General features: G+C 36.3%; 4 protein-coding genes and 1 long non-coding RNA gene across 13 annotated transcripts; 2 read left to right on the forward strand and 3 right to left on the reverse strand.

Annotated features, from left to right (window-relative positions):
* The first annotated feature begins 1187 nt into the window (after window positions 1-1187).
* LOC130726371 (transcription initiation factor TFIID subunit 5) lies at window positions 1188-10172 on the forward strand. Its single transcript, XM_057577632.1, has 19 exons — window positions 1188-1609; window positions 1696-1777; window positions 1876-1954; window positions 2046-2143; window positions 2244-2300; window positions 3840-3927; window positions 4022-4131; window positions 4333-4440; window positions 4605-4756; window positions 5856-5966; window positions 6057-6126; window positions 6242-6281; window positions 7080-7241; window positions 7368-7444; window positions 7733-7849; window positions 9159-9424; window positions 9529-9624; window positions 9706-9778; window positions 9881-10172. Exons 1-19 carry the CDS (start codon window positions 1452-1454, stop codon window positions 9932-9934), a joined length of 1998 nt encoding a protein of 665 aa, XP_057433615.1. The 5' UTR covers window positions 1188-1451; the 3' UTR covers window positions 9935-10172.
* Window positions 10173-11099: 927 nt separating this feature from the next.
* LOC130726380 (uncharacterized) lies at window positions 11100-16680 on the reverse strand. 6 transcript variants are annotated; one of them, XR_009014814.1, is made up of 4 exons: window positions 15257-16680; window positions 14902-15015; window positions 11726-13947; window positions 11100-11556 (listed from the first exon to the last, which is right to left on the reverse strand). It is a non-coding gene; the product is annotated as an uncharacterized LOC130726380 (long non-coding RNA). The 6 variants fall into 6 exon arrangements; XR_009014808.1 differs by having other exon boundaries at window positions 15148-16680; XR_009014806.1 differs by having other exon boundaries at window positions 11726-11850; window positions 11956-13947; window positions 14902-16680.
* An 11075-nt stretch (window positions 16681-27755) lies between these two features.
* LOC130726400 (sister chromatid cohesion protein PDS5 homolog C-like) lies at window positions 27756-37029 on the reverse strand. 2 transcript variants are annotated; one of them, XR_009014824.1, is made up of 16 exons: window positions 36697-37029; window positions 35351-35554; window positions 35065-35246; window positions 34706-34832; window positions 34383-34577; window positions 34236-34283; window positions 32746-34137; window positions 32506-32616; window positions 32260-32333; window positions 31668-31719; window positions 31123-31212; window positions 31006-31049; window positions 29301-29369; window positions 28527-29228; window positions 28395-28450; window positions 27756-28255 (listed from the first exon to the last, which is right to left on the reverse strand). XR_009014824.1 is itself a non-coding variant. In XM_057577660.1 (15 exons), the coding sequence occupies exons 1-14, from the start codon at window positions 36823-36825 to the stop codon at window positions 28529-28531; spliced, it is 3417 nt and encodes a 1138-aa protein (XP_057433643.1). In that variant the 5' UTR covers window positions 36826-37029; the 3' UTR covers window positions 27756-28450; window positions 28527-28528. The 2 variants fall into 2 exon arrangements, 1 of the variants encoding a protein (XP_057433643.1); XM_057577660.1 differs by having other exon boundaries at window positions 27756-28450.
* Window positions 37030-39016: 1987 nt separating this feature from the next.
* On the forward strand, window positions 39017-43374 carry LOC130726421 (stromal cell-derived factor 2-like protein). Its single transcript, XM_057577677.1, has 6 exons — window positions 39017-39466; window positions 39568-39714; window positions 39874-40014; window positions 42464-42513; window positions 42605-42734; window positions 43020-43374. Exons 1-6 carry the CDS (start codon window positions 39338-39340, stop codon window positions 43101-43103), a joined length of 681 nt encoding a protein of 226 aa, XP_057433660.1. The 5' UTR covers window positions 39017-39337; the 3' UTR covers window positions 43104-43374.
* A 7789-nt stretch (window positions 43375-51163) lies between these two features.
* On the reverse strand, window positions 51164-53840 carry LOC130726446 (U-box domain-containing protein 45-like). Of its 3 annotated transcripts, XR_009014870.1 has the most exons (4): window positions 53203-53840; window positions 52152-53095; window positions 51699-51755; window positions 51164-51437 (listed from the first exon to the last, which is right to left on the reverse strand). XR_009014870.1 is itself a non-coding variant. In XM_057577714.1 (3 exons), the coding sequence occupies exons 1-2, from the start codon at window positions 53730-53732 to the stop codon at window positions 52171-52173; spliced, it is 1455 nt and encodes a 484-aa protein (XP_057433697.1). In that variant the 5' UTR covers window positions 53733-53840; the 3' UTR covers window positions 51164-51437; window positions 52152-52170. The 3 variants fall into 3 exon arrangements, 2 of the variants coding, with proteins under 2 accessions (XP_057433697.1, XP_057433691.1); XM_057577714.1 differs by lacking the exon at window positions 51699-51755; XM_057577708.1 differs by lacking the exons at window positions 51164-51437; window positions 51699-51755 and having other exon boundaries at window positions 51941-53095.
* Window positions 53841-62144: the final 8304 nt, after the last annotated feature.

A 62144-nucleotide genomic window follows, 5' to 3' on the forward strand; every position in this document is an offset into this window, starting at 1 on the left:
TAAACCTGAGGTGAAGTACTTAAGAAAATTTGGTGGGAGCTTTCAAAAGTGGGTCTCAACTCTGAAAGACTAGAAATTTGGCGGCGTTTTTCTTGTATTGGGAAAGGACAAAATTGGAGGGTGGTATATTAGCTTTGTGTCTGGGTCGATTGGTTAGAAAGGTTTAATTAGCTTTTGGGTTTGTGGACTTTGGTATTTTTGTTTGATGTAAGCTTGTTTTGGCTTTTGGCTTGGAAATTTGGTTGATTAATATATGAATACTCTTTTTCCTTCATTAGGTTTTTTCCTATTGAGTTTTTCCTAGTAAGGTTTTAATGAGGCTCACATTTGATTAACTATCCAAGGGGGTTTTGTTTAGTTGTGGTCTTTGTGTCTTGTTTTACCTTTCCTCATGAGAGGTTTCCTCTCATGGGTTTCTCTTTTATTCAATAAATTGCTTTTGCTTAAAAAAATTTGTTGCTAAATTAGATAAATTTATTTTTATTACAATTTAATTGTTTTGAATTCTACAAACAAGTTTGTTTCTGATTTTATATGTTGTAATCTTCTTTCATTATTTCATACTTATGCCTATTACTTTTGCAAGTAATAATTGTTTTGCTCAAATCGTGCTATTCGCTTTCTGAATTAGTTAAATGAGTCATGTTTTCACATAAGAAAATTTAAAATAACATAAGTGAGTGACCGTATTAGAAAATCAGGACATCATACGTATAGAGATGTAAATTTTACAACACCGTGAAACCTTTGTATCATGTTCGACAAAGTATTTGGACAAAAATGATAACGAATTAAAAGGAGTAGGTTTTACGGAGAGCTGGATTTGACACCCCAACCCTTAGATTTCACACCCCCAATTTTCTAATTTTCGGGTTCCGAATTATTTCGGAATCTTATATTCCGAAATTAATTCATGATTTATAGTGCAAAATACATGTAACACCCCACTTTTGAGTGAAAAAATACTTCGAAAACCTTATTTCCGAAATATTTCGGAAACTAAGTTTCCGAAAGTGAAGTGACATTTCTAATGAGTGGGGTGCCAAATCTAACTCTCGGTTTTATGGAGAAGAAACAATTCCGAGAGAATTAAAAATATATTCAATCACGATTGACGAGGTGAAGATTGTGATGATCGGTTCACGACAATCGCGGCCATGAACTTGTTAATCCTCTCCGGCTGAGGTTCTCTACAGCACACTATCCAGCAAGCTTTTCCACCGTTGGATATATCTAAAGGGCCAAATTATAAAGCTACAAAACGTCGTCGTTTACCCTCTCATATCATATCACAGCTTCTACCCTTCCATCTTCTCTGACCTCTCTGCGACGCGATCTCACTCTCGCTGCCTCGCTCCGCCGCACTTGGGTTCCTGCCACCGTGCAACGCCGCCGTAATAAGGTGCCACTCCTGCCTCAACTCCTCCCTTCCAGCCACGTTCCGAAGAAGAATGGATGAAGATGAAATCGTCGGATACGTGACTGCGTACTTGAAGAAGAAAGGGTTTACGCAGACTGAGAAGGTTTTCCAGGAAGAGTTTCAGCACAACAAGAACACCACCACCACCGTCGAACCTGACATTGCCAACCACCTTCAAGCTCTTTCTCAGTATGCTATTTTCTTCACTCAATTCCACTTCTCTTCTCTTTCGCTAACCGCTATTTCACACTTCATGCGTTGATTGCTTGTTGCAGATTGGAGACTGGTCCTGCTAGGTTTCACGATGGATATAGCGGGCTTAGAACATGGACTTACTCTTCACTGGATTTGTACAAGGTAGGTAACACTATCAATAACAATACCATGGTGTTTATTGAATAATGATTCAAGTTTTTCATGGGTGCTTATTACGTTGTTCGCCATTTTTATTGCAGCATGAGTTGCTTCGTGTGCTTTATCCAGTGTTTATACATTGCTTTATGGATCTTGTTGCAAAAGGGCATATTCAGGAAGGTATGTGTGACTATGAGAGTATGTATGTATGGATGAATGTATCAGCATTGTTTTTTTCTTCTTTTTATGTTGTTGTGTTTGGTATTCGCAGCTCGGAATTTTTTCAATGCCTTCCGTGAAGACCATGAAATGATGCACTTGCGTGACCTTCAGAAGTTGGAAGGGGTTCTTACTCCTACTCACCTGGAGGTTTGTTGCTCTCTTAAATCTTATGTCGAACTTAAGTTTCTTCTCGGTGTTGGGTTGATTGTTAGCTTTAAATAACCCACTGTACAATTCTTCTTATCAGGAAATGGAATTTGCGCATTCACTTAGGCAGAGCAAATTCAACATCAAGATATGTGAGGTAATATCTTGATTCGTGGAATAAATTATTTTACTTAACTAGTTTCAGAAACATCCAGAACTTTGTTTCCCCTTCTGTGCTTTATGCCTTTATAATCTATGTAGCAATGATCAAAGTGTGTATTTATTTCTGAGTCTCACCAATATTTAGCTATCGGGATTTGTGTCGTCACTTGGTTTACAAACCGAGAATAGGTAGAACAAAAAAGACAATTAATGTGACTCTGCTTACAATGCATTTAGGCCTATATAATTAGAGTATGCTCATTATGATGAATGAAGACTACAAGGGTTTGCAGTTTGCCACCCAACCCCACTCCCCACACCCAAATTACTTGTGTTGCACCTTGGGCATTCTGGGTTGTTATACTTATACATGTTGGCCTGTACCCATAATTCAATTCAAACCACTTTATATCAATTTGATTTGTAATTAGCTGTAAGTTTTTGTGAGATCTACAGTCTACCTTATTGTTGCTTTGAATCCGACTATATGTGCTGGATTATGCCTGCAGATGATAGTACACTTCACTGTACTAATATTATGCATTGAACAAAACATTTGACATGCTTGCAGTGTTGAAACGAAATTTCCATAGATTTTATAGATGTGCGGTATCACTTTGACAATTCACTGCTTCCCACTCAAATTACATATGATTCTGTATGACTAATGATTGTGGTACATTCACATACTGGAATAACTGGATCACTAAGAGAAGAGAATCTAAAAGAGCAGAGAAGAGGATATGTAGGCTTACCTGGATGACTCTATCAAGTTCGTACTTGCTGCAGACATGAATGCCATGGAGGATGATATATCATTGTGTCCTAAACTCCAAGTCTAGATTTGTGAAAAACTAAGATACTATGAAATGCTCAACGCTGCCATAATTTCCTCTCATTTAGAAAGAATTATATTATTTTTCTTGTACATAATAAGGATATAATCATAGTGAGGCGAGACTGTGCTATACCAAATAGCACACCACCTAAGCCTAACTTGCATATTATAATTATACTCAATGTCATGCTATGGACCGGTGTACTGCATAGCCAGCGAATTGTGAGGTCAACAATTCATTGGGTATTATTGATGCTACACTGCATTGGTGACAAGTCTACATCTTAGTATAGTTTAATAACATGGTTAGGTTGGAACTTTAGCATTAGACCTAGCTTATTGATTGGGAGTTGAAATTTGGGATGTACATAATTTCCACCCTATATCTGTGACTCTGTTATGGCATGCCATTGCTGTTGTTTACCCTATTATCACAGTGGATTTAGCTCATGAGAGGGCTTAGTCGAAGTATTCTGCTGGTTTCGACTTCGGAGATTAGATTATACTATTTATCTTATCGATATATGTAATTCCTCGACATCATGACTCAACTCCTTTGTTTCCTTTTTCTTTTTACCATCTTTGCTTTTTTATGTTGGTTCTTGTTTCTGAATTTTAATCACTGTAGTGTTACATGTTTCATTAAAAAATAGTTAAGTATGTTTGGAAACCTGATAACAGTTAATGTTTTCCTAGTATTCCTATGAGCTTCTGTTGCAACATCTACATAGGACACAATCCACCACTATACTTGGTATAATCAATGAGCATATCAACTTCCAAGGTACTCTTTTTCACATTAAGTTGCATTGTATCTGCTCATTTGAACTTGCTGTTTTGATGTTTGTCGTTTTTTTTAATCCTTTTCCAAAATATAGTTAGCCCTGGACAACCGAGCTTAATCTCTGATGATCCTGAGGCTGTTACCCTTAGTGGAAGCAGCCAGGACGCAGCAAACCGGATAAATCAGAAAGAAATACATTGGGGGGTGAGTCTATTACTATATCTAAAAAACTGACAAAATTAGAAATTATCTTGCTGAAGTTGTTTCTGCTCAAATGGCCCCTTTTTATTTACTTTTTCCCTGGGCAGTGGTTCAAAAGAGTTTATGCTTCTGTATTTTAATGAATGGCTTTTCTAATTTAATTTATTAATGTCTGGTTTCAATCTCAATATGCTTCTCCAATAGCTGCTTGAAGACTCTATAGAAGAGCGGCTGGAGAAAGCTGGAGCCTTGCTTTCAGACTCTGAAAAGGGTGATGGAGAAGCAAAAGAAGGGGAGAATGATGAGAGTAAGGTATGTCTCTTCCAAAGTGCACCTCTGATTTATATCGGGTAACCCAGTATCATATGTTTCTTGAATCTGGGCATTTCCATCTAAAGACTTTTGCATCACTTCAGTTCTTTTAGTCTTTTAATTGAGTGTTTTTTCACTCTTGTTTTTCCATGTTTCTCTTTTAGAAAAGATCAATTGAAGTCGGAAAGCAAGGTTCTTCTGTCAAAAAGGTAAAAAAGGACAAGGGTGGAAGTGCAACAGGAAAAAATGCAAAACCTGAAGTTAACACTGTACCAGCAGCTCCTCGAGTTAAGCCAGAACTTTCCTTGCCCATAATGTATTCTCTCAAGCCTAAATCTTCATTTAATTTACTGTATTAGGTATTGAACCTTACAGGAAGACAGTTTTACCTGTAAAGAATGATGAGGAGAACTTAGTCCTTCAAGCCAGGCTGGTTTGTAGTTTATTTTTTGGAGGGATAAATAAAGAAAAAATCTATAGAGTGAGACTGGGGTTAAAGTTCAACTGGGAGGAGGATAAGGAATCCTCTAAAGCAAGAAATTCTTTATACAGATAATCAAGTAAAACTGTTAGTATGGCAAAGTTTCCCGATCTCTGCATTTTGAAGCTGTGAGTACCCTGATGTAACCATGAGCACAACACCAAAGGGAAGCAAAATGTACCTATATCCCAAATTAACTTTGGGGCAAAGAATTTAACTCTTAACACCTGCCAATATGCAACTCACACTCTTGTGTCAAAACTTTTAAGAATGTACAGTTATCTAGTGTATGGTTATGAGTGTATTGTATAAATATAGTAAGTACATTGTGTTTAGTTGTAGTTTCTTATTGGTTACTGCTGTTGAATTTGTTATGAGTTGGTTAGAGAGCTCCTCGATGGAGCTCCCTCCTCTATACAAGTGAGAACTTTGTCAACTGTTATTCAGATTCAGAAACTACTTTTCAGAATCAATCTCTCTCTCTCTCTCTAAACGCTAAAATTCTAAAGAACCAAACTTTGGTTGGTATTATTTTGAAAAAAAAGCGAGCGTTTGGAAAGGTTGGTAATGTTAGGTCTTGGTATTGATGGACAATAACTTTTAGGATCTCTAGTGCATGTTTTTATTTCTGTATTAAAAGGGTGTGATGGGCAATAACTTTTAGGATCTCTAAATTTAGATTCAGCATTCATCAAAATGAATGGAAAAAAATCCTTTCATTTATGTCATATCAAGCAATAATGTTAATGCTTGAATCCATTTAGATATTTAAATATTTGAAATTGAATCTCAAAAGTCAAATGAATTTTCAAGTACTTCCACCACTGTATTTTTGTTATCATATGATGTCAGCTAGTAAAGTAAGGTTTTAATATTTGAGGTCAGATTCTCATCACAAACTAGTAAGGCATTAATAATATTTGCATTATTGCAGTTCAACTGAGGTAGAACACTCCATCCTTGATGATCTAAGGAACCGTGTACAACTTAGTAGTGTTGCACTTCCATCGGTTAGCTTTTACACATTTATCAATACTCACAACAGGTAATGTCTAATGCATATTTTGTCTATGTTATTCATCACTTTCCGGTTTCTGTTGCTTAATGCTTTTAATATTTTGCCCAACTATCTCAGTTTAAGCTGTTCGTCGATATCCCATGATGGATCATTAGTTGCTGGGGGATTTTCTGACTCATCGCTGAAGGTTTATTTTTTTATTTTTCCTTTAGCCCCCTTCCATGAACCCTTCTGAAAGCAAACCCTCTTCCAATGGAGCTTTTATCTTACCTCATGGTTGAATTTCTGAATTGTATCTGCAGGTTTGGGATATGGCAAAGCTTGGACAACAGCCCACCAGTTGTGAGTTTTTATTTGTAAACTTCTTCTGTTTAGATCAAGCAATGACTCTTGCATTCTTTGCTTGACAAATGTGTCCGTAGAAACAAGTATAATGTTTAAGACTTGTGAGAATATACTTATAAAAGGTAATATGCTGCAGTGATCTGATACAGTTTAAAGAATGCACTAGGTAAATCAAGTTATATACAGGATATTTGGTGTTATTGCTTTTACATATGAAAGTCATTTGTAAAGAAAGGTTCTGGGCTATATCTCCCTGTTTAGTGATAATTATTAGGTTTAGACTTTGTGGAGATAACCTAACCTCTTTATGGTGCATTATCTTTTAGATTATTAACTTTGAAAAGACCGGCAAAAATGAAAAAAAGGTTTTGCAGTTTAAGAATGTGACACAGGCCAATGTAGATATTGTATTTCAAAATAGCCGGGAGTAGAATATTTTTGGGTTTCATCTTTGTTATCAATGGATGTTAATTGTTAAGTAACCATCAGAGAAAAATGTGATGCTATGTGATCTATATGCAAATAATGCAATGAGTGATTCAATGGTGCTTAAAGACAGGGATGAAATTCATCAGTCACCCTGCTTATATGCATACCAACGTGGCTACTTACGCTAAAAAACCATGTCTATTGCTAAAACTGTAAAACACCAGGATACGAACAAAAAATTAACAGAGAGTTTGTTTGGAGGGAAGCTTATGCGAGTCTTGAGCATTTGAACAAGCCCTAATATAAGTTAAAACTTTGAATGTTGCTTTGCTATAAATATCCAGTTACCAATTCGGCTTTCATCAGCTTCACAGGGTGAGAATGACACATCACAAAATGAACAAGTGCTCGGGCAAAGTGGTGGGAAGAGACAGTATACATTGTTTCAAGGTCATTCTGGGCCTGTTTATGCAGCCTCTTTTAGTCCTGTTGGGGACTTCATTCTTTCATCATCAGCAGACTCGACAAGTATGTCTACTTGATCTCATTTCAATTTTTATCCTCAATCTGTTTCTTATAATAATTTTCGTCTTGTTTCTTTTATATTATAGTTTTCATTCTCAATCTTGTGAATCTTAAATGGATTATATGCAGTTCGACTCTGGAGCACAAAGCTTAATGCCAATCTTGTTTGTTACAAGGGTCACAATTACCCTGTCTGGGATGTTCAGGTAAAACGTTGTCTTCTAAAATTCTGTTCTGTTGATAAATGTAGATCAGCATATGAAATACTTCCTCAAAATTTTGTTGATCAAAAAAAAAATTTCCTTTGTGTGTGTATAGCGTTTTGTTTGAGAGTCTGCTGTGCATTGTACTCTCAAATCAACTGCAGCCTGCAAATTTTTATTTCTTCCTTTTGCCAATGATATTTGATCTGATCATCGTTTTTCCTTCTTTTTTGGTACGCTTGGGACATTATTGTTAGTATTTAAATTCTGGATTTTTTTCCCTGGATGCAGTTTAGTCCCGTGGGGCATTATTTTGCCAGCTCTTCACACGACAGAACTGCTAGGGTTTGGTCCATGGACAGGATACAGCCATTACGAATAATGGCAGGGCACTTGTCTGATGTCGATGTGAGTTATTATGTCCTATATCCTCTCTTGCTAGTTCTAGTTTTCTCCAAATTTTGTGCTTTTAGATTTATATTCTCTAAAACTCCTTTAGTTTTATATATACTTAATTACATATTGATTTCATGTAGTCATATAACTTTTGATTTAATTATTCACGCTTCTGTTTAGCGATACATAGCAGGACTTTGAATGGTTTTATGTTATATTTTTAACAGTTAATAAAAGGATAAAGGAAAATTATATTTTATTGAATTAAAATGCTGAGGTTTATCTATATAGATATCTATTGGGTATAGGTGTGGGCATTACATGTGCTAATCATGTGGTTTTGAATCCGGCCATTCGGGTCTCAGTAGAAATTATATCCTATTAGGTATCTACGAAATGGAGGATTAATTTCAAGATGTTCTATGCATCTGTTTGTGCGAATCCTCAACTTAATTTCATGAGATTGAACCAAGCAGTTTATGAGAATTTGGCAGTTAGAACTGTGAAGGAAAATAAACTGGGAACCTATGAAATATTCTGCAAAATTATGCTAAATGAGTGAGTGTGATAATTGATTAACAGTTGATTGGCATGTGTTTCTAGGTTTATATTTTTGGATCTACAGGTCAATGATTTCAAGTTTTACTCGTTCTCCTCACCATTGTTATCTGTGGTGTTTCTTTTACATCTCTTTCTACATTTTTTTACTTAGTCTGAAAGTGCACTATTCATGTAATTTTTAATTGATTTGGTTTCCTGCAACTAGTCCAAGCTCTCACTCAGTTCGAGTATAGCTGGCTGATTTGCTGACTTTGTCAAGTTTTTAGAAAATGGCTGCTAGTTGATTTTAAGAATATTGTTTGTCTCGGTCTTGATTTGATCAAATGATTTATTATTAGCAGTATTCTCTGTTTGTTTTAAAGCATCAAAGCAAAACCTCATTCTCCAATAAAAACTGATAGGGCACTGCATGAACAGTGCGCATGAACAGTGCCTGCAGTAGCAGTTGCACCCAGCAGTAGCAGTTAGAGGTTGTTTTTATTTAAATTGGGTCAGTTATTATTTGCTAGTTGTGTCTGGTTGTAACTGTCTAGGGGTGGTTATTAAATAGGGGTTGTGTTAGTTGATTTGTTTCATTCAGTAGTGTGTTTTAGGAGAGGGTCTGGACTCTCGAATTCCAGAATTAGGAGAGGCTGGGTCTCGAAAACCAGTGCTCGTACAATTATTCTATAATATAATTTTGTTCTTATCAATTTGGTACAGTAAGCTCTTCAGTTTGTATTAAAGCTAAAATGTTTGCCTGTTTTGTGTTCTTATTTAGTGCGTGCAATGGCATGTCAACTGCAACTACATCGCAACTGGCTCCAGTGACAAAACTGTTAGACTATGGGATGTGCAGAGTGGAGAGTGTGTCCGAGTTTTTGTTGGTCACAGGGGTATGATTTTGGCTTTGGCAATGTCTCCTGACGGTCGCTATATGGCATCCGGTGATGAAGATGGCACCATCATGATGTGGGACCTCTCTAGTGGTCGCTGTCTCACACCTTTGATCGGTCACACATCCTGTGTCTGGTCACTAGCTTTCAGGTAATTTTTCAACTTCATCACAGCTTGAAAGTAAACTAATGGTGTTTAAGGTTGCTATCATCGTCATAGCGCTAATGTTCATTCATAATTGTTGGATGTATCAGTTCTGAAGGTTCTATGCTAGCTTCTGGATCTGCTGATAGCTCTGTGAAATTATGGGATGTAAATACAAGCACTAAGGTTTCTAGGACTGAGGAAAAGTAAGTTTTGTTTAATATTGCAAGCAGATTAGGAATTTTGTTTCTATGGTATGACTAACTGACAACTTCTTACTTCATTAGAAGTGGGAATACTAACAGACTCAGATCGCTGAAAACTCTGCCTACCAAATCTACTCCTGTTTCGTCTTTGCGGGTAAATACTCCAATGGTTTATATATCTATTCATGGATGTTAATATGTTTTTCTGGGGTTTCATTCATATGATTTGATGCTTCTTGCATTCTGTTGAAAGCAGTTTTCTCGAAGGAATCTTCTTTTTGCAGCTGGAGCTCTTGCAAAAAACGGCTAATATATTCTGAGCAAAAGTATCAAGTCGTAGTTAGAGGCTGAATTCTTATCGGAGGACCATGAAGGAAATGCACACGATCCCTTTATTTATACAAGTTTATTTCCTCTAGTGTATACTTTGCCGCCGGTCCTTCTTCCTTCTGTGTGCATATGTATCCCAAAATTAATTAACTTGATAGATAATCTTTTGATGTGTCGTTTTTCCAATCATTATTTTGCATCTCTGAACACCTTATCTCTATTTGTGCCTGTTGTATGTTTTTTTTTTCCGGGTCAAAGCATTATAGTCAAGGCCTGAGCCAAACTAAACAACACTTACAAATAAAATGAGAAACAACCTCCAAAGCTCGGTACAATACATGATTTGCTGCAAACAAAATCGAAAATTTGAAGTTTTGGATTTCACTTTTTTCTAAACCTTACCTATTCTGCCGAAATTCATTTCTGTTACAAGGCCATCAATGCAACACCTTTAAATAGGGGACCAAGACAAGCAGAAGACTAGAATTGGATGGAAGGAGAGGTGTGGCCATGGAGGTGCCGATGGTGTCCAAACCCTAGCCAACCATGACAGAGAAGCAGTAAGGGAAAAGGAAGATGGTGGTGGTGAACGTGATTGAAGTGAAGGAGGTGGCACAGCGGCAAAATGGTGGTGGAGGTGTAACAGCAGCATGACGGCGAAGGTTGACAGGAAGGAACAGGATGGAGGCAACAATGTTAGAGGGAATTAAAGGATGCAGTAGAAAAGGGAAAGATCCACACTAAAAGAGAAAAAACTCACTTGTTGAATAACGAAACCATATAATGTGGTAGAGAACTTTTTTTGTGGGAGAAACATCTACCACATAGAAGTCCAGAAGAGAAAGCCTTCCTAAGAACCCGAATTGGGAAGGAGACGCACAAAGGGTAGGTTACTGTGCCCTAGCAGAGGCAACGAAAAGGGTCTGCATGCGTTCTTATTTACCCCCCTCAAGTACAAGTTACTTATATACTTTGTCTTTCAAAATTCTTCTTATCTCACACACGCCATTTAATGACAACTGTTAGATGCAATTTAAAACACTGTAATCTAACAAATGCAAAACATCCCTCAGAGCCGTTCAAAATCTAGTTTTTAACATAATTTGTAATTGGAAACGATAGAATAAATTTACCCAGTTTTCAGGTACAAACGAAAATCATAAATTTCATTGTTGTAACTGGAAAATAAATAAAATAGAATTTAACACCCTAAAAATGAATCATTAGAGATTTAGAGTGCAGACTTTAACTTCATTGACACTGATCTAAGCTGCAAAGGCAAGGAAGTCCCAATCATTTTTATTACAGTTGGAGTTGGATGTGAAGGACTCAAACTCAGTCCTTTTACCCAATCTTACTCTTTTCATTATTTGATTCTTCCTGCCTTGAAATGTGTGATTTAGTTGCAGATAAACAACTGAAAACAAGATAAATGGTTGAACGATATGACGTGATAAAGATGACATGCTTTGTGATATTCTTGTGTTGACTCTTCCAATCCATAGTTTGAGACACAGATGAAGAACTCTCTTACAATCTCCTACTCCCCATAGTCTACAGCAAAGTGAATTGTTTCCTTCCCAGGATATCCAGAACTCAAAACTGAAATGCATCATCAACAAAAATGACTACAAACATACACCACGAAGGTACTAGATAAGGTACTAAACAAGAAAACATGATCCCAATTTTCAATGCAAAAGGGTAAAATTAAAATGTTCCAGAAACATAAAGGTCAGCAAAGTATTTGCTGTTTCTCTCCGCCATTTACCTTTAGCATTAACAATCATCAAGACATTTTCTCCATTACAATGGCAATCCAAGGGATGCCATTGTTTTCTCTTCATGATCTAACTGATCTGATAACACAGGATGAATCCAACTACTCATCCAAATCTGCATTTGATAAATGGAAAATTACTACCACACCCAAAATTAAGTGTCAGTCCATAATAAATAAGTCAATGCAAGAGGATATAAATAAGGAAATGTATTCTTGACCATTTTGGTAAAATTTCACTGAGGTATCATTAGGCAGGTGGATATAATAGCAAGAAATATTTTGTTTTGTTCTCTTTGGTTCCATCTGTTCACAAGGAACTAAACTGTATTACTCTTTTCACTTTTTCTTGCTCAGTTCTTTTTTGCACATTCACTTCAGTCCCATTCTGATATATCTACCAAACCCTACAAAATATGTATACACTAAAATATAGTTACAAAAAGATGCTAGCTTAGAGGAGTCAATAACCATATTCCTAAGCTAAGTTATAAAAAACACATTTAAAAAGCACAATTTACAATTAAATTTACTATACTCTTGGCAACCACTATTTCGATGTCTTATTGAAATAAGAGGTAAATTAATAATTTGGTATTCAATATGATTTGATTCCACCAAGATGCACATGAAATAAATTGCACTATATGATCACTTGCTAAAATTAGAAAAGATCTCTCTGAAAATTTTGTAAAAGTTTAGCATAAATAGATAAAGCATAATCTAAAACACTCGGGATGAGTTCTAAAAGAAGATTCAATTGAAGCCCTTTAACTAACCAAAAAATAAACTACAAAACTCAGCAGTAGCTATTGAATTGGAGCTTGAAACAAAAGCCAAAATATGTCACAAGCAAACAGCAAAAAACAAGATCAACTGACAAGTCATGCCAAACACTCAATTACGTGATCCAATAAGGGGTAAAAAGAATGGATAAAAGGAAACAATTTCATCGAAACTAGCAAAAAATACAATATACTTCTTTAACTCCGTGTTGGAATGAATATAAATCTAATTATACTAAAATATAACTCCACTTCCAAACAGCATGTTAAGAATATACTAGTTAGAAATCATTGAGCCCCATAAAAAAGGACATATCTATGAGTAAAAATGTCTTCATTTTATATAATATACAAGGGTATATATGAAATCAAAACATTCACATAGTGTTTGGTTGGAGGGGGGAATGGAGGGAAGAAGATTTTTTAAACTCATCATGTTTAGTTCAATTTTTAGGAGGGCAGGGGAATGGAGGGGGGCCAAAACCCCTCCTAACTCAATTTTGTCTCCCCTCCAAAAGGGGAGGGAATTGGAGGGGAAACGTTTCAAATGTCTTTCCTCATGTTCAGTTTCTCAAAAGAAGCAAGGACAATATAAGTAAATATGTTTTAAAATCCCTCCCTTTCAAACAAGAAAGAGATTACTTCCCCTCCCCTCCTCTTAACCAAACATGATAAGATTTAAAACCACTTTCCCACCCTTCCCCTTCCCTCCCCTCCCCTCTTTTGAACCAAACACCCTCAAAGTAATTTTAGTTAAGGCCGAAATCAGAATAGAAGGTTGTAATCAATTAACCAGGATGGTACCGTAAAGCCTGCTTAACTAGCCAAGGGAGGCAACTACTAGTGTGGATAGTAATACCAATAAAATAACCAAACACTCTCCCATTGTGTGAGGTTAGCTACATGGATTATAAAAACCACAACTCTTTAGCTCTAATTATTAAATTATCTTCCATCTCATAAACCTTCCTCGCTCATGCTTCTACTTATTTTCTGCACACACACTCAAACCACCCAAGACAAGACTACATTTATCTCTAATAATTATATTCTTAAATCTATATAATCTCATATAGCCACTCATATCCTAACAATTTTATTTATGCAAGACTAAGTAAACATTCATTCATTCATTCCATCCACTCAATGTAGATCCTATCATTGATATCTCCCTCTAACTTCTTATTTTTGGGTGATAAGATACTCAAAATGTGAAACTTGTGGTATTTTGTATTCTTCAATTTTCACCTCTAAAATAGTATGTGTCGCTAACTAAACTTGCATACCACATCGTATTCTGACACTAGAGTTGATCCCTCATACATATGAATTTGATTCCTTGAATGTAAGCAATCTGAACTCATTTCAATTGAAGAGTCTTCCGCAAAACCTCTTTATCGTATGAATTCATTAATGAAAACATCTAATCTGTACCCAGAAAAACCCATTTAATGTATGAAGAGAAATCCATAGCATTAATGTTTATCTTTAAAATATAAATGGAAGGGAAAAACATGTATTAAACGATACATTTAAATCAATAATCCATATCATCCTAAATTACAAGAATCACCACCACATAATCATTTTTCTGGAAAGGCTATTTCAAATTACAAACAAAATTGAAAGACAAATATAAAGTAGCAAAGGAAATTCAAATATAGACCATATATTTATAAACAAGTATATCAGGATATAGGAGTTGCAAATATTATGAAGCAACAGTGTTCCTTAATGCACTAAACTTGTTGATCTCTAGTAAAATTTGACAACATGATCTCATGTAAATTATTACTATAATGGAAACATGAAGCTAATTTGACATTCATGTGAATACTAAACTTGAGAAAGGTCTTGAAGGATTTGAGAAAAGAGATTTTTCAAAATTTCTTAGAAGAATCAATATTATACTTCATGAAAAATCTAGAAATAAATAAATAAATGCGTTCAGTTTATATTCACAAGATAACTAATGAGGATGCAACCTTTTGTACATGATTCTATATAAGCTTAGAATCCCTATTTGAATTTAATAACAGTGAACTTTTGTTTTTGTAAAAATTATGGTTTAAATTCATATATATAATAATGGATTATCATATAAGTGCATAAAAACCAAAATATGATCCAAAAGAATATTTTAAAAATAACATTGATTGATCACCCCAAAATTGAGAGTACTACATTTCAAGTATACATATTTACTTGGAAGGATCACCATAGAGGCACTAACAAATTCCTGGGGTAGGATTAAACAATTACTACCATTGGATTTTATCATGTATGTAACAGGAGTATGTGACTTGAATTAACTTTTAATTGCATGTTTGAAAATTCTTCTACAATTAATTCTAAAGTAAAAAGAGGTTAGATTGCGTTTACCGGACGGAGAGTGATAGAAATAGGATATATCTGCATAAAACTTCAGATGAAAATTCCAGCCACAGCTTGTGCACAAAATCAACCATTAAATCATACCCAAGATCTTGATTATATCTGGAGATAAAGGAATAGCAAAATATTAAGGGGGAGGAGGAATTAGAATGATGATCACATGCTCTAACTCAAGCACAAGAAATTCTGCAGTTCCAGATTCAGCATAAAACAACCCTACACTACAAAGCTCACTTGATAGGGTTTATCACATAACCAAAAGTCTTTTTTTTGGAAGGCCAAATAAGACCCACTTGAAATGCAAGAAGCATAACCGGAGTTCAGTCAACATTATACCACTTACTGAGTTGGGGCACAAGAATTATAAAATATTGGGTGTGAATATGAAATTAGAAGATGAAGATGAGGATAGATAGAAAGCAAGCAACGATGGGAAGAAAATTGGTGAGGACCATAACTAATCTACGAGCAGTATGGATATGTTAAAAAATGTGAATTCGTGATATTAAATAATCATCTAGAGTCATCAAGAGTCACGCTTTCAGTTTAACAACAACAGACAATATTATTTTATGTTTTCGGTTTAACTATATGTATCATCCACTATCTACTGATGCAATATCAACTCGGGTGTGAGAAATATCACACCTAAGAATCGAACTTTCGACCATAAATAGATTTAAACGACAACTTTTAACCACTGCAATAACCCCACCACAACTGAGCATAGATAATGTTAAATTGAATCATGAGTAATGTATTGATGACTGGAATATAATATAATATAAATCAATTGAAAGAGAAAAAAATGGAAAAAAATAAGCGCCAAAGCAACAGTAGAGACAGCCTTACACTGTTCGATAAAGAAATGATATAACCTGTGTTGCAGTGTTGTTCAGCTCCTTCATCAGAGAGTCAGTCGAGAGAGAAAGAAAGGTTTCAGGTTTCAGGTGGGCTGGGGTTTGGGTTTGGAACAAGATAACAGAGCCAGAATGAAGCAAACTTCCGGCACTGGAAGGTGACAGAGAGAGCAGTGAGCACACAAAAGCAATAGTGTATGCCTATACAATTTGCCTCTCTGTGCTCACTCTCTTCTGTCAATTTCTATGTCCCAAAACAGAAAACAAAAAACCACCCAAATTGGGAAAGGGAAAAAAGCATCTCACTTTGGAGAAAAAATCAGATCTGAAGGAAGGAAGAGAGAGATACCCATTAATGGAAAAAAAACAAGTATTTATGATCTACTCACCTACCATCTTCATGAGTATGATCAGAACTCTGAGAACATATATGAATATGGAGATTTTATTAGGGTTTGCTAGCTACCAAACATGGAAAAAACTCAAGGAAACAAAAAGGAGAAAGATTAGAATGAAGACATGAAATCAATAGAGATCAGAAGAAAAGAAAACAAAGCTAAAGAGCACAGCCACAAACTCCAACCAAAACCTTGTTTGATATTTCTCTCTCTTTCTCTCTTTGTGTGTCTGTCTTCATTCATTGAGAGTCTGAGACGAAGGTGTACCTTGGTGACAAGAGAGGCAACCGTGGCACTCATGCAACCAGTAGGGTTGACACGTAGAGATCCACTAGGAATCTGAATCCGTTCTCTTGTACAGAACAGAGTAAAGAGAAGGAAGGAAACAAGGGTTGCACCGTTTTGAAGAGAAGAGAAAGAGAAGGTTTCCAAAATCCCAATCCAACCCCCAAAACGGAGGAGATTGAGCAGCCTTTGCGTCCACTCACTCACTCAGTCAATGAGGGGACCTTTCCTTTCCTTTAAATACTTAAATCTCCACCTACAAATCAGATTCTTAAATTCCTTTGAATACTTTTTTTTTTTTGAACGGCAAATTCCTTTGAATACTTAATTACCCACTTATTGTATGACAAATTATCATCATTACTTGCCATCACCCTTGAATTTTCCCGTTTGGTATTTGATTGTTAATTTATCCTAATAATATAACATTATAAGAGTTTTTTAGGGTTTTTATGTTATAGTATAAAGTTTGATAGTATTAGGCCTGATAAAATTTTAATATTATACATTGTTTGGTGACATACTATATAACTTATCATTTCGTTTAAACTAATATAAATTTATATTTTGTGAAGTATTGAATAATTATAATTATGTATTATAAAAATGAAGATGTTGTAAGTGGGTGGTAAAGCTAGCGGTGGCGGCCAAGATGGCTGCGATAATGGCGGTGGTGATGATGGAGGGTGATGGTTGTAGATGTGGCAGAGGTGATGCTGTAGAGTGGTGGTTAGGGTGGTGGCGACGACAGTGTTGGAAGTGATGGTGTTGGTGGCGGTGGTGGGAGGTTGTGGTGGTGTTGGTGGGGGGTTGTAGTGGCGATAATGGTTTAGGTGGTAGCAGCGGTTGTGGTGGTGTTGGTAGTGATGGTTGTGATAGTGGTGGTCGTGGCAATGGTGGTGGTGGCGGCGGTGGAGGTAGGTGGTTGTAGCGGTAATGGTGGTGTTGAGTCATGGCAGTATGTAGTGGTAGCAGCGATGACAGTGGCGGTTGAGGTGGTGGAGGCGGCGGTGGCGGTGGTGGTGATGGAAGGTGATGATGCTGGTTGCAGTGGTGGGTAGTGGTAAGAGTTGTGGTAGTGGCAATAGCACGACAACGACAGTAGTGGTAGCGACAGCGGTTGCGATGGTGGCAGCGGAGGTGGTGGCAGCGATGACAGTGGCGGTTGAGGTGGTGGTGGAGAGTGGTGGTAGCAATGATGCAGGGTGGTGTGGTAGCGATTGTGGAGGATTGTGGTTGTCGCTTATACATCACATTCTTATCATGCTTTATCTATCATCTATAGGATGGATTAAATAATCCATCATTTTAATGTATAAGAGAGGATTGATGTATAAGTTTATACAATTGTTAGCACCAAACAATGGATAAGTCCATAATATATTGTAAAAACTTATACTATCATGCCTAATACGGTGTGTCAAACGAGCCCTAGTTAACGTTTAGGTTAAATCCCCCTAATCATAGATGAGTCAATAAATATTTAAGTTAAGTGAGTTAAAAAAATTATATTTATCACTTACCTTAAATATAATTGATACACCTAAGACTATGATAATTAAACCCAACTTTATATAAGGTCATTTAGACATATATATATATATATATATATATATATATATATATATGTGTGTGTGTGTGTGATTTTTAAATGACATGAGGCAATTTTGTGGGCAATAAAACTTAAATCGAGTATTTTTTTTTAACAAAGAAACAGTCCAAGAACGGATCCAAGTATAATGGTATGAGGGCAAATGCCCTCACTTAATTTTAGAAAAAATATTAGAAAAAAAAATTGAGTAGTAAAAGTGTGATTTTTTATAACTCCTTTGATAAAAAATGCTCTCACTTATGTCCCACATTGCTAAATACCCTCACTTGTGTCCCACATTCCTAAACGCTCTCACTTGAGTAGTAAATATATGTGGTTTTTTATAGCCCCTTTGATAAAAAAATTCTCTCACTTGTGTCCCATTTGGTAAAAAATGTCATCATTTTTAATAGTATATGTTAGTTTTTTTGTTACGAATTATATGTATATTTTGACCTCACTACATCAAATTTCTGGATTCATCCCTGAAACAGTCCATTTATGAATCAAAGTCATGCGTGCGTGTGTAAGTATGAACTAAATCGAGTATTTTATTATATCCATGTTGTCAACAATAAATTTTTAATGTTTATCATGTACTTTTATAAATAAAGTTCACTTTCATCGTAAAAAACACTGAGTACCGTTAAGAAAAAATCGACACTAATGTTGAGTTAGCGTGGGCATTGAAGTTGGCTCGTGTTCTTTGGTACAAGAGCTAAGGTAAAAAATAGAACTAAGGTCTCAAGAAAGTGACTGTAACACCCCGGTTTCTCAACTGAGGAGTCACATTAGTAACCTAACAAGTTTAAGGACTATTTCGTAATCCTAAGAAAACACAATATATTTTTTTTTCCTCTTCGAAACAGCTGAACATAATTGAATATATAACATAGACTTCATTCAACAATACATTCCCGACATAATTATAATAGTGTCTTACATCATCATGAACCGGTTTTCAAAATAAGTACGCTCACTTAGACAAGTGGCGAATATAAGGTTTAAACAACAGAGTTTTCAGAAGGAAAAAGAAACTCAAACATAGTCCACCAAAAAGGGAGAAGCAACTGCTTCATCCACCTCTACTCGACCGCCCACGGTCACGGTCTCCAACTTGAACAGCTAAGCTTCAGCGGAAGGCTCTCCATCGCCTAATAGCGTTAAGCGCCCAAACAACAAATAGCAAATAGAAAGGGTTAACTCCATGCAACTACCATGTATAAAAGAGAAAATCATGCTATTCGAATTTAATTATCTAGCATGGTAAATAACCTAGCAACCTAACTCATCTCATATATCAACATCTTAACATAGATTAACTCAGATAATAATAACCTCAACAATGTAACATCAAATCAGATATCAATAAACCAATAACTAAAATCCAACAACATAGGGTTAGGTGTTAGTTCCCTATAATGCAACTATATGCTACTATCAAAATGGATCGATCAGCAACGTCTCTCAAGACGGGACAATCACGCGGGACCACACCCACCTCATAGCCACTTAACGCCACTCCGGACGGGACAATCGCGTGGGACCACACCCACCTCATCGCCACTTTAGAACATCTCGAAAGATGGGACAATCCCGCGGGACCACACCCACCTCATTGCCACTTTATAACGCCTCGAAAGACGGGACAATCACGTGGGACCACACCCACCTCATCGCCACTTAAGGACCAAAGCCTATATGCCAAGTCAGTCAACAACAATCTCCAATCCAATGATTAATTCGGAGTAACCACATGTTATTCCTATTATCAACGAACATAACTCAATTCAATTGCATACCAACTCAGTTTAATGACAGAAACCAGTAAACGGCCGAAGCCTCTCAGAAAACGGAGACACACGTCTCAATAAGTTTACTCGGCCGAAGCCTTCAGAAACAATCAATATAAGCAAGCATAATAATCATAATCCAATGCCAATCAATATAAACATCTTCATCTCAAACGCATGCAGTGCGATAAAAGCAGGCAAGACTCAAAGACGCTCTAAAACTGAGTTACCCTTACCTTCGTGAGTAGAAGTTGGGCATGGAAGTTGTGAACCTAGAACAAGGAAACACAATCATCAACACAAGCCCTACTAGAAGTAACAGTATCTAATAACGCTAATCGAAACCGGAAAGAAAGTTTTTAAAGCTTCAGAGTTCCTCTTAAGGCACGAATTGACAACAGAACTTCGTTCGCTAAAACGAGCATAACTCGAGCTACAGAACTCGGAATGACACGAAACCAGCGCCAAAATTTCGACAATCGAAAGAGCTACGCAATGGCTCAGGTCATAGAGACCCAAAAATTATTTTTGAACACGGTACCCTAAGCAATAGGTTTCGGCCACTATGTAAAATAGGGTTTCCGAACTTTTTCTTCGATCTAAATCGATTCCTATGTATTCTTAGGCGATATCTAGGCCAGGGAAACTCTCAGAAAAAATTATCGAATCGAAAATTGTCGCAGGGGTATTTTGGTCATAATTTTTAGCTCAGAAATTCAAAATCAGAATTTCGAAAAACAAATTGGATGGGGACGTCACCAACGACGTTTATGACGACTAATCCTACTAGCACTAAGCTAAGGCGATAGTTTTCAGTCCAAAGGACGAAGCTTTGCCCCAAAATGGGTATTTTAAGCAGAATTGAAACTCGACAGTAGTTTTTTCGAGAATCGGCGCAGTATTATTCGCTAAACATACTAAGGAGAACGTAGGGAAGATGTTTAGATAGAAAAATGAAGTATTCAGGATAGTTTTGCAAAAACCTCAAAACTATGAGCACAGAAAGACATAGTGAAAAGCTACGGAAAAGACGATCAGAGGTAAGGATTAGCGACTATACCTCGATACCTTGAAGTAGCAACTGTTTAATCAACGATCAAGCAAGAAATGAAGAAAACCTCTTCTTCCTCTTCCTCTTGGTGAAGCTCGCAGGTTTGGAGAGAAAATGGTGGAGTTTTTGTGATTTTTCTCATCTTTCTTGCTATATATAGAGGATGGAAAACGCGGGAAAATGAAAGTTTCGCGATTCCGATTTTTCCGGCTTCATTCTCCGTGAATTCTAAGATAGGTTTTGACGACATAATTCCAAAACTAAAAAGAGGTTTCCTAGTATTTTAGGTGACTAATGCAAAGTCGGTGTAAAACTATTTTTACCCGATAAGTTACTTTTTGCATCGAATGTCGGAAGAGAAAACTTCCTTCTGAAGAAAGATTGAAATCATCGAGAGAAATGGGTGTACGCGTGTGGAATCTTCATTTGAAGCTCCGAATAGAAAAAGTCTTCATTGTCGGTTGATTCTAGGGTTTTGAACTATCAGTGATTCGGTTTCGGCAAACTTCCGATGATTGGAATCGGACGTTCGTACATCCTAGAGTTTCGCCTTGAAACGCTTGTTATGGAAAGGAATAAGAGAAAGTCTTATATTCCTCTTGAAGATTTTTGGAATTTTTCCCATAGTGTTCCAAGGGTGGAAGATCTTTGGAAATTTTATTCCTATAGTGTTCCAAGGGTGGAATTAATCTTTTCCTAAGGTTCTTGTCCTAGGTTTAAGCGAATACTGCTTGCGTCATAAGTTCCGTCGATTCGAATCTTGTCCTTAACCTTCTCGTGAAATATCTTCACCATACATTTATTCCATTTAATAAACGTTTATCCAGCTTCCTTACTTCACGTTACATCGAAATTATTCGTGAATAAGAAATTTCACTAATTTATTCTAAGCTAAAAACTTGGGTCTTATAGTGACTTTAGCAATATCTCTAAAAATAATTTTTGATAGACCACGAGGAGGAAGTGTTGGCCCAAAATATTTGGCCCAAAACGCATGGGGCAATCGAAAATGGACCAAAGGAATTAAGAAAAAACGCCAAGTTAAAGAGGTAGTCAAATTCGACAAAGGGACACTGGTAACCGTTGCTACAAACACGGGTGTATTTAACATGTGCAGCATTGACTGAGTCAGTTAGGAGAGCATGTGTTTCTCACCACGATGGCTAAGTACGTGGCCAAGAAGCAGTTGAAGCAGTTGAAGAACACGACCCTCACCGCTACGCATGGAACTTCCAGAGCAAGCATCAGATCGTGGGGGAATCAGACCCACTAACCCATCCAATAAGGAAGAAAACCGCCAAAGACACGCGGGGCATGGAGCTCTCTATAAATAGGAGAATCCAATTCAGAAAAGGGGTTCCCAACTCAGCTTTAAAAATCACTAAAAAGCTCTCATGTCCGCATCAAAGAGACTCAACGAGCCTAACGTGATCATGGAGGAGTATGTTGCCGAACCAGCCGTTTATAATTCCTGCACTTAGATTTTCGAATTTGTTGCCATTGTTGCTTTTGTTAGATTTACTGTCGAAATTATGAGTTTGGATTTATGTAAAGCTTTTCAATTAGTGAATTTTATCTTCAAGCCCGTTTGATTGCCTTGCGTTTTGTCTTTGAATCTTTATTTCATTGTCTTGCGTTTTGTCTTTGAATCTTTATTTCCTTTTATCCTTTGACACACGGTTGTCGAAAAACCCGATTTCACACGCGCTTTGGGAAGACGTTTTCCCAAAAGAACCCTTAATTCGCAAAACTCTTAAACTTTTTCCAGTCGAATTTGGAAGATGTTTGTTTACCAAATATCACGGTAAACAGGAAGTTAACGAAATAATAATTTGGACTCTAAAGAAGCACCAAGCTTGACGAGAAAGTATGTTATCGCATCTCATTCTCGACGAACGTGCTGCATTGATCAATCCCAAGAAAGATGAAGATGATACTGGAACAGAAACACGATGATACTCGAAGTTGTGTTGCGAACCAAATCTAATGTCATTTGCAAATTCGTTTAAATAGTTACACGGAAAAACAAAGTCTCTACACAAGCACAAACCATAAGAATGGTTAAAAGCTCCACCTTCAGAATTTTACCAAACCTGAAAACCCTACCAACCACCGGCCATACCATCTCTAAACAAGCCACCAAAATCTACCCTTACTAAAAGGCATATACTAATTTAGATATGATTGAATTTTTATGCACTTTCATACAATTATTTTTTTACTAAAGTAAGATTTCAATTTAATTAAGATAACACATATCTAAAAATGATTGAATGTTAATTTAAAGAAATTCTACTTTTATGTTTTATTGTGTGTGAACCTTAAACCCATTTAGATATAAGGTTCACCTTAGATATAATAACGATTTATTCCTCTTTACTTTTTATATATTTCTTCTCTACTTATTTTCTTCTCATATATCAGTATGTTATATCACACTATCTATCTTATAATTTACATTTCTCATTTTTCTTTATATTTCTCTTAATGTGTGAAAATAAAATATGATCCAATTCCAAATAAACAAAATTTCTTTTAGAAAATTGGTTAAGTAGAGTGAGGGAGTGATACACATGACTACATGAGTGTAGTTTCACTTTCACTTTCTCTTCCATTTCTATCACATTATTTATTTTATTTTTTAACAGCATAGTCTCTTCATTTATCTCATAGGTGAAGGGCTATTTGATTTGTGAATAAAACATGATTCCATGAACATAGAAGCTAGCGTTGATGAAGAGGGTACTAATTCCATGCCGATGGATGAGCCCCAGTCCACCATGTGAATGGGATGTTGGTGTTTTTGGGAATTGGGGGTGATAGATAGGACGTTTGATCTGCGACATTTGGGGGAGACAACTGATTATTGATTCCCAAATATCTTCTCTCTCACCCTAAAATAGTAGTAAAACATTGAATTCTCCTTTTACATTTCCTTCTTCTTGTACTATCTGTCTGTTACTATTTTCGTCCACTTCCTATAAAAATCTTATCTTATCTTCTCCTCGATTTAACTATTACCCGTACAAGCACTAAGAATAGCCCCTGTTAATAACAGTACTAATGAGTAATGACTCATTACAGATACACAGCATCAATAATCTAGAAATTTTACCTTGTAAAGCAGTATATACATGTGAATATGTGATATGTTTTCTTCCAAAACACATAGAAATATACCAACAATTTATTAATACTTATAATTTAAAGAAAGGTACCGGTGATTTTCTCATCAATTATTTTAAAAAATTATTGGTATATTTCTATGTTAAAATATTTGTGGTGGTAAAGTTATTCAAAGGTTTGGGCAGGTGTCCACATGGGGGGAGGGTGTACGAAGAGGCCCCTAATTGAGGTGCCATCCATTTATCGTCGCATTCGTAGCAGACACACTCACTCACAGGAAGAAGAAGACATAGAACTGTAGAAGGGACCGTTTCTTCGTACTTTCTATCCTCTCTTTCATTTTTTATGTTTTCCAATTTTTTAGCTATAGAATATGAACAGTATATATAATATTTTAGACTCAAATAGATTTTTTTTTACATCGGAAAATACTCAAATAGATTTTTGATCCCTATAAATATTTTTTTTTCAAGTCCTTATAAATATTTTTTTATTGTATATTGTAAAACTTTAAATGTTTATTCCAGTTTTATGTGATTAGTAGGGAACCGTTAAATGCTTACATGATCAATTTTTATCTCAGTTAACAATGTCATGCTAACGCCAAGTCTCGTCATTGCAAACCAAACATGAGAACAAATGAAATAATATATTTTTGGTATGTATAATCCTTGGAGATTATTCATTAGTTTTAGTCCTCTTTCAAGTGGTGATTAGGGTCTTAAGGCAACTAAACTAATCATTCATGTGAACCAACGGTTGATAAGTGTTACTTAATAAAATGGTAGGCTCGTGTACTTTTAGACTAATAGTGAGACAATGTCCTACGCATATATATGAGAGTAAGATTCCTAAGTTGAGATAATATCTATTATTACCGGACATAGTATATATCTATTATATCTTAACACGCTAACTGTAGATATGACATGTCATCATATCTTGACATGAATTTCTTCTAGTTTGTTACACGCTAAGTGTATAAATATTACACACATGAGACACTCATCAACTACACACTATTTTTTAACCCTAATATTTTTTGACTTGATCGTCGGAGTGCCCACCTCCAGCATGTCACCTGATCGCTGGATACAAGAAGATGAAGTCCTTCCACGGAGGAGCGGTCCAACAAAATTAAACAACCCTTCTGCGCATCCATGTGTCTTTACTCGGGATCATCAATCTCTTACTAGAACATTAACGTTGTATGTAGGAAATCGGTAGTGTATTCTCATCCATCACTACTATGACAAACACAAGAAGGAAGCAGCGAAAATTGAATGGAAGAGAGTATGCTCCTAGTCACGATGGTCAACACAACTCAAACGACGTCTATGTGGCGAGGAAAAAGCGACGGTGCCCTCATCTCTATATATAGGCCGCCTAATCCATTTAGGGAAGGAGTAAGGAATGGAAAGTCCACTAAGACTGAAGTGTTGGTCAGGTGGTGGACCTTTGGCTACAACCCGGAAGAAGTCCCATAAAGAAATGATGCAGATCTTCCATTTTCTACCAGCCCAACCCAAAAAGTAAAGTCCCCTTGACATATTCATCGCGTCCAACAAGCATGGTTACAAGTGAATCAATCATGATTATGATGAAACCATCGCAATCGAAGCACAGAACATTAATATGTTAGTAACCAAAGTGTTGGTTGATCAATAAAGTTCATTTGACGTCTTAATTTATTCTTGTTTTTTAGTAAGGGTAGTCCTAATTCATTTCCTTATAGCCATTATAAAAAGTTAAAAACAATATATCTTTATTTTCCGTTGTGAGTGATGTTTTGATTCTATTCCATTCATTTACATCCCATTACACCGATCCATATATAAACTAATCTTCAATTTTGGCATTACGTACAACAACTTTTATATATTCACACTTATTTCTTTTTTCTTTTTCTATCACAATATCTATTATTTGTTTCATTTCTTTCTCGTATATTCTTACCTCTCTATTTTATGGAGGTGGAACGAGTGTGAACATTTTTTTCCCTTTATATGTGAGAAACTTTTCAAAAAAGATTGACAAACATACACAAAGATGAGACAAACAACATTATGATTTGTGGTGATTTTAAACCACCGCCACAATCCGCGTGAACTTAAGAAAACATGAAACGAAGATTGTAAGATTAAAAACAACCAAGATTCAAATAAATTTAAAACATCTATTTGTGAATGTTTATACAACGTCATTCCATTTTTTCATGTGAGAAATATTTCTAATTAGTAATGAGAATGTTTTTTTTTTAAATCAAGTAATGAGAATGTTACTTTATGGGAATAGGTAAGTAAATCCTGATAATTTATTTATATAAATAATTGAATTTAAAAGTGTTTAATAATCATACTCACTTGAAAAATTACTTTTTTTATAATGCAATTTTATCCTTTTAGGGTGAAATTTAATTATTTATTTTCACTCATGAAAATCTCTGTCAAATCTAGCAAGTTGAGCTTGCGAATTAAAAAGGGTGGAATTTCAGTTCCTTAGCAACACGACAAAAGTAAAGTCACTTTTGCTTCGTGTCCCATATCTTCACTTTGTTTTGACTGTCTCTTAAAAAAGTGAACGGCAATTAACACTTTGCCGTAATGTTTGACCAATTTAAAGGAAGAAAAATCTGAGATACATTAATCACCACTAGAAAGGGACAAGAGAAAGTTAAAGATTGCTCTGATCTTCCATCTGCAAAGTTATATGTTAATAATCATGTATTGATGCAACAACAAGGTTTAATACGTTGAATTGATGAACTCTTTAGTCATTTAATCAAGGTTTAATTTCTGGACAATGTATATAGAGAATTATTTATTGAAAGAGACATACTCACTTAATGTTAATGTGATCTCAGAATCTCGAGTAGATTAGTCTCTTAGTTGCCGGTTGTGAGAATAACTTAATATAAAAATAAATAAATAAACCGATCCAGATTTAGAGTTCTAACAACCAACAAAAAGAAAAGGCAAAACCCTTCCACTAGATATATGATGAGAAAAGGGATACTTCAGCGTAGCCTATCAGAATTAGGAAGATATAACCCAATTCAAAAGCTAGCTAAGAGTTGAGGGTTGCTTATAAATGTTATCAATGTCATTTCTAATCAATGTGAGACTTCTAACATAGCTTGTGAGGATTGCAATTTGAAAAGTGATAATTAATCACAAAACAAAATCTTTGCAATATTTAGCTCATTGAAAAAAAGTGTTTTGATAAGAGGCGAAACGTATACACCAAGGAAAAAAGGGAAATAAGATGAAACAAAAGCTGAACGCATTGACAATGAAAACTAATCGAGACCACAAGCTATCAACTCATTAACTCATTGACAAAGAAAAAACCCCGGATGAAAAGCCATAAAACAAAGCCTGACAACCCTTTTCATTGATGTATGCTACTTCTATAGGAAGTTGAATATAACAAATATTTAATTTTAAGCATCTGACAACGTATATGCAGAAATTAGACAGAAATAGAGGATGAAATTGCAGAGGACGTTTGCCAAATGTAACGGATTAGAATTAGAATACTGATGGGAAGAAAAGTGCTCGGCTGGCCCACACAAATTTTTTTCTCCTTTTTGGTAAAAAAACTGATTGGGCCGAAGACTACAAGCAGAGTTTCCGTCTAAAATTCATTTCAACCTTGAAAAACAGTAAAAACAGCAGGACTGTACTTAAGTTTTCTCCTTATTGAAGACAATCATTTAATCGTAAATGCGACCAATCATAGTAGAAACATCAATAAGTGCATCTTTAAAAATCCTTCACAATTAATTCTAAAGTTAGAATCAATTATGCAGAAAAGCTTCCATGGTGGCTTCTAGTTTCAGAGAGGAAAGGGAAGCCAACACAAACATGCTGAAGATATAGTGCAAGCTGATATTCATACCTAATGTTTACAGAACTGAAATCCATAGAACTAAAGCTTCGCCTAAAAGTAATACAGCGCTGATATCCATTTACTACCTAACTAGATGCAGATCGAAACCAGAAAAACCATACAAAACAGGGTTATCCTCCCAATTAGTGCCCGGAACTTCAATACTAGCTTCTACTCATTCAACTATGCTCAAGGTTCAACAATAAACATCATAGCCCAATCCTAAGCAATGTACATACTCGATCCTGGGTGGCCTTCTGTCAGTCTTGGAGAGTGCCAAAGCATTCTTTCATGGAAGGTTGCAAACCAAATGATTTTTAGCTACTGCCTTCAGAAAATATCCCCATCTAGAAACAATTAAAAAACAAAAAAGAGCTAAAGATGTTAACCTATTATTAACCCATACTATGAAACTAAACTAGCCTGACTAAGGATAACAATGCTAGCAGCAATAAAAGACAATTACAGCAATTCATGAACAGGTACCTAACACAGCTTAGATTTACCAGAGGACTCAGGCCAGAGAAAGAAATATTCAAATGCTGTAAGCAAAAGAGACACTGATTAGCTGAAGACAAGCAAGTAGTTGAGGAATAAAAAGCAAGAATAAGTATTCACTTCTAGCTTCTTTGACGCTTCTTTTCACGCTTGGCACCACTTCCTTGTGCCTTAGATGAAATTGACAACTTGCCCTTTGTATCTTCTACCTCTCTTGATGAAACATCTGAGCTCTCATTCTCTGGATCTTTTCTCTTCAACAAAATAGACATCAGCTTGTCACTGTCTTTGACATCAGACTTTCCGCTGCTTTTGGGGAGCTTTCTCTTAGAAGAAGCAGTCTTTTGGGTTGTTTGCTTGGATTTTCCACTCTTCAGGGTTTCTTTCTTAGACTTGGCAGAGGGTGTTGGCGTGCTAATGTCATCATCCTCTGACAACTCGGCCTTGGTATCTTCTACCTCTCTTGATGAAACATCTGAGCTCTCATCCTCTGAATCTTTTCTCTTCAAAGCAGACTTCACCTTGTCACTATCATTTACATTGGACTTTCCATTGCTTTTTGGGGGCTGCTTTCTCTTGGAAGCAGCAGTCTTCGGAGTTTTTTGTTTGGATTTTCCACTCTTCATGGTTTCTTGCTTAGACTTGGCAGAGGGTTTTGGTGTGGTCTTAGATTTGCTAGTCATTTTTTGTTCAGGAGTATATTTACTGCCACCACTTCTAGGAGTGGTGTCCTTGGAATCTTTGGATTTGTTGCCGTCTTTGGACTTATGGCCAGACTTCAGGGATATGCCTTTAGATCCACCTGATCCTGTTGCTCCAAAACTAGAAATCGAAGGAAAAATTAGATATCAAACCGTGGGGGGCACAAAAATAGATTTCTTCATATTGACAAACCTGGAAGAAGCACCCGTCTTTCCTTGCTTAGTTGATTGACTGCTTGATTTTCCTTTCTTCGTTGGTGGCCTGAATAGGATCATAGAACCAATCCATGCAATGTAAGAACAACTAAAGCACAGCTCAAAAGCACACCGTGTCGGACAGAGCATCAAAGAGAATAGCAAAATAAAACAATCAATACAGACATTCAATCGAATCCCTTGTGATACAGGGGAAACATAAAACAATGTACCAACACAATCTCTTCTAAATGACATCTACTTCCATTTTCCAACTCAAGCCCAGCTTAATAGCTTGACGAAGGGGGTAGTAGTCAACTAGTCATGACCTAAATTTGGCATATTTCGTACAGATTGTTAAAAATATTTCCTTTTTATTAAAGGACAGCAGTTCTGTTACTTTATTAAACATATTTTTATCACTCAACGCAACATATCACCAAATTACCTGAAAATATTGAGATTTAGGGGTCATATATAATCATGGTAGCATTTTTCAAACAATGCATCCACAAATCACCAACAAGCAAAAACAGCACGAACACACCAACAAGGCCAAGGACACTGAACAGGTAGAGATACATTTTCCACAAGTGCTCAACATCACCAGATATGGTCTCTAATTTAGAATCCTCACAGGTAGGGGTGCACATGGGTTGGGTTGGATGAATTTTGGAGAAAATAAAATCCGAACCGATCAAAATTGTATGGGTTGAGTTTGGTTGGATTTCACGAATTTCTTCTTCGGACCCGATCCGAACCAACCCGACGAAGTTTGGATTGGGTTGGATGGATTTAGAGGGTCCATATATTAAAATAATAATATATCTGAAATATTAAAAAATCTTGCAAAAATTATTATAAATTCAGAAAGTTATAAAAAATACTAAATATGTTATTATACTAAATAGCATGAAAAAGACACAAAAAGTTATAGAAATAATACCATATAAATGACATATAGCCAAATATCATGAAAACATAAAACTTAATTACTAAATGACATGAAACAATCTAATATAAATAGTATCTAAAAAGTCAAAAACAACACTAAATGTCATGTCATGACACTTAGAACTTAGATGTCTCTAACATGCCAAATAACTATATATAAACATGTAACAAATAACTACGAACAAATACTCTAAGTTCAAATATGACAAATAACTACAAATACTTAAGTCTCAAAGTTTCAAAAAGTCATCACTCCGACACTAGCACTTCAAGTATGAGTAAAATTATAAAAATTATTATTATATGTATGAATTCTGGGTTGGGTTGGATGGATTTGAACTGAATCCGAAATCCGATCCGAACTTGGTTGGGTTGTAGTAAAATCCATCCGACTAACCTGATTGCCCGATCCAACCCGCATTTTTTCTATTGGATCAGATTGGGTTGGGCGGGTTCATTGGATTTACCCAGCCTATGTTCACCCCTACTCACAGGCATAGCGGTGAGACTAACCCTAGAGGTGGTGGTGGTGGTTAAGCAAAGTCCTAATAAAGTGGTGAAACTGCTGACATTGTAGACAAGTTGGTTTGGAGTCACAGTCCACTTTCACCAAGACCAACCACTGTTGGACGGGTGTGCGCGCGCGCACACTATACAAACACACTTACAAGTACTAAAAGATCATTTTCTGACAACATAACATAAAGATGTCAATATAATAAATGACATTAACATTATGCAGAACATACATTTCAGCAGAACCATCAAGACCTGCCTGATCACTTCCTTCTTCCTGTCCACAGAAATGATAGCGTTAATTTAGGCACAGAAAACTTAATATTAAAAAATACAAGACAGAGACCAACCCCATCAGCATCTGAATCAGCTTTTTTAATGACCCCCCATTTTTCCTCCCTAAGATTTAATGTTTCTTCATCACCATCATCATACAACACCTGAAATAGAGAACATGTGTCAGAAGATAACTAGTGTGCTTACATAAGCTTTGACGAAAACACTTGCAAGATATAACTTTTTTCTCTCTCGTAGTGCTAATCTTTCTGCCTAATGAGAAAAGAAAAGTGCATTTTTTATTTTCTTTTTCAAAACTCCAATTATATAAAACTTGTATGCACATTTTTAAATTACAAATGCAAAATTTCTTGGAAAAAAGGTTAAACAATCAGGCCAACCAGATAAGCACTAGTATGCTATACCCTTTTGCCATCTAAAGCTATGCCCTTAAATATACCCCCCAACACAGACCTTTAAGCAAGAAATTAAGCCAGTCAGAGAAGCAACCATTACTACTGGAAGGGGGTAAATCTATACAACAGAATAAAAAGCACAGTCCATTTTCAAGTAATAGAAAGGGTGGCAACAGAGATAACTGAATAAACTGCCAAATCACCTTGTGCTTCTTTCTGGCGGAATCAAATGAATTAACGACACCCGTGTAAAACCTGTAAAAAATTCTGTGTCAATAAAATAGATAATACATACTTCCATTCCAAAATTAAGAAGGTGACTAAGAGCACACAACAGAATATGCATGTGACTGAACCAAAAAGCCACAAAATAGGATATCCCGGAGTTCAATTCAGATATATACTCCCGCTAGTTCACATTAAAGGTTTCTCACAGTAAACTTTACAATACATCTGCTACAGATTCTGAAAAGTGAAAAGTAATCAGGTTGTGCGTTAAGGTATATTTTAACACACAAACTGTTGAAAGAAATTAAGATAAAACATACAACATAAGCAAGGAAGGGAAATATTGAACTCAAACCATTCAGACGATGACAGCTTCACCAAAAATGTATACACGATATCTATCATAATTGTTATCCACACATCGGAAATATGATCAATTCAAACAACATAAAGCAACATCGTCCCAGATTAGGAGGTCCAGAAACAAGTGATCCATATACCCTTGTTAGCCAAAATTTCCAGTGATAGCATGTAAAACTCAAAAATGAAGTAATGCTAAGTACTTACTCACGATCCTCAGGCCACCAAACTTTAACCCGTAAACCAACAAGGTTTTCACCATATTTCTTTGTATCAGACTCCTGATAAAGTAGCATGATAATTAGAAATCAAAGTGGGAAGAAAGAAAAAGTTAGTGATTACTAATTAGAATTTAGAAAGATGAACAAAAAGAAAGGATTTTCCTAGAGAAAACGTGCCTAATAAATACATCATTAAGTTTTTATGAAATTTTAGAGCAATCAGGATACATACTTTTTCTTTTCCTGGAGTACGTTTCCTCTTTGCACTTGTCAGGGGAATCTCCTCTGTATTTTCAGATTTAGTGGATTTTGTACCAGACCTTGGAGAATACACCGTCATTTCCTAAATAATTAAAATGATTCCATCAATCCATTCTATTAATAATAGAAGAAAGCAAAACAAAACCATGTTGTAATAGTAATGAATGAAAATAGCAATGAACAGGCCCCACATAAAACACAAAAGAAGAACCTTATCAACATCTATAGCAGAAGATTTTGCAACAGCTGCTTCAGAGTTAGCTTTGCCCCGCCCTGACTTTTTATTGTTCTCCAGCTTCCTTGAAGAGGATCCACTACCACCCTTCTGTTCATCTAGTTTCTTTGCCGAGTGCTTTTTAGCATTAATATCACTTTTGTGTTCACCTAACTTCTTTGCTGAATTCTTTTTAGCATCAACATCACTTGCAGCCCCACTTCCTTTTTTGACTAAATCTGCCACAGTAGTATCTTTAACATCAGAGTTTCGACCAAGGGCTTTCTTTACTGAACGCCTGGCAGGTTTGGCTTCTGAATTACTTGCTCCTCTAGACACCTTAATTGAAACATCCTCTGTAGCCCCTTCTTTAGCAGGGATATCCTTAATTTTTGCTTTTCCAAGTTTCTTTGAACGAATTTGGTCATGGAGGTTCTCACTTGTTGAAGGAGAAGCTTTAACTTCAGATTCATCATCGCATGCTTCGGGTGAAGAAATATCAGCATGAGTCTCTTTGTCATCCTCTGTAGGTCCAGCTGCTTCAACAGAATGGCCTTCATGGGGGGAACTGGGAGCTTCAGAGTCCAGCCTTTTCTCAGCTTCCTTCTCATGAGCGACAGTAGTATCTTTAACATCAGAGTTTCGACCAAGGGCCTTTTTCACTGAGTGCCTGGCAGGTTTGGCTTCTGAATCACTTGCTCCTTTAGACATCTTATTTGAAACATCCTCTGCAGCCCCTTCTTTAGCAGGGTCCTCCTTCATTTTTGCTTTTCCAAGTTTCTTTGAATGATTTTTGTTAGGGAGGTTCTCACTTGTTGAAGGAGAACCTTTAACTTCAGAATCATCATTGCATGCTTCGGGCGAAGAAATATTAGCATGAGTCTCTTCGTCTTCCTCTGTAGGTCCTGCAGCTTCAACAGAATGGTCTTCATGGGGGGAACTGGGAGCTTCAGAGTCCAGCCTTTTCTCAGCTTCCTTCTCATCAGCATCAACTTGATCCTGTGACCCTGCTACAACAGAAGGCTTCTCAGCTTCCTTCTCATGAGCCACAACTTGACCCTGTGACCCTGCTTTAACAGAAGGTTTTCTTGATTTAGTTGAAGATCTTGATTTCCTCCTTCGCCTCTTGGTGGTTTGTTTTGGTTTTCCTCCATCATTGTCAACCTTTTCAGCGTCCAAATTATTGAGTTCCCTCTGACCAGATACATCCAAAGATTCAGAGTGACCAGAACAATCAGTATCCTCTTGCTTATTGGACTTCGAATCTGCTAAAGCATTATCTTCTCTGACACATGCAACACCATTGCTCATGACTGACTTCGGCGATCTGTTCCCATTAGGATTATCTTGTTGAGAATGTTCAGCTTCCGTTGCATCTCCTTTAGCCGCCTGATTAAACCATAATTAACATGTACTAGTGATCAATTCTGGGGGGAAAATCCAGAACCAGATCAGACCAATATAAAAAAATGCACAAGGAAGCATACTTGTGTTGTCTCCTCTGATGATTGCTTTGGTGACTTGCCCTTATCTTCCTGAAAAAAGGTATAAAAGATCAAAACAATCTCAATAATAAATTTCACATAATGAAATACTTCAAATAATAATTGGCAAAAGGCCAAAGCATAACTTACCACATGCTCACTACTAACACATACATCATTTTTTTCGAAGCTATCAGATGCATCTTGGCATATTTTAGCAAGTATCTTACTGTCATCCACAGATATGCCCAAGGTTTTGACTGCTTGTACTAAGTAGGGTTGAAGCTTGGTTGCACAATTTTCAAGGACCCTCTCCACCAATTGTAGGGCAATTGGAGAAACTTCCTGGATAACAATGATTATCATGATCATGACAGCGATTAATATATGTCATATGAATATTGAAAAACAAGGTTCCAATTCATAATCACAATATACTAAACACAATGAAATCAAAACTCTTGAACTCCAACCTCATTGTCTTTCTTAAAAGTGGCCAGGAGTGGACAAAGTAAATCCATGGATATATCTTCACTTTCTTCCAGAACAAGTGTCATAACTGTTTCCATGGATGAAAAAACATCCTCAGGATGATGTTCCCTGAAAGTATAGAATGGGGCTGGTTAGAACAATGCCCCCCCTTTGAGTTTCCCCAGCTTTCTAAAGAAAAGTTTTTTGATGGATGTAACAGGTAGATGGAAGAAAGAAATCACATTAGGTATACATGGTATTAACCAAAAAAAATAATTTAAGATCATTTGCCCAGACTGTATTCTGAAACTATCTAAAGCCACTAAGACACTGGAGTTATGCACGAAGCTCCTAGTCTCACCTTATTTCCTTCAAGAAATGCTGAAACATCTCCAAAATCAGGTGATCGCACTCAAGGTCCAGCATTACTACGCATGATCTGACTTTTGCAACAGTTTCAAGCATTGAGAGCTTCTTTGCATATGATCGGCTTGACTTATCATGTAGATTTTCAAATGAAGATACAATTAACTGAAACACCTCCTGGAAGAAAAAAATTCATCAGTAAAGTTTAATTGATTTACTAATGGCTCTTTTAAAAGCATAGTCAGGTCCATTGAACTTGTAGCAGAAAAAATGGTGCACACCTTCATTTCATCATCATCATAAGGAGCATCAGGTGCAGTGATTCTTGTTATTTCACTAAGACAGGACGCAACTGCAACTTTGACATCAGCATCTGAATGCTTTAAGAAAATTTCTCCAGTTAATGCTTTCAGTGTTGGAGAGAGTGCAGTTTGCATAGATTCATTAGGTGTCTGTTCAATCTTTGATAAGTAACTCTCAACTCGCTGCAGTCCAAAGGAAATAAAGAATAAGTCAAAAAAAGTTCAGTAGATAGGAATGTGTTTCAAGAATTCTATATCTTTTATGACAGAGGAACTTATCAGCTTCACCTCACTTCCGGCTCGTGTTTTATTTTTAAGACAATGAATAGAAACCACTGGTATAAAACCTATTTAAAAATTACAATTAATATAGTTGCATCTGTAGATACCAGTGCACAGGTGGCAGATAATCCACCAGCATTGAGTTTGGCCTTATCTTAAAAGTTAAAACATAACTAATATGGAGGTCTGCAAATCACCCCATACACCTAGAAGTAAAATGTTATAAATTAGGTCTAAATAATACAGTTCAAAGATAATCCTTTTCCATGCCAAGTTTTAAATGTTTTAAAACCAGGATTTGTGATAAGCAAGCGAAAACACAAAGGTTATTAATCAGCCCATAAACTTAACCAAAGTAGCTTGCTTCTGCAAATCAAAATGAAAGCATCTAGCCCCTTCAACGATATTATTTCTTATTCCTCGCCATTAGGTTCTAAACTCAGATTTGAACATAAATCACATTCACATCGCTGATATTAAGACAATCACAATCTTAGAAAACAAGGAAGGGCACGGTGTTGTTCTACTTCTACAATCATTCGCCAATACAAACATGGCTTTTCCAAATAGGCTATACAAAAAGTTCACATTTTCCTCCTATAGTATACTTCCACCTACCAGTCAACCTATTCAAATGTCATTTCTTTGTTGCATTGATCACTAATTCTGACAATTGACGACACTGAACAAACCCTACATCAGGACCTAATTCAATTCTCCCCACTTACATACTTGTTCCAAGCATCCCTAAGAATAAAATCAAGAACGTTGACGCCAATTACAATCAATTCCGGCATGCAAATACTATTTCCAATGAATCTAATTCAATTTCTGGGGGTCTCAACTCTCAATTATCTACAAATGTTCTGTATAACCTAACATAAAAGCTACAACAGTAAAACACTTCTACAACATAGGCTACAGAAATCACAAATTCGCATCAAAAGCACCGACACGCGAACAAACCCTAAAAACGAACTCGAAGATGACGAGCAAAAGGTTAAAACAACAATTCGGTGAAAAAAGGGAATGAGAGCGATTACCTCAAGAATTGAGAGGAGCTCCTCCGCCGACGACGGTGGATCTGCGAGCTCGTTGCCAGCTTTGAGAAGGCGCTCCTCCAGTTCTTTCTCGGAACTCTCCATTGGATGTGCCGCCGTATCTGCGTCCATTTCCACCAGATCTCTGACGGACTCACAGCATCGAAGCCCGCTTCTCACGAATGGAGACGGTGGTTTCCGGCGAAACGAGGAGATTAGGGTTTTTTCTTTTCCTCCGATCGAGAAATGACGGACAGACCGATAAACGAGCACGAGAAGGAGAGTAAAGTGAGTTTTTTAGCAAAATATTCGAGACCAAAATCTGTGATAAATCCTATCCTATCCTTTTATAAAATTGAAAACAACAGTGAGATGAACGATATTCATGTATAATAATAATGGGTATATATGTATATATTGTATATATATACAGAAAATGTATGCAAATAAATAAATTAATAACACCTCTAAATATAAGTATTCGTATATTATTTTATTAGTTAGTTACTTCACTTACTTGTATAAATCTATCTACAATCTGTATAACATTTTCCCCAATTTTTTTAAAAAAAATCCCCCCCCGCTTAAATACCCTTATTATTTTATTCACTTTTTTCACTATATTAAAATAGGGATAAATGTTTAATTAAGAAAAATTTGGATAAATGTCCCACATGGTATCTGGTTGGCGGCACACACAATGAGAGCTCTCGCATTTAATCTCACAACATACACGAGGGAGGATAAAGAGTCTTAACAATAACTAAATCTCAAGTCTGAAATAATGAGCATCTAAAAGTGATCAGATGATCGCCGAGTGATGTATAAATAAAAAATAAGTGAATAAATGTGCAACACCTGTGAGAAATTGATGAAATGGTAAAATATGCTTAATACAGATTCAAATTATAAACATGTCATTCGCCTCTAGCAATCTATCTCGTAGTTCATCATCTTTTTTCTTTGTTGATTTCGATCATCTACACTTAGCGTCATGTTTTGTCGATGCAACATAAGTCTATTGTTCTAACAATAACATCATTTTATTGGGAGGACGTATCATTCTTTTTTATAACGTAAGACGTCTCATTCTTGTATACACTCAACACCATAGTGAACGTTGTCGCACCCTTTTCCAACCATCAAACCCAGTCTTCGTTTGATCTTCATTTCACATAAAAACATCGAGTTATCCTCATTCTCTAACAAAAGGTTGTTTGTTCCCAATATTGCACCTAAAACCATGGTTCTAAAAATCTTATAGGATCGGACCTACCTCGTTCGACTAGTCAGGCCAAGAACTAGTCTAGTATTCAATCCAGAGCAAGCTGATAACTGATACTAGGGATGACAATACGTAGGTCTGGGTAAGGGGTTGTTGTAACCATCCATACACTTACATTTTCAAAAAGTACTCGTACCCGCCTTTATACCGCGTTGGTAGTAACTCGAGTGCCCATCACATTCCTTATGAGTACCCATATGTATGTACCATGCATGTTGCTCACAATTTGTCTAATCAAGGTTATTAACATTTTTTGAGGCGAAAAGGATAAGACTTTCTCTACAATCATAACTCCCTGCGAAGAGAGACCTTGACGAGAAATGAGATGAAGAACTAGATACCCTTTTCATGGAGAAGAAGATAGAAGAAAATGATGTGAAGGAGAAAATGTTGGGACAAAGGAGTAGAACACTGAGATGAAATATAAGAACGACGATGTGAAAGGAGACTAACGAAAGAAAAGAACAAAGGAGAAGAACATTGGAAGGAGCAAGAGGCATCGTCTTCAACTAGTAATGCAAGGAGGAAGAATGAGGAAAAAGAAGGAGATTTGATTTACTTATCATGTTAGTTCACTAGATGATTGATTTACAAATTAGTTTGTCACTAATGTGAAAAATGAAAAATCAAATAATGAAACAAAAAGCCACATAGAACATAAGCATGTTACATAAGCTCTAGTCTGCCACTAAGCAAGGTCGTTCAAGACAAGCCTACGACAATGTCTAATCTCAACATTTTCCTACACGAAGGGGCAAAAATCAATTTTTGTTTTCTGAATAGAGACAAAAATGGAATATCGCTACATTTACAATGACCAAAATGATATTTAACCCTAAAATACATTTTTGGTCAAGTCTATTTTTTAGGAGGATATAGAATTGTGGAAGTCAAGGCCAAAAATGGGCCAAATGTACTGGGCTGATACAAAACCACAATATTTAGAGAGGGCCATTAACAATCTTCCACGTCATCCATATTTCCACGTATCAACTCCCAATTGGTCCCAGCTATGTCAAGGAACGTGTCTTCTCCAAACGCAGAAAGAAGAAGCTGAGTAAGTAAACTCGTTAGCATCATCACCATTGAATTACACTGCAGTTTCCACCATTACACAGTGAATGCACTCTAATCTCAACCTTCTCCGATCTGGATAGTAACCCGGGTCGAACCGTGGCTTCCTCAGGCTCCAACTCGCAGAGCCTCTCTCGAAGAAAACCACCTTCTTCTTCTTCTTCTTCTCCTCCGCAACAACCACAATCCGGGTCGACCCGGATCATTTACCGGGAATCGAGAACCCGCTCGGAATCGGAGTTTCCGATCTGGCAGCAAAACTGGTTCATCGCATTGCTCTTCCTCATGGCTCTCGGATTCTTCGCTTTCGCTCTCTTCCTCTTCCTCTCCCTCGATTCTGAATTCTCCTTCTCTCCTTCTTCCTCCGCTTCCGCCTCCGCATCTACCTCCGCCGCTTCCTCCGAAGGCGTCGAGGTTCGGTTCGATTCTTCTTCTTCAATCTCATTTCTAGGGTTACGGATCTTACAATTTTCAATGCGAACTAACTTGATCTCATGATCTTGTTCGTTTTGCAGGTGCAGGTTACTTATGGATCCGTTTTGAAGCTTATGCACGAGAAGACGAAATTCCGGTTGCATTCTCATGATGTGCCGTATGGTTCTGGAAGTGGACAGCAATCTGTTACTGGTTTTCCTGATGTTGATGATGCCAACAGTTACTGGGTAACCAAACTTCTTTGAATTTTTCGTTTTTGTTTACTGTTTTGTATCAATGAAATGATAACATGTGTTGATCAATGTATTCGAATTTTGATGCTTAGCATTTGGTCTTTGTTTTGAGTTTTTTGAGTTTTGAGTTGAGAATTGTGCATTTGTTTGCAGATTGTGAGGCCTGAGCCAGGAACTGGTGCTAAACAAGGTGATGCCATAAAAAGTGGCACCATCATTAGATTGCAGCATATGAGGACCAGGAAGTGGCTGCACAGCCATTTGCATGCATCCCCAATATCAGGCAATCTCGAGGTGATTGTTTTTTTTCTCCTCTGTAGAAAATTTGTTGGTAGTTTATGGGATGCTTCCAGGTCTCTTAAATAAACTAATGTTGCGATGTGTTGCATTTGCCTCATTCAATGTATGATTGTAAATTATGCAGAGTCTTTATAAATTATAAATGCATTTGGCATCTCATTGATACAATATTGCGTGTGGCACCTTCTTTTTGCAGTTCTGTGTCTGTGTTAAGGTTTTCAACTTTTGTGACACTGACTAGATATTTTCTCAGAATATTGTTTCATCGATTCTCTGGATATTGTTTCATCTTTGTGACTTTGTCTCAAGTTATTAGAGATTAAGTTCCTTGTTTATTTCCATTACTTTTCCTTGAGAGTGTGTGGTATTTTAAATGAATGGAGAATCGCACAATCTAATGTATGAAAACGTTGAAGATTTGTTTATTTTGAATTTATTGTTAATGCAGACTAATCACTGTATAATTAGGAACTCTAGTCTATTTATTTCAATCCATAAATTCTGGCTGAGATTTGTGGTTGGTTTTTCCCAAAGTTATTTGCTCTGTAAGTCCTGACATCACTATAACGTGTGCAAATACATATCATCTGAGGCTTTGAGGAAACTCGTCCATCTCCTATCATTCTACCTCTCATCCTTGTTATTTGATCATTCTCATCTTCTAAAGGCCGTATCTATAAAGAATCTCTCCAGGTTTCTTTGTTTGTTAATGCCTGTTTGAACGTTCTAAGGCTTCTTAACATCCGATTCAATTAGCTCAATGAAGGCAATGGGTTCCTTCTTCATCTGGATGTCTCAAAAAGTGTGAAAATGGTTATTTCAAACATAGTGTTAATATCTCCACTCAACTAGTATTTATTTCTTCAAATTTGTCTTATGAATTAAACGTCCTTTTCTGAAGCAAAATGGAAATATCTTGATGTAACTCCTGTTCTTCCATTCCCGGGGTCTTGCAAGCTAGATGGGTCCAGCCCAACCCAATTCTAGGTTAACCGCTATGTGAAAAAGTTTTTTACCCCACTTAGGTTGTTTGAAGAAGATGTGATTGCATCTATACCCCATGATCTTGATTGTGGAAAACTTGACCCCAACACCTCACCAACCACCCTACCCACCACATTTTCATTTTGTGGAAGGGGAAGTAGAGGGTCATACACGGGTTTCAAGTCATAGAAGGTTACGTAGGAAGGCGTAGGACAATGTATCTATACACTAAGCACTAACATTCATTTTGTAATCTTGTACTGGTTTAAAGGCTCGGTTCATATCATTTTGAGGATGATGTGAACAACTCTTGTTCACATTTGTGCTAAAAGTCAATGCTATTTATCTCAATGACGTCAAGTGATTTATCAATTATCGACATTGCCTAGTAGTGGGTAAGTGGGATAAGGCTAAGGTGTTTAAACTCAAGGCGAGAGTTCAGGTAAACTCATGGAGTGCTTGTAAACGCGTAAGAGTCTAGCTTATGCAAAAATAATATTTCAAATACCACTATAATGATGAAATACCCCAATAAAAAAATTCTCAAATAGCCAAACCATACAATAACAAACATATAAGAAGTTAAAATCATACATAAAATCACTAAATATAAGTTCGTAGGAAAAAAATAACACAAGTTCATAAGGTAAAAGACTGAAAAATTCAAATGAGAGTAAATAAGTCAGGATCTTCAAACAAAAGTAAAAATATAACTTTTTATAATCCTTTCAATATGTGATTATCGATTCATAATTTGAAACAAGAAAGGTTTATATAACATAAAGATTCAAAATCAGGGTTGGTAGAGAATTTTAGAAATATTGCTGCAGCTCACTCTTGAGCGCAATAGGGAAAGAAATATTAGAGAAAAGAGGAAACGGGACACAATCGAGAAATTTTTGAAGAATAAAAGTAGTACTGCAAATATTGTGTCATAAAATGTCGTCATTCTGGTAAAAGAAAATTGATTTTTCTCCATGTTTTGCTGAACTCGTGAACTCAGAAGTAAACTCGTGAGCTTACCTAAGTTTACCGAGTTCACCGAGTTTATCAAAAAGAGAATTTACATGCGATGTAACTTATTTTGGTTAACCTAGAATCATAAACTCGCACGATTTTACAAGTTAAAACTAGAGTTGAACTACCATGATAAGGCTTGGTTTTTGTACAACAACTAAATCAATACTTTTACATTTAACCATCACTTGTATGTATTCCATCGTATCTTTATCTTCCCTCATATAAACTGATAGCAAAAATGTTGTCCTGAAGTTCTTGAACTATAGAATTTAAATAAAAAAGGTTTTTTTTTTCTAAAACCCAGAAATTTTTTTATGGTCCTGTTTGGCTTCTTTGCATTTGGGTGAGCTTACAATTAAAGTAATCTTTTAATTCAAATATAACCTATTTTTAGACCCATTCTGACAATTGGATATCTGTAACTTTGAATTGAAAATAGGTGAGTTGCTTTGGAGGAGAGTCTGAATCTGACACTGGAGACTATTGGAAGTGAGATATTATTTATTTTATAATACTTTTGAAGGATATTTAGATCTCTATATTCTGGAAGTGGCTTTATATTTGGTTTCATTTTCATTAGGGTTTTCATAGAAGGAAGTGGAAAGACTTGGAAGCAGGATCAGAAGATTCGGCTTCAGCATATTGACACCGGAGGCTATCTACATAGTCATGATAAGAAATACAGTCGGATTGCTGGGGGACAGCAGGAGGTGAGATTGCCTAGAATATAAAAAATCTTCTATTCCCTTTAATCAATATTTTATGAAATTGCAGATATGCAAATAAATTTTCATATTCCCTGGAAAAAATTGGGTACTTACTGCTTCCAGTTAATCAGACATATTTAAAAGTCTGTTGCTTGATTTTTTAGAGTTCATTAACAATGAAAAGTGGTGGTGATGATGATATACGTGGTCGATTTTTGTAGAGATCTTGCTATATTATTATATGTAACTAAAATGGGTTATGATTTGTCATTTATTGTATTTTACTAGGTATGTGCAGTTCGTGAAAAGCGTGCGGACAATGTCTGGTTGGCAGCTGAAGGTGTCTATCTTCCGGTTACTGAAAGCAAATAGATCATTAGTATCAATCTATACTTTTCCAAATGGTTATCATGGATTTTGGACTGGGTGGCTGGGAGATCAGTACTGATCTTAGATGCAGATTGTCTATTAAATGAAAAAAATGCACGAGCTCTTTTAGGATGATATAATGATAGTGATATTTTTGTCATAGGTTCACATTATGCAGTAACTGTAAGCCCCTTTCCCCGGCAGAAAATACTTATATCCCTGTATCTGTTATTTTATTATAAAATGTGCTACTGCTAATTGATATTTCCTCTAATAGGACTAAGTGTGTGTTTGGAAAACCCATTCAGGATCCACGTTTGATCCTGATCCACGTTTACAGAAGCAAAAAATAGTTGCTTTTGGATTTCTGGATCCACGTTTGGCTTCTCCAGATTTGAAACCAAACACACACTAACATGGATGAATTGACAGCAATGGAACTTCATTTCTTTTTCATCTTGGCATATAATCAATTCAGTATTGAATTGTCAATTCAAAGTTAATTCAGTGATACAATATCAATGTCACATGTAAAGTTTCATTATTGGCTTGTTGCTGTAGCTTTACACAGCTACTGAATCTAATGAAGTAATGGTCCCATAGGCAGCATTAAATTAGATTCAGTATGCTTACTGTTCTTATATTTTACTAGTTTTTATCAAAGATCCTTCAAAAATAAAGTACTTATATTAGTTTCTTACTGGAGTCCCAGTAGAAATTCTTCAGCAGTGTTACACACAGAACATGGAGATTTCATAGTGCATGTTTGAAAAGTTAATACAGAATCAGGTAAGACATAGAAGTTAAGTATGGACATAAGCTATTGTGAGTAGATTCTTGGTTTAGCATGTAGTTCTGACCTCTAAAAAGCTGAAACTAACATTCACATAGTAAACCTGTAGTCCTCTTTAGGACACAAAAGGTGCTTTCAATATGTCATCTATGATTGTCAAAGGAAAAGTTACCAATAGCAAGTTTAAATAAACTTATTTTAAAATTCATTATAAACCAAGAAGCTGACAACAGAAGTTCCTTCTTAAAATTGATTCCTATTTACAATCAATTATGAAAAGATTTCCAATCATTCACCAAGTTCAAGTCCTTTATGCTAATTATATCAAATGAGGAAAGTTCTGCTTTCATTGGAATTAATGAATTACTCCCTCCGTTCCTATTTATAAGTCTATTTTACCCAATTCTCTTAGATTAAGAAAAGTAGTTACAAGCAATAAATTTGTAAAAGAATTTATTCACTTTCCTAGATTACCCTTATTTAATTTCTTATAAATTTCTCTCTCCAAGTTATTATTTCAAAATCTCATTGTCTCTTTCATATTAAATATGAGGATAGTTTTGGGAAAAAATAATTAATGCTTCATTGATATTGTAAATGGACTTATATTTAGGAACAAGAAAAACACTCAAAAATGACCTTATCTATATACTTATTAAAAGAAAATCATTATCCACAAGAAATTAACACATGACATTCCAAGATTGAGTTTCCTCCCACCCCTCTCTCTAGCTGACAAGTGTCACAGACAGAGAGACTTTCACAAATTAATTATACAAACTGATTTCCCTATAATTTTGATTCTTTGTCCCCTATTAAATGAGAGAAATTATAAAGGAGCCATGAGCCTCTCCAAAATAGAATTCATGCACAGCCCATTATAAAGGAGTTGCCGAATCAACCAAAAGCCCACAACGGTGGAACAATTAAAAGGGGCATAATTGGAAAAGAAAATGAAAAATTGTTTAGAGTGGGAATTGGTCAAAACGAAAAACAACGTATGCCTTCAATTTCGCAAACGGACATATTAGGAAAACGAATCACATTTTTCTGAAAAGTATCGGAAGATATGTAATTAAATACAGAGACTTATTTTTGGGGTATGATCCACGTTTTTTTGGCCTAAATATCCTCCACCTTTTTAAGCCTAATGTAAATCTTTACCCGGTTTGACTTTTATTATTTATAAGGAATAAATTATGGAATTATTTATGTGCCTTGCAAAAGAAATGAAATCTTTAATTTTCAAATAAGTTGCCCTCTTTCCAATAGAAAACGCTGAATACATGTAATAACAAAAATTTACTAATCAATATCTTGAACAAGATAAACTCAGTCAAACATATTCTCACTAAAATAATTACATTAATGAATTAATTTTATGTATAATTATGATGAATGTGTATTGTGTATTGGTTAATTTAAAAAAAAATATTGAGTGTTGGAAACTTAAATAAGGAAATTAAATTAATTAAGGAATTCTAATTAATTAAGGATATTAGAGTAAATGAGTTTTGTATGGAGTGTTTATTTCTATGTTTTAATAAATTCAGATGACATAATTCTTCGTTTTTTTTATTATTTTATAAAAAAATGAATTAAAGCATTTTTTTTTTCAAAATATGATCCCTGCTTGGTTTTTTCAAATTAAAATAAAAACGGAAAAATTCTTAAAAAAATAGCTTCAATCAGGAAAATCAATGTATTAAAGTTAAAAAAAATAAATTGGTACAAAATATCACGTTAAACACATTTAGTGTTTATTTCTATGTTTTAATAAAGTTATTTAGCATAGATTTTCGTTTTTTTAATATTTAATATAAAAATTGAATTAAAGCATTTTTTTGTCAAAATCTGATCTCTGTTTGATTGTTTCAAATTTTAAAAAAAAAAAACGGAGGGTGTTTTAAAAATAGATATTCACTCAGGAAATTATAAATGCTCTTAATTGTATATTTTAATAAAAACTAAAAATGAAATAATCAAGGTTAATATTTAAGGAAAAGTTAATACGACCAGGAAATAATATTGTTGTTTCAAATCTTTCATTAATAATGTTAATTTAGAAACAATTTTAAAAGTCATTAAGTTCAGATTCTAAACCATTACAAGTTATAGCCACAATTAGTGTAACAAAATTTATTCCATAATTAACGTTTTATTAGTTTTTTTTATGGAAACAAATAAATGCACGACGAAAGGAATTAATTAAGGAAATTAGAGTAAATGAGTTTTGTATGGGGTGTTTAGTTCAATGTTTTAATAAATTCAGTGGGCATAAATTTTCATTTTTTTAATATTTTATAAAAAACTTGAATTAAAGCATTTTTTTTTTCAAAATATTATCCCTATTTCAATAAATTAGATATCAACCTGTAATCTTCGTCAAGGTTCCCCAAAAGCTGAATTATTGAAAAAAGCAAGCCTAATTATTTGGGATGAGGCACCTATGTTGAACATACATTGCTTTGAAGCTTTGGACAGATCTCTAAATGACATTATGAAGACTAGATCTACTTATAGTTATGACATTCCATTCAGAGGGAAAGTTGTGGTACTATGAGGCGATTTTAGACAAATACTCCCAGTTATTTCCAAAGGAAGCCGTTCGGAGATTGTGGGTTCTGCTATCAATTCTCCATACCTATGGAAGTATTGCAAGGTAATGAAATTGACTGTTAATATGAGATTGCAAAATGTTAACTCATCTTCTTCATCAGCAGAAATAAAAGAGTTTGCTGATTGGTTACTTCAAGTGGGAGACTGAACAGTTACAACCATTGATGAAGTCGAATCACTCATTGAGATTCCTCCAGATCTTCTTATTGAACCGTGTAAGGATCCCTTACTTGAAATAGTAAATTTTTCATATCCGAAACTTTTGTTTAATTTGGAAAAAAATTCATTCTTCCAAGAAATAGCAATCCTTGCACCAACACTTGAAAGTGTAGAGGAAATCAACAACTTTATGTTAGCTATGATTCCTGGTGAGGAAACAGAGTATTTGAGTTGTGATACTCCATGCAAGTTCGATGAAGATTCGGGTGTCAATACGTAATGGTTTACATCTAAATTCTTAAATGATTACAAATGCTCCGAAATTCCAAACCATCAAATTAAACTAAAAGTCGGTGTCCCTATCATGCTCATTCGAAACATTGACCAAGCTGCAGGGTTGTGTAATGACACTCGAATGATAGTCAACACTTTGACTATTGTTGCTACTGTTCTAAACGGAAACACGATGGGAGAAACAACCTTTATTCCAAGGATGAGCTTAACTCCATCTAATTCTGACATTCCATTCAAATTCCAGCGCAGACAATTCCCTGTTACTTTATGTTTTGCAATGACTATAAATAAAAGTCAGGGACAGTCTTTATCTCATGTTGGTTTGTATTTGCCAAGGTCTGTCTTTACTCATGGGCAATTATATGTTGCACTATCAAGAGTTAAATCTAGAAAAGGTGTGAAGATACTAATCCTAGATGACCAAGGAGTAGTTTCTAACACTATCCGCAACGTTGTCTATCAAGAAGTCTTTGAAAATATTTGATATATAAGTGCTGTTTTTTACTACAATTTTGTTGGGTTTATATTTTTTTAAATACCAAATCTAATATGTCTTTGTTTTAATTGTTGACAGTATAAATAAATGGCAAGCAACTTATTGGTCATCTAACTTGAAAGATAATTCTGTTGCTATAAGGTTTGTTTTTAAGTTTCAAATGATATATCAAGTTTATCTTTGTATTGTTTACTAATTATTACTATGATATCTACTTTTTCCATTGTAGGTTATGTTGCTCAAATATTGAATTGGTAGAAAAATTCAACTTTAAGTCTGAAGTCATTATCACTGAACATGGACAACAAGTTCTATTAAGCGATCATGCTGTTGACATTTTTGTGATTTTTTAATTTGTTTGTTTTTACAACGCATTCCGTAAAATCTTAGATTTATAATATTGTTCATGTGTTGACATCGGTAGGCCATACAACGAATTTTATTTAACATTTTTACGTCGGTCTATTAATTCACATACATGTTTGAACTTATTCTCTGTTATTTGATATTCTACAGATATATCTACACAATAAATTTAATCGCCGTGCAACGCACGGGTGAAAATGACTAGTAATAAAGAACGGAGGGAGTATCATATATTTTTCTTGAACTCTCACAGAAGGCTGATTTCAAGTTATGGGTCAGTGTCAGTCATTGCAGGATTAATTTAACCATATATGCATGAAAATATCTATCTGAAGCTGACATTGATTTACATATACTAACATTAATTGTGAAAACGAGCCAATGACATGGTGACGGTATATAACATGGGCTTTCCATGAAGGAATTACAAGATCACCTAGTAGTTGGAAAAGAATGGTACTGTAGTACATGTATTAAGTTATATTTTCAAAAGTGAGACACTTTTTATGGTTGGAAACTTGGAATTGAATTCGATTTCATGAATGGATACTGTAGACCGTTTATGACTACTTTATGTTGCTAGCTACATCCATCAATGGCTACTATGTATACGTGCTATGAGCTGATATGTAGCAAGAATTTACCAGTTACTCTTGTTTTAAGCTTTCACTATAAAATTTGCCTGATAGGCTACATGTAGAACTTTCACTGTGGATGTAACAAACAAAAATCAACTGTGTAAAACTGTAACTTCAAAGCATTATGATCATAGTGATGCATCGTGCGGCAGTTGTGTAAAATACAACACAATTAAATTCAGGGGGCAGGCCAGTACCTCTCTAACTTTGCCAACAATATCTCTGATTCAACAAAATGGGACCACATGCCTATGCCACACATGACTTAGGAACTACAGTTGCAACACAGAAGATGGAATGTGGGGTCATGATATGTATTTTAGTTGTTTAAATCTTGAGTGAACGAACAACGCTATCACAGCAAATTAGAGATGTAATAAGTGACGTGATAACAATAAAGAAAGAGTTTAAGGGAGCTATAAAATGTTTAAGATGAGTGTCCAATGCTCATTACTTTCATTTGAATGTGGACATAATATAAGTATGGTTATGTGCCGTTTATACCAATTTACGTGGTTGGTCAATCAAATAAAGAGTATACAAATATCTTCATAATGTCCGTCAATGATGTGCCTAAAATTTTCTTATCACATTTTTTGTAAATTTATGGAATTAATGAGGTCTCATATTCTAGAGCATTTGGGGGAGGCACAGCGAAGCACACTTAGGGTTACCAGGCCGAGTAAGTCAAATTGACCAAATATGCACACTTAGGGTTATTGTGTCCCCAAAGAATAGATCAAGTGGTAAGAACTGAAAGACATATAGGTTGGGGAAGGGAAGGTCTCAGGATCAATCCCTGAAGAGTGTAATTTATCTTTCCAATGTACAAAAAAATGATTATCGTGGCTGAGTAAGTCAAATATGACCGACATAACTTTGTCTCTTGTGCTTTTCGTGAACGGGTTCCCCACCGGTTAGTTGGCGGAAATGAATTTGCAGCAAAGCAAGGAGGCAAAGCTTTCACTCTCGTTCAATTGATGGTTATTGGCTTCCAGCTTCAACCTGCTTTTCTAACCTTTTACGACTGCCTATGAATGATTACATTGAGTTATACAAGTGCATCTGCTCCGCCAACCTTACATACACACTTGTTCACAACTCAAATAGCATCAGTCACCAGAATTTGATGACATTCACTTCTATGTCTCACAGTACAATGTGAGTCATCACAATCTGTAATTAAAAATGGGCCATGGCCATGGTGCAGATCATGTTTCACGAGGTTGCTTTACTAATGCATAGCCTCAGCCCTCAGGTAGCATTAAAGGCATTTTTTTAATCCTTATCAATGAAGGTAGCAGCACTCTGCCATACCCATACTGGTGCGCCCATAACATGCCACGGATCAAAATATGCACCAGCATAAGTAGTGTGCATTACCAATTCTGAATTTGAAAAAGAGTAATAGATGAAAATTTATTTGATTAAGATTAGAAAAAAATAACATAAATATATGGAAAGTTGATTTAAATAAAAATTGATATGTAGAAATTGGGCGATAATTAGTTTAAATTTAGTATGTAATTAGAATTTAATATACATTTTTGAGATTTCTATTGAATTCAACTTAAATATCTATATCACGGAGATAACCCTATAAAAGGTGGCGACTATCATGAAAGTGTCGTTGCAGTTGGGCCTTAGTTTTGTTTTCTTTAAGCGTCATTTACCAAAAAAAACTAATGGTGGCTTCTTGGATGAAAGAGAGTGGTAGGTCTTTCATCCATGAATGAGCCAAATTACCTGCTACAACAACAACGGGTGGTAGTGACCTGTTGAGAAAAAAATGAAACAAATAAATACAATGTTACAAAAATGTCATCCTCTCTGTGAAACAAATAAAATCAGACACTGGGGTCGAGGGAGAAAACCGTGAGAGGAGGTGTGGAGAGAGAGGGCATATTTGTAATACTGTTTTTATTTATTTCATTTTTTCTCAACAGGTCACAATCACTTGTTGCAGCAGGTAATTTGGCTCATTCATGGATGAAAGACATACCCCTCTCTTTCATCCTAGAAGCCACCTATACATACATATATGTCATAAAATTAGTTAAAATATGTTACCTCCTCCATTTCATTTTAACTATTCATAGAGATAAAAATTATTTTGATATATTGTTCAATTAAAATTTCAAGTAGTATTAATTAATATTTTTCAAATAATAAGCCAATTAATTTTAACTTTGCTAAGTATGAACATTTTATTTTCAACGATACTTTGGCATTTTAATCACCAAACCGGAGATAGTTGTATAGTTGTATTTTTTTTAATCATATGTATACGCTATTGTGATAATTTTACTTGACTCGAGTGTGGTAAATGTCAAAAATATCTTCAAGAGTGCGTCTCTTAAGAATTGAACTTTCGACCTCAAAGGTTTAAACAATCACTATTAATCACTGTGACCGACATAGGTGAAGATAGAAGTGTAGAACAACATCACTTTTATATGAAATATTTTCATAGCATTTTCATTACATAGTTATACCTAAATTTCATATTGCAATTAGAATCCGCCAAAATTCGTAGCCAAAAGTGAGTAGTAGACATTAGATTTCACGTCATTGTCTGCTTTGTCAATTGCCCAATTTTTAATTGTCTAAGAAATCACTGTAGCTCAAATAATAGAACTATGGAAGAACGCGTTTGGAACCTCAGGCTTAGGCTAAATTAACTATAATAAGAAAAGAGTAAATGAAAACTGACCCTATCCATGACTAAAAGGGCTACCTAATCAATTTTAATATCCAAAACTATATAGTAACGTTCAGAATATTTAACCAAAAAGTCAACAGAATTAAAAGCACTCAGAAGTCAGAAGTAGAAGTAGATAACATTACATATGGCTGTAGACCCACAACGAACATCATGTCACGTAGTGCGGAGAAAATGCTATTCACCACGAACAGGTCATGTTTCCATTCAACACAGATCCAAAATGTAGTATAAGCATTAGATCCAAGGCCTGTCAAAAGAAAACTAATTAAGTAAACTAAGTAGTAAGTAATGGGGCATTAAACAAATAATAGTAATATGGAAGCTCGTCATTCTCCCTTTACTCAACACTCTCTGAGTGATTTGATTGGACTTGTCCGATCATGATTCAATTTAACAACATACAATACAACCTCATTGCAAATGCATAGCAAATTAACTCTGCTAAGCCAGAGATTGCTGAAAACTCCACACATGGAATCTGCAAACGAACAGGGGAAAGATTCTCAACTTGAGTAGTCGCTGTTACATGGAAGATGAAAAAGTCCGATACCCTTTCCATCATTAACTACAATTGCAAATAAGATAGCAAATACTCAGGCCAACTGGAAAGAAAAAGTGTTACTTATGGAGTTATGGTTTGAAAGTGACTGGAATCAAACCAAAAAAAATCCAATTTTTTCATGTCATGCCACTCACTACACTACACAATAAATCACACAACTCAATCTCAATGACATGGTTTTTTCCACCTTTGTAGCCTGGACTTGGAATGTCTCATTTTCGATTTATTAACAATGAGCTTTGGTGTTCGATGGAAATATTTCATGCACTTTGCTCATGCCAAAGAAACAGAATCTGTCCTTAGCACACACCCTAAAAAACAAGACAACCTTAAAGATATACTTATAGCAACAATTACTTGTATAATTATAATGCATTGAGATTCAATTCAACTAATTACATCAGCTGCAAGCAATTGTTCAAAATGGCAGGCTCTTTGAAGTGGAGGTTGAAGTGAGTGCAGCGAAATGCTGGGATGGAACGAAATCTTGACGCAAGTTAGCCCTCTTCACAATTTTCATCATGTTGTTCTGCAAACTCTGCTGGACTAATTGATTCACCGCTTTCTTTTCCTCGCTCATCCCCGTCGCCCCATCTTCCTCCTCCACCAAACACTCCTCTTTACCGCCTCCATTGAAAGACGACGAAGAGGCACAAATAGGTGCGGAGACATTTGCACCAGAAACCTGTTTCCCTTTGTCTATCCTCAAACAACCCAATATCCTTGAAGCCCTTTTCTGTGCCAGTGGGGTACCCAGAAGCGTCAACTCAAGCAGCGACGACGCGATCCCAGCCTCAATCATGGTTTGCCTGTCACCATAAGCTTTATGAGCCATGATCATCAAAATGTATGACGCCTTCTCTTGACACCCTGGTGAATCTACCCAGTGCAACACATCCACCAGAACTGGGATTGCATCCCTCACAGCACTGATACACTTTCTACCCTCAGGACTCGACACCAAATTGCCCAGAATCGATAGCACTCTCTCACTCACTTCCATATCCCCTATCGCATTCACCAGAAACGCGACGAGATCAGTTTCCAAAACAAACGAAACGTTGGCCTGAAAGATTGTTAGGTTGAACAAAGCTCTGAGAGCATCTTGCTTAACATGGGAGCTGCTACTGCTACTTTTTTCATCATACAGATTTTGAAGGGTTCTAACTAGGAAAGGTATTGCACCAGAGGATCCAATTATCGGTTTATTCGAATCCAAAGCACTCAATCCAAGAAAATTCGCAACAATGGCTTCACACACCGATGAATCTGGACCTTCCCTCGATTCAATGAGCTTCAGCATCTTGTGTACAGCGCCAACTTTGACAATCGCTGCTTTGTTTCTGCAACATCAAAATTCCACAGTTGATTCAACATTCAAGAACCCTATAAAAATAGAGATCAGAAATCGAAATCACGAAGAAAATGGCGAAAAATTAGGAAAACTAACGCATCGTTTCCGATCCCGAGATTGAGCAACGCATAGAGAGAAGCGATCTGAGAATGAGTGTCTTCTTCCAAATCAAGCATTCCAACGAGTGGTTGAATTGCTCCGAGCATTGCGAGGGATCCTCTCACTTCGGAATCTTCCTTCGCCAGAAACCTCACTCTCGCCGCCGCGATTTGCCGCGTCGTCAGATCCTCTCCGCGCAGCTCCTTCACTACCTGCTTCAGCTCCGACAATGTCTCTTCCTTCTTCTTCGCATCAGCCTCGGTTTCGCGCTCCGCTATGTTAAGGAGATCGGATAGCTTCTCCGTCGGTCTCTCATCTTCCTCCAACCGTTGTTGCTTAGCGGAGGTTGAGCTCTCTGTTGATGCGGCGGTGCTGAGGTCGTCGCCGTTGTGGCGGTGGCGGGAGCTTCCGCCGCAACTGACGGCGTCGAAGATGATGCGGCGGAAGGAGGAGGCGGAGAGGGAATTCCAGAGGCGGAAGTGGGTGGTGGTTTTGGATGCGGCGTGGTTGCGGTGACACTGTGCCATTCTCCGGCGACCTACATTGCAGAGTGAGAGAGAATGTAGAGAGAGATTTCTAACTGTGTGCGTGTCACGGAAATGGAGGGAGCGCCAAAATAGGTTGTCATGTGGAATAAGATTTTTTCAACCCTCTTATTTATTTGTGTTAAAATTAAAATAATTCAACTTTATTTCGTTTTGAACTTTATTTCATTTTCTCATACATGAAATGATAATTAAACCAATAATTATTTCACACAAAGTTACGTTCAAAAAAAAATTTATTTCACACAAAGAAACTACAAACTAAAATATACATTCTTTGTTTTGTTTTGCTCCTCAACTTTTCATTTTGTCCATCTCTCAATTTGGCCTCAATTGGCCCAAAATAAAATTTTGTGGACTAAAATAGTCTAGTGTTAGATAAAGGGGACCCAAATTTCAAATGGTCTAAGATTTATGATCAAAAGTGTAATTAAATATATTTTATCATTAAATATAGTATTAATTAAGATAATTTTAACCATGTGGATCAATTCACACAAATTAAAGTGAAGTTTTCATTCAAGAAAAAAATGGAAAGAGGGAGATAACCACATGCGGGTATGCCACCCCTCTTTCTTGTGCACTCAAAAGAAGAACTTATCATAAGAGAGACATGTCATTAATGTTAACAAATGTAATTTCATCTCTAGTAACATATGGATGCATATTCATCTATAGTAATATGATCATCAAAGAGATCTTAATTTTTTATTTTGATATATTTTGTACGGCTGAATTCTCACTCAAGTGATTAAGTCAGTTGAGAAATCACTTCTGGATGCTCATGAGAGCCACTTGCGCCACTTGCTTATAGTTATATGTCTCTTTTTAATGCCAACAATGTATCCTTCATTAGTCGTTTTCACAAGTATTATGAATGACAAAATCGATTTAAAAAAAAAAATGAATGACAAAATCAAAATGATATTTAAAAAAATATATGTAAGAATTTTAAAGTGGTTCACAATAGTTTCTTATTTGAGGATAAATAATTTAGGCACATTCTCTTTTTAAAATGAAAAGAAAAATCAAATTGCAAGCTGCACCTGAGGTAGGAGCGAGGTGGAGTTTCATTTTCAATTTGAGGATTCCAAATTAGCTAAAATTTTCCATGCATGACCCCTGTTTTCTCAACCCATTTTCGGGATTAGGGTTCGCTTCCGAGACCCTTAGGCTCAAAATAGTAAATTGTTTGATCCTTTTCAGTCTTGAATGCTTAAAGTGCCAATTCTTTTGATGAACTGTGTGTCCCTGTTTTGGTCTTTCGGTTAGAGACCCTAAAACCCAACAATGATGAAACTTGCAGGACAGTTCAGCTTCATCATCTTGCTTGAAACTTTCAAATAAAAATATTATTTCTATATTTCTGGGCTTGTGACCATGTTACTTATAGTTCTATGGTATTAAGTATTAACATATTCTCATATTAAAGGCGTAGTATTGTTTATACGAGTGAAACCATGAGGATAGAGATATATAAAGATATCTCACCTTTCTTGGAACTGACAATCAAATCAGTTTCTGGTTGTTTACACCAAATTTTGGTAAACACAAATAAAGAATCCAAAGATCAATCTGGGACTGGATTCGAGTCCTCTTGGGTTCTTTGGTGAAAATGAATTAAATTTAGTCACTCAAAACTAAAGAAATTTAATAACAAATTAGAAACAAAACGAATAAATTCGACTTAAATGATAAAAACATAAATGAACTTTCTGAATCTGAATACTAATAATGAACTATAAGATGCAAAGTGTTACACGAATCCCTACTTTTTCACTCTAACTTGGCTTGTAATCATTGTGATCGATTGTAAGCACTTGAGAGTTTTCGAGTAAAGATTGTGCACCCCTATTCTTTCTACAAACCTGCTATTTATAGACTTAAAATGTAACTGACTTCTAACGGTCAATTAATACAACTATTACAAGTGTCTTCTGAACATAGCTTCGTCCTACACGTGTCTTTCTATTCTATACGTGTCCCTCGTGAATCATCTTTCAAAGACAAACCGGCTTCTCATATGGAACTCTCCGTATCTCGAAAAACAGTACTTTACAGTCGAAGTCGTTGAACACTTGATAAATTTCCTTGATTCCCTTCACTTTCGACTTCGAAGGTTGAACCCAATATAAATTCCAATCGAAATGTCCAACAATAGGTCGAAATTATATGCAATTAACAGATGCCCCCCAAAATATCATTTGTTCGATCAGAAAAATGATATTTTCGACTTACCTAATTTCGACCACATACTATATGTCAGTTTTCCCCTTTTTCATTTCTGACAAGTAAAAGTCTCTTTTAACCTTTAGTAACTTCCACACTCCACTATCATAAATGTCTAATCATGTCAGACACGTTCTCCAAGGAAAACTGCCATACCCCACTCAGAATTTAAACGGATCACAAATAAATTCTATTAAACAAAAGTTTGGCATCCGCTTCAATCTCAACCGTCCATCTTGTTGTAGCTCCAGACTTATAAATAGATGGAAAAAACTTTTCCACTTCACTTCTTCTTCAACCTCTAGCTTTTCTCTCTGAAAAAACCCATTTCCAAACCCTGCAACTCCTTGATATTCCAAAGCTCTACCGGAACCATTTCGGTTTACGCGAGCTTTCACCATCACCATCATTGCATCATCATCATCTTCCAGTTCGCCGGCCACCACCATGACTTCCACATCCTCTTCTCAGGTTCCATCTGCGGTTTCTCTTTTAAAACCCATCGAAGTTGAAGGGAGGACCTTTGTTCCAGAACCTCCCAATGAAGAAGAAAAGATTAAGATATGGAATTCCCAGGTACTTATTCCCTTCTCCATTGGTGATAAGTTTCATGCATATCTAGGACCTTACCAAACTATTTTCCCAAGAAATGCATCTGCATTCTTTCCTTCACCTTTACCGGATGAGAAAATCTTGGCCTTTAGGGATTCCTACAATCTGTCCTTTTTAGGTGACCCCCCTCGAGCTTTCCGTTCTTCACCTCCAGTGAAGACGAATCCCTACATTGAATGGTTAAACAAAGTTGAGAAAGTGAAAGGAGATTTCTGGAAAACTTTAGGGATTTTTGACATAATCCAATTATCCAGGTCGAAAATTGTCTACCATCCAGCAATGTTAGCCAGTTCTTTCTTCTTTTGGGAGCGTTCGACCAATACCTTTCATACTCCTCAGGGAATGATTACCCCTACTCTCTTAGATGTAGCTGCTATTGCCGGTCTTCGACCTACAGGTTCTTCTTTTACATTCGACCGGCCTGTTAAGAAAGAAATCAAATTAGACTATAACCATCTAACTTACAAAAGCTTCATTCTGAGAAACCACGACAAGACCTCTGCAAATGTTTCCGACTCGGAACATGTAGCTTTCTTGTTGTTCTGGCTCTCTGCTTTCTTCCTTTGTTCCAAGTCTCTTCAAGTTCCTCAGAAATTTGTGCTTCTTGCTCAGCTTTTGCACGAAGGTACCGACGTCTGTTTAGGTAAAGTTTTATTAGGCGAACTTTACCTTTCTTTGAGTCAAGCCATCACTTCTCTTCAGAAGCCCTCTGGAGCCGAGAAAAACATCCTTTTTGCTGGACCTCTATGGTTTCTTCAACTTTGGCTAAATGCCATATTTGAGACCAAACTCTCAACTCCAAGTCCACAAAATGTCTCGACTTCTATTGCTGCTTTTCGACTTAATTGCTTGACTCCTTCCAAAGATAAAGTCGATCCAGAAACCACTTTCCGTGAGTTTTTTACTGCTTTTATGGAAATGACCTCTTTTACTCCCGACCTTGCTCCATTTGCTGCTCCAACTACTGGTCCCAAATGGCTTGTCCGACCTTTCCCATGCGAATCTCCGGGCGAACAGCTTGAAAGTATTAGCATCTGGAGGGAATTTTTCCGATCTCAAGTTCTTCCCCTTGGTTTCAAAAAATCTGAGGTGAACGTGTTGGGTTACCAGCCTCAACTTGTGGCTAGACAATTCGGCCTATGTCAAATCGTTCCTATCCCTCTTTTCTCAAAAAAGGATGCCATTTGCAATGAAGGGTTTTGCGACAAAGATGTCGACTCTTTTTATGAAGCCCTCAACTATTATGACAAGAAGACGTCTGCTCTTCGTCTTGAACCTCTGTCTTTCGAACCATCCTTTTATTGCACTAAAGAATTTGAAGTTTGGTGGTCGACCTACTACAAGTCTATTCAGACCACCTTAGGAGTTTGTATTGGAAAGATGACTGAAGCTCTTCAATCTGTGCAGAAAAAGGCTACAAAGAAAACTCGAGGTATGCTCATCAAAGAAATCCAGTCACTTCAGAGATTCTTCAAAACTATTTATCTTCCAGGTCGATTGAATTTAACCCTTTCGGAAGCGGCAGAAGTTTTAAAAGAAAATGTCAAAGCCAAAGTTTTAAAAATTAAACTTTTTCCCCCTTTTGTGGATAAATATGTTTATACTCTTCGACATTATTGTCCAAAATTTCCAGCTTTTCCTACCAGTGACATGGCTTTGGCTTTACCTGTTATTTACCCAAAGTAGCTCGACCATTTTACATACAAATGTTTTATACAAAGTCTTTTACCACTTCCGAAAAGGGTTACTTCGACTAAATATTTCTTGCACAACTACCCCGGACACGTTCATGTTAACTCATGTCACGTCCAAGTCCTTACACAAATTCATCAAGGTTAGATAGACTCGTCTTACTTTTGTTCTTTTTCCTTTACTCTCGTACTTATACCCCTTTTCCTTCAGCCGAACCAATACCCAAGGTTCCATGCAAGGAAGACGAAGGTTCCGACAATTCAACAGGCATTCCAGTTCAACAAAAGAACGTCCCTAAGGTATATTCGTTAATGCGTTGTTTTACCCTTTATTCGACTCCAAATCCATATCTTATATATTTTCCAGGCTCGAAAGAGAGGTTCTCAAAGCTCGACTTCGGATGCTCGAAAGAAAATAAGAATTTCATCCGAAAAGGACGACTCAGAAAGAACTTTGGTAATCTTATCTTCTATCCTTCTCATTTCATTTTCCTATTTTTTTTTTATTTTTTTTTTTTACTCATCTTCTTCCCTTATATTTTGTAGGTAGACCCAATTCCTGAAGACGAGAACATTTCTTCCAAGACTGTCGATCCAGATGAAGCTGCACAAGACAATGCTAACTCTAAAGCCTCGGACATTAACGAAGAGAATCCACCGATCTCTTCTGCAAAGAAACGTGCCGGGGCTGAGCCGAATCAAGAGGAGCAACAAGCAGAAACTGACCAAGAAGATTCTGGCTCCTCTCAAAGCGAAAGTTCGGGAGCTTCTTCTCCGACCAAAACTCAGCAAGAACAAGTAAGTATTTTTCGTTCAACACTCCTTTCTTCGTTATTCCTTAATCCTTGTACTTACCTTTTGCATTCTTCTTCAGGACACTTCCTCGAAACCAAAGCCCCCTCCTCAAGTAATCCATTTGTCTTCGAACTCTTCTGATTCCAGTTCTTCTGACTGCCAAAGTCTTGATGACTTTTTAAACTTTCAACCATTACGAATTCAATATCCTTCTGGTCGAATAGTTAGTTATGTTTCATCTGACAATGAGTCCTTTACGCAGGACCTTGGTGCTTCGGCCGAAAAGTCAGATACTGACGAAGACCGTCAGCCTATCCCTTCACCCATTGCCAAAGTTTCGAAGACCCAAGAAAAAGCCCTTAAGGTTTCGAGCCCTGTTGCTGGAAGGAAGTCTCCTCAGTCCATTCCTATCGAAGACTTTGACGCTCTTGCCATGGATGACCCAGTATTAGCCCTTGAGCAACTCATCAGCGGTCAAGTCTCTCTTAGCACCAGTCGAAGCCAAGAATCATCTATGCAAAACGAAGGCACAAGCACTCTGAACACTGCCACCACCATGATCAACAAGCTGCGATCTCTTACGTTCGAGCAAGATTTATTCTCTGCCCTCAACTCGAATCCTAACTTAGGCCGAGAAATTAAGCAACTTATCGCTGACCTTGGCAATGAGGACCTCACTGATCAACAAGAAAAGGGCATTCAAGAATTTCAAGAGTTTCTTGACGAATCACTTTCGACCCTTGACCAAGCCAAACTTGTCGGTCAAGACTTAGCCTCCAAATTCACTGAGTGCACACAAGCAGCTGAATCATTCGACCAAGCTAAAACCGAAGTGGATTCCATCAAATTACTCGAAGAAGCTGACTCAATGCAACTGAATGAAATTTTGAAACAGATTGCCGAACTTCAACAACAGGAAAAATCCCTCAAAGCCAATCTGGCCAAGTTCAAGAAACAAAAAACCGAAGTTGCTGCCAAGGCCATTTCTCACGTGAAAGACAAGAATCGGCTTGAAGGCGAAATTTCTGAGCTTCAAAACAAGAAGGCGAAGGTTGACAAGCGACTTAAGAAACTCAAGGGTCGATATGCTCCCATGAAAGCCACTCCACCATTTTAGTCTTCTTATTTCTGTTGATCATGTTTTTTTTTTTTTTACATAGCGCCTGTGCCACTTTATTTCCCTATGTACTCTCTAATGGCGTTTTCGCCATATTTATTTTCAGCTTATGCACTACATTTCTATATCGATTTTTATCTCATGAATCGCTGGCTTAAACCTTTTTAAGTATTTTCCATTTATCGTCAATATTCGAGCAATCGTTCCAATTTCCTCAATCGAATACGCGTTGTTTGAATAACACTTGATCACTTTAAATGGCCCTTCCCATTTAGGGGCCCATTTTCCGTATGCTCGATCTTTTTTGTCCATTGGAAGGATCACTTTCCAAACTAAGTCTCCAACGCTAAATGCCTTAGACTTGACTTTTTTATTATAACTTTTAGTAATTCGTTCTTTTTGTCGAATCATAACTTCTAAAGCATTTAATCTTTCCTCGTCCAATTCAATTAACTCGTCATACATCATATTCCAATAATCATCACACGGAATCTCGAATTGCCTTTGAATTCTAACGGACTGTAAGCATATTTCGATCGGTAAAACTGACTCATGCCCGTACGTAAGTCGAAAAGGAGTTACTCCAGTGGCCTCTTTGGGCGAATTTCGATAAGCCCATAAAACTTGACTCAAAGTTTCATGCCACCTTCTCGGCTTTTGACTAATGTGTTTCTTAACCAAGTTAATTAAAACTTTATTAGCTGCTTCGACTTGTCCATTCGCCTGAGCATAATATGGCGTTGAAGTTAACAGTTTTATTCAAAAATCCTCAGCAAACTGAGCCATTTTCCTTCCAGTAAATACTGACCCTTGGTCAGTAGTTAACGTCTCAGGGATCCCATATCTAAATACTATGTGTTCTTGAATAAAACTAATAACCGTATCTTGGTCGACACCTCTCAGCGGAATGGCCTCGAACCATTTAGTGAAATAATCGATAGCCACTATTATATAGTCATGTTGTTTAGACGAAGAAGGATGTATTTGACCTATCAAATCCAACGCCCACCCCCTAAATGGCCAGGGTTTCATGATCGAATGTAACTCACTTGCCGGTACATGTTGGATGCCAGCATGCTTCTGACATTCGGCGCAAGATTTGGCATATTCAATGCAATCTTTTAACATATTTGGCCAATATACTCCTTGTCGAAACAATGTCCACTTCATCTTATGGCCAGCCTGATGCGCCCCACACATACCATCATGAACGACCTTGACTGCTCGAAACGCTTCTTCTTCACTTAGGAACTTTAGTAAAACTTCATTCACCCCTTTTTTAAACAATTCGTCATCCAAAATCAAGTAACTTAGAGCTCGATACTTTGTTCTTCGATCTGTTGGTGCATTTGGGTTTTGCAAGTATTTCACAACAGGTTTCCTCCAATCACTATCATGCAAATTACTAATGACCAATACCTCCTGGTCGAACTCCACTTTCCTTTCCTTAAAACTAGGAATAAACTTTCTTTTGACCTTTACTAGCTCTTTAAACTTTTTCCGAGGTAGCCGGTAACCTGACGCAATTTGTGCCAAAACATTCGCTTCAGCATTCTCGATCCTAGGGATATGACATAATTCGACTTCATCAAAACTTCTTAACATTTTAACTGCTTTCGAATGATATTTCATTAAATTCTCACTAACGCATTGGTATTCACCAGTTAGTTGCTTAATAACCAACTCTGAATCTCCACGAATTAAGAGCTCTCTAGCCCCCAAGTTTAGAGCCGTTTCGAGCCCTATCAATAAAGCTTCATACTCCGCCTCATTATTCGAACACTCACCTTCGATGCCCAACTTAATTTTTGTCGGGATTCCTTGGGGTGAAATTATCAAGATACCTATCCCGGTCCCCTTCTTATGCCTTGAACCATCGAAATACATTTCCCAAGGTTTCAACGTCACCACCGTCTCCTGTTCTTTCGACCCACTATGATCAACCAAAAA

The sequence above is a fragment of the Lotus japonicus genome, chromosome 1 (assembly GCF_012489685.1).
Source record: "Lotus japonicus ecotype B-129 chromosome 1, LjGifu_v1.2".
In the NCBI taxonomy this organism is placed as follows: domain Eukaryota; kingdom Viridiplantae; phylum Streptophyta; class Magnoliopsida; order Fabales; family Fabaceae; genus Lotus; species Lotus japonicus.

Bases quoted from the DNA above. Each gene is read 5' to 3' on its own strand.
- LOC130726421 (XM_057577677.1), top strand. From the start codon at position 39,338: ATGGCTCTCGGATTCTTCGCTTTCGCTCTCTTCCTCTTCCTCTCCCTC. The intron at 39,715-39,873 runs GTAACCAAACTT...ATTTGTTTGCAG, and splicing joins ATGATGCCAACAGTTACTGG to ATTGTGAGGCCTGAGCCAGG. The intron at 42,735-43,019 runs GTGAGATTGCCT...GTATTTTACTAG, and splicing joins TTGCTGGGGGACAGCAGGAG to GTATGTGCAGTTCGTGAAAA.
- LOC130726446 (XM_057577714.1), bottom strand. From the start codon at position 53,732: ATGGCACAGTGTCACCGCAACCACGCCGCATCCAAAACCACCACCCAC. The intron at 53,096-53,202 runs GTTAGTTTTCCT...TTGATGTTGCAG, and splicing joins CTCGGGATCGGAAACGATGC to AAACAAAGCAGCGATTGTCA.
- LOC130726371 (XM_057577632.1), top strand. From the start codon at position 1,452: ATGGATGAAGATGAAATCGTCGGATACGTGACTGCGTACTTGAAGAAG. The intron at 9,425-9,528 runs GTAATTTTTCAA...TGGATGTATCAG, and splicing joins GTCTGGTCACTAGCTTTCAG to TTCTGAAGGTTCTATGCTAG. The intron at 9,779-9,880 runs GTAAATACTCCA...TGTTGAAAGCAG, and splicing joins CTCCTGTTTCGTCTTTGCGG to TTTTCTCGAAGGAATCTTCT.
- LOC130726400 (XM_057577660.1), bottom strand. From the start codon at position 36,825: ATGGACGCAGATACGGCGGCACATCCAATGGAGAGTTCCGAGAAAGAA. The intron at 35,247-35,350 runs GTGTGCACCATT...TTTTTCTTCCAG, and splicing joins ATGATGATGATGAAATGAAG to GAGGTGTTTCAGTTAATTGT. The intron at 32,334-32,505 runs GTATGTATCCTG...CTACTTTATCAG, and splicing joins GTACTCCAGGAAAAGAAAAA to GAGTCTGATACAAAGAAATA.